Here is a 72,089-nt window from a genome sequence, read left to right as displayed (position 1 = left end):
ATAAACATTTATAATACAAGAAATGAACAGTTAAATTATAGAGCAGTACAAATGGCTCAGTGCGACTCACTCTCGTGAGAGAGTTGTGAGACACTGGCAGTCCTTCAGGTCTTGAGGGCCATCCAGTAGTCCTCTGTAGAGAGAGAGAGCTATATCTCAGCACAGGCAGCAAACAGCAAGACCGGTCACCAACCGTCAGCCAGGTCACCAATTGTCAGTCCCCAGCTCCGGAGATGTAAATTTCATTCGAGTGGAGTGGTCTTAAAGGGACCTCAACTTACAGCGACACAGTTCACAGGCTAGGCGTCCCACAGGTAGGGTGCCCTTTAAATTGAGGAAAAGACCAAGCAAGGCAGCTGCACACTGGTCAGATGATTAAAGAATGAGAGACAAGAAAGGCGAGGCTCATGGAGCCACTTATCTCTCCACCTTTCAATTAATCCCACTTGTGTTTATCTGTCAAGCTGGCACAATAAACTACCTCATATGCTAATTTATGTTAAGGGACCCCTTGACTATGTGCTCCTTGGAGCTGAGCAACCAGACTGGGGTTTGAGTTTTAAACCAATAATATATATTTCACGCTTTTAAAAATTGTGCTTGTGATGTGCTCTGATTTGGGGGCAGTCAGGCTGACCCCCAGAGGTGGAGATCCACCTTATCAGGGTTGTTTTTTTTTTTTTCCTTCTCAGCCAATTGGAATTAATTCACTCCCTGGACTCCCACTGTCTGCCTATTTTCTCCCACACCACCATCTACCTGAGGTAAAAATCTGCTTTTTCTTCTACTCTAAATTATGGTTACCACCACTGCCACGCTCTAGGCTGTGAGCTCAAGGCAGCCAACTGCATGGAGAGCTTTGTTGTAGGGTTCTCTTGGTGTCCAGGATTCTGTCTCCTTTAGGGCGTCCGCCTGGAGAAATCGCTGCTCCTGGCAAGGGTGCAGCTGGTGCCCGCAGGCTTGCCAAAGCTAGAGCGCTTTAAAGTGTCCTTGGTTTGCTTTGTGAGTGGAAATCACTCACAAAAAAGGAGGTTCAAGAGAGATCCTAGTACCCTAGTTCTAGTTTCAGGACTCTACCTCCCCGTTTGCTTCACCTTACCTCCCAATTTTCTGGTCTGGCAGCAGGAGCTCTGGACGGGTGAGTCCTATTGGGTCCCATTTTTCCCCTCCGGAGATCTAACAAGTCCCGCGCTCAGTCTCACCAGCAAGAAGGACGCGCCACAACAGGATTCTTCCACAGGCGTTTAATGCGGGTTCGATTTGCAGATGCGGAAAAAGACCCCGAGGCCCCAAACTACTGCTGCTTATATGCGCTCTATGGGGACGTGCTTGCATTGATTGGTGCGTTCGCCAGAACCCTTATTAGCATACTCCAGGGTGGAGTTATGACTACGTCATCTAAGCAGTGCGCATGCTCTAAGTGGTTGTTTACCACTTAACTGGGCCACCGCCCTGACTGCCCTGCGCCATCTTGTAATGGCGGCGAGAGCTGCGGCTTCCCACACTAACATATTTTAATGACATCCATAATGATATCTGCTATGAGCAGTGAATCAATTGACAGGCCATTTCCTTGAGGGTGTGGCATGCTTCCAATATAAATGGGTACTGTGGGAAAGCTAGAGGGGACCGTCTTAGATGATCTGCATGGTGCCACCATCCACATGGCGGCAGAGCAACAGGTAAGAGAAGAGATTGACACAAGGAGAGTTGCTGGCAAGTAGAATAAAGTCAACATGAAATCCAGAGCATCTGGGCACAAAGAGCATAGAAGCTACATCTTGAAGATGTATCTGTCACTCAAAGAGCAGCGCTAGAATACCTGGCTGCCTTCGTTGTCTAGTGACGCCCAACAGAAGGAACCACAAACAGATGATTTCTTAAAATCTAGAAATGTATTTGCACTTTCAACATTTCAGAAGGTGAGGTCTCCACTCTGGGTATGCCTCTCAGCGTGGGTTCTTCCTGGTCTATGTGAGCATGTGGTAGGTGGCAGCTGCATGTGGAGAGCTCTTCTGCTTGTCGTCTATCCGCCCCCGTTGCCTGCTTTTCTCTTTCCTCTCGGGGTGTGTTTGGGTGTTGTCTATCTATTCCTTTCTTTTAATAGCTCGGAAAATGTAGTATCCGTCCGAGCTAGTCAGTCTAACAGAAGAAAGCCCCTATTCACAGAATCATGTTTTCAGTGATAGGTATACAGATGTGAACGCCTATTTTGAGGGAGACACAGATATGTAATACTGGCCCAGCAGGGTGACTATTGATGAGTCTCTGAGGGAAGTGCTGGCGTGATTTAAGTGCATCATTCACATTGTTTGTGGTGGCTTGCATGTTGCTATGATGTGGAAGGATATGCCACTAGCTGTATCAAATTCCGGTAGGGTTGCCCATAGTAGAAAGGTCTTTGTTTTGAATCATTTTATTGGGGGCTCTTACAGCTCTTATCACATTGCATACATACATACATCGTGTTAAACACATTTGTAATATGTTGCCATCATTTTCAAAGCATTTTCTTTCTACTTGAGCCCTTAGTATCAGCTCCTCATTCACCCCATACCTCGCTCACAAACCCTTGATAATTTATAAATTTATAATCCCCCCATGTCTTACACCAACTGCTGTCTCCTTCATCCACTTTTCTGTTGTCCATCCCCCTAGGAAAGGGTTATATGTAGATCCTTATGATCGATTCCCCTTTTCTCCCCCTCAAATTCCCCCTCCCCATAGGTTTTTTAAGAGCTTCCTGTCCAAGACAAAGAAGGAAGTTCTGGTGATCTACTATGATAAAATTGGTCGGGAACACTCTAGGGAATATTATTCAACACAGTGCTGAAAGATGCGCCTCCTGAATTGGAAGGCACTGTACAATGGCCTCAAGAAAAGGGCTCAGTTATTCAGACATAAGACTGATCAACATGGGTGCCTGTGACGTGTGCCGGGTGCCTGGCTGATCTCTGTAACAAGCAGGGTCAGTTTTCTATCAAAATAAGAACGTATGGAGGAGAAGTCCAATGTCCTAGCCCTGATGGTCATAAGATGGTGACAGACAGTGCAGAACTGAAGATCGGAAAGTCAAAAGAGTGTGACTGCTAGCTGGAGATCCAGAGCAGGCCCGAGACTCAGGAGCAGACGGGTAATCCGGAGCAGAGCTCTTCTCTTCTGACTGTGGATACCGAGCTGAGTCAGCTTCTGAAGACGTCCTCTGATAGCAGCAAGGGGATCACTCTGCCAGCCCTAGAATTCCCTTCCAACCCCAAACCTAACTGCAGCCCTGAGGGTGGGGGAAGAGAAGGGCAATGGGGAGCTGATGCCGTGGGAGACTCTCTAACCCCTCCTAATGGGAGGGGACAACAGAATGGTATGTGAAAGGAGATCGTGGATGGAGTAAGCTATGGCAAAAATAAATGGATAGAGATAGATAGATAGATAGATAGATAGATAGATAGATAGATAGATAGATAGATAAGGGTTCCTGGGGGGGTTGATGGAGGGGATAAAGGGGAACTGATATCACAAAGAAAAGAAAAGAAATAGTTTTGAAACTGACTGTAACGCTATGGTACAATGCTGCTTTTAATGTGCTTGAATTATGAAAAGTTATGACCTCTGTAAGAGCTCCAAATTAAAAAAAAAAAAAAGAGTGATCGCCCTAAGAGTGATTCAGACATAGCATGGCTCAGCATTTCCTTCTGTCGTGCATGGGGTGGCCATGATTAGAAGCCAACTTGAGAACAGCGTTTTGTTTATGTCAAGATGAATTGACATGGTAAGAGGACCAGGCTGGCTCTTCAGCAAAAGGCACATGCTGTTGCCAAGGGAAATGTGGAGAACAAAAGACCAGAAGTGAGACAGGGGTCGGCTGAGCAGCCAGAGAGTCTACAAACAGCACCAGCACTTAAGGCATCATTTCAGGACACCTCTCTCATGATGGCAGTCTGAGCACAGCACTGATGGCTCTGGACCTCATTAGGAATGAAAATAAAGGCATAAAATAACTCAGGAACAAAGAGGATCGGAGGAAAGTCATCAGCGTTAAAAGAGGGGTCATGGTTCCTGGGGGGCTGGGGGAGCTCAGATGTGGCTCTGACCGAGGACATTCTAACACACACGCTACAGAAAGGAGACGACCCGTGCCAACCTATCATGTGGCTCGCAGATATCAGGCAGCAGGGAGTGTGAAAGTGACATGAGGGGACCCAGAACAGGAAAACATTTAGGGAAAAATCTATATGTGAAACCATATGAATATGATACTTTCAATTCTCTGATGCTCAGAATTCTTCTTTCTCAACGTTCCCACCTTTCATACTAAAAGAAACAGTGAAGCCATTCTTTAAGAATCGTCATAATATACCGAATGGCCCGTCTCAGGAGAAGTACGTGAGTAGTGTAGGTCTGATCCTCTGCCAAGAAAGCCCCACGCTGGCAGATGAAGGCGTCAAGGCAAGGCCTGTGCAGTAAGTGGCCCAGAGGGAACCCTGCCCAGTCAAAGAAGGGGGCCCCGGAAAGGAAATCCGCGGAGAGGTGGGACAGTTCCATAGGTGGGGACGGTTCCATATCCCACAACACTGGGATATTACAAACACATGAGAAAACAATGAAGGCACTGATTGTGAGGAGGAAGGAGGTGAAATCATAGAGCTCAGCTGGGTGATCATAGAGCTCCGTAATCTGAACTTTCTATTGCTTTCCAAAGGGTAGAATCAAGATACTGGCAAAGCATAGGAGGCTTAGTTGGGACCATACTACACATTGAAAATGGGCTTACTCCTGACCATTTAAAAGCAAAAATACCAGCGGCGAAAACTGGAAATAGGAAAGAGAAAAATCAGCATTTCTGATACCCTCATCATTCCAAATGAGGGGTCTAGAGAGTCTGTCTATGGTAGAAGGAGACAAAGCGAGATAAATCTACTACTCAGACTGCCTGGCTAAGCAGAAGGGTGGGAAGAGAATGGTGGAAGAGAGGAGAGGTGATTAAGGTACCATCTATCCCAGCAGAATCCAAATTAAAAGATTAAACTATTGTCAGAGGAAACCAGCCTCCAACAACCAGTGGGCCAGGAGGCGCAATTGGATGGCGATAATATATGAAGATTACAGTGAAGCCATCGAGGATGGGAAAGACAGGAGAAGGAAAAACATAGTCATGATAGCATGCTCACCTCAGCCCCTCTTGGTGGACCACGTGGAACTGGGAGAAGAGAGAGCGCCTTTACTATCTTGGGACATTTATAGGTCACCGTAAGACATGTGTATTCAGTACATGCATCACAAGGTGGGTGGTATCTACCGTAAGGTCCCTGAGCTCGCACGTGAGGAAACCGAATGTCTGCACTGGGGGAAGCCTGAGGGGGGCTGGGTGACAAGGTGGCTGGAAGAGGGAAAGAGTTGTCTACTTCTGTACAGTCAACCATGTGCTCACTTTAAGGCAGCACAGCTGTGAAGGGGGGGGGGATCTATGGGAGTATTTAAAGCAGGACCGTGTACTTGAACTTGGCCTAACTGACAAAAGTGGAGGCTTTCCTACTATGCAACACTAGCTTTCCAGATTCCCTCTGTTAGAAGTTAGGGAATGTAGTTCTCGTCATATTTCCCTCAGAGTGAGTTTCCCACAACTGATGAATGAGGAAATAACTTTAGGAACATTTAGAAATATGAATGTAACTACCTTGAAAATACATTTTTTAATAGAAACTAATAAAAAGCTGAGCGTTTTTTCTACACCCATCACCAATTGAGGAAAGAATTGAGGATGAGGATGTGAAGGGATCAGGGCTTCTGCTTTCCCTGATCAACCTTTTAAAGGTTTATTTCTTGCTTTGATCAGAAGCATGGCTTTGGTTTAATAAAGATAAGATTTTATGTAGTCCACATGAAATATTTGGTGGTGAAATAAAGGTGGGGAGAAGCAGAAATGGAGAGAAGGGGGCAGACATGAGAGACACGATGAAGGGAGAGTTGTCTGGACTTGCTAATTAGATAATTAACCTGAATGGCCAATGAAAGGGAAGCCATAAACATATTGTCCAAGTGCTGAGACTGAGGAAGAGTCCTTGCCACGCACAGCCAACGGGGGAGGGCAGGCTTGTCATTTTGGAGAGGAGTGTTGTTTTTGACATTTCTGTATGAGGAGAGGGCAGAAGCAAGGGATTGTGAATTCCGAACGTGTGAAAAAGAGCAACACCCAGCAGGCTAGTTCCTGCTGTATAAGGAGGGCCGTCCCTCTCCAGGCGTATATTTAATAGTTGACAAGCAACAAAAGTGGGGAGAAAATTGCCTCGTCCCTTGGAAATGTCCCAGGATTTTATGAAGGAGGGAGACCTGCGCCGTGATCCAAGGAAGGACCGGAGCTGGAGAGGAGGTGGGACAGAGGCTGGGTATCGCTGGTGACAGGACTGCGGTGCTTGTGGGAGACAAACTGTATGCCTTGAACCCAGGGCCTTAGAGTGGCTCTTAACTACCCAGCGACAAATAACTAACCAAGCAAGGGTCAAACTTTAGATTTACATTTTGTCAGAATGTTGGATGAGGGCGATGTGTGATTAATGGGATTTTTTTTTTTCAGTTTCACATAGAAGGACGTGTAGTTTGAAGGGGATGGAAATAAATTTATATCAACAGCGCCACCAACGGGGCATTAGGTAGACTGCAGCGCACTTGTAAGGCTCGGAAGCTTCTGAGCTCAATGTAGGCAATAGAAAGCTGGGAAGATACCGCCCCTATGGGAACACAGAGAAAATTATAAGCGTACAAAATCACAACTTCTCATGAAACCATCTGTGATAGACAGACTAATGCTCCCCTGCCAAATGCCTGTGCCCTAATGCAGGAACTTGTGAGCATGTTAGCTCACATGGATAAATGGACCTTGAGATGCGATCATGAGGTGGGAGGCTATCCACGTGGACACACAGCACAGTCACCTTGTGCCTACAAGGCAGAGGGAAGCAGGAGAGTCAGGAAGGAGATGTGAGGTCAGGCAGAAGCAAGGTTTGCAAGGTGTCACTGCAGCTTTCAAGTGGGAGGAAGGGGCAAGAGCTAAGGATGATAAGTTGGCTCTGAAATTTGGAAACCGCACACATGTATACACACATGCACATGCACATACACATGTGATTCTCAGAGCCTCCAGAAAAGAACACAGCCTTGTCAATACCTTGAATTTAACCCAGTGAGATTAGTTTTGTACTTCTGATTCTAAAACATTAAGAATAATAATGTGTGTTATCTGAAATTTGTGAGATATATATATGTGTGTGTATATATATCTCATTTGTTGTAGACTATTTGGGGGCACACAACACCCTTCATAGGTCACAACAGAAAGATTTAAATATGAATACTGAAATGTGTGTGTGTGTGTGTATTTCCAGAAAGGTTCTAGACCTGTGGTTCTCAACATGTGGGTTGCAACCCCTTTGGGGGTCGAATGACCCTTTCACAGGGGTCACCTAAGACCATTGGGAAACACATATTTCCTATGATCTTAGGAACTGAGACACAGCTCTTCTATTGGTCTGCAGGCGGGTCCGCCCACATGCAGATACGCCCACATATGAGTGCCCGGAGTGAAGACTGTTACCCATGCTACACCATGCTTCAGACAAAACTTCATTTGTCATTAGAAATCAGTATTTCACAATATAGAATTACATATTTTTGTGATTAATCACTATGCTTTAATTATGTTCAATTTGGAATAATGAAAATACATCCTGCATATCAGATATTTAAATTACAATTCATAACAGTAGCAAAATGACAGTTATGAAGTAGCAATGAAAATAATGTCATGGTTGGGGGTCACCACAACATAAGGGACAGTATGAAAGGGCCGCGGCATTAAGAAGGCTGAGAACCACTGCTCTAGACCCAGATGCCTTTGCTGGGAAACTCTGGCAAACACAAAAGGAAAATATTAATGCCAATTCTAACCAAACTCTTATAGAAAACAGAAAAGACTGAAAGGGGTTGGAGATACTTGAAGAAGACAAGTTTTCCAAACCGATATGCCTTATAAACCTAGCGGTGAAAATTCTCAGGAACACATCAGTGAAATGAATCTGGCAAAACCTGAAAACGAAAATGCAGCGCGACAGGTGTGGCCTCTCACTGGAGAGCCCCCGAGTGAGCATCCACAGGCACACTTTAAACTTGGCTCTAACTATTCCATACGCCCAACTAGTCGCCAAATCACAGATTGGCTTATGAAATAATAATATATCAACAGTGTGCTTCCTTACAGAAACCACCTTTATAAGATCAAACACTTTTACAGTGACTCTCAAGGCACACTGGCAGAGAAGCAATATTACTGGAAACGGGGCCACCAACCCAAACTCCCTGCAATCAGAGTCGAGACCAATTCCTGGCAACCCTACAAGACAGGGTAAAACTGCCGCCTTTGAGTCTCCAAGGCTGCCGTTTATAGCTGTAATGCCTAGTCTTTCTCCCTCGGAGAGGCTGGTGGTTTCAAACTTTGGACTTGAACCACTAAGTCACCAGCGCTCCTTGGAAACGGAACCCCCAGGTGCAAATAATGACAAGTTGACACATTTTGTAAAATGTTACCGTTGTCACTGGCCAAATATGTGTAGAAATTTTTAACTGGGAATCTAATTTGCTGGGTGAACTTTCATCAAAACTCATTAATTTTCCTTTAAGGTACGAAACACAGTCAAGTCTCTCCTAGGAAGGCCAGGTTGTTTAGCATTTTAAAATGATGTGACATAATTCACCATATCAAGAAACGAATGCACACGAACTGTGATCGCAAAACAACGATCTCACCTTATGCCAACAATCATAGCCTGATTTTAAAAGAAAGAAGAAACAGGAAACAAATGCTGGAGAGAGTAGGAGAGATCTGATTCTCATTCATGGCTCGTGGGTCTATAAACATGTAGAACTACTGCGAAAAATAACATGCTGTGACCTGAATTAAGTGGGAATAGAAATCCTATATGATCCAGCCATACCGCGATAACCTATGTACCCTAAAGACGTAGTCAAGATACCAAACAACATGTTGTAATTGTTAAATTAGACAAGAGTTCTTCAAAGTGTTGAAAAGCAAGGATGTTGCTTTGAGGACTAAGGTGCCCCTGCCCCCCAAGCCACGGCGTTGTCAATTATGCCCTATGCACGTGGAAGTTGGACGTGGAATAAAAAGGCAGAAAAAGAATCACTGCATTTGAGTTACCGTGCTGAAGAAGCTTGGTGAAAGTGCCCCGGGCTGCCGAGGGAGCAACAATAACAAATCTGCTGTGCAAGAAGTGCTGTCACAGAGGCAAGGAAGGCAAAGCTCCATCTCTTTTTCTTTAGATGTGTTGTCAGGAGAGACCCATCCCAGGAGAAGGACATCGCGCCCTCCAGGAGATGGACGGACACAGTGGCTGCAGCGATGGGCGCCAGCATGGGAACCATTCATTGGGAGGGGGGTGCAGGGCCCGGCAGTGTTTCCTTTTGTTGTGCACAGGGTCGCTGTGGATGGGAACTGACTCTCTGGTCCCTAACAACACCCAGAGGTCGAAACACCATTCATTTCTCCACTCACGCCAAATGATGTTTTTAGCTGAGACTATGTTCTTGTTCTTTATCTGAACCTATTTCTGGCAATTTTATCCTACGTGATTGATCTGTTCATTAGTGCGCCTAGCTGCTAACTGACAGGTTTACAGATCAAGTCTACCTGGCAAAGTCTCAGAAGAAAATCTTCATGATCTATTTGAGAAAAATCAGCCTCTGAAAAACCTGCCCAGCATGGTTCCACATCGAAACACATGGGGCCGCCAGGTGGAGCCGGAGTCAACTGCAGAGCCACGGCTGGTGGTCATTTTAAAATGTGCTCCTCTAGCTAATAAGTCTCTTACCTTAATGCCTGTTGAAAAAAACATAATTTCCTTGAATATTTGGTTTGGTTGTATCTTTTCTATATGAACGGTCTAAATGTTTCTACGGGCACTTCATTTGGATCTCATTAAATGTGTAGCCGAATTTAGGGCTAACTTTGAGACGTGCTGTGATGCTGAAACATCTTATCCAATAATGTGATGTGACTTGTCATTCTTTTTTCTTTCTTTTTCCCTTTCTTGCGTTGTTTTCAAGCTTTTTCACATAGACCACTGCATGTCTTGTGTGTTTATTTCTGTGTTTAACACGTTATGTAGCCGCTGCTTTTCTGAATAGCCCTTTGTCTCCATTGTTGTGTGCATACAGCATGTTGACTTCTTCATATTATCTTGTGTGTGCCAATCTTACTGATTCTTGTTGTTCTACTTTTTCTTTTTTTTTTTTTTAATTTTAACAATTTATTGGGGCTCATACAATTCTTTTCACAGTTCATATATATACATACATCAATTGTATAAAGCACATCTGTACAGTCTTTGCCCTAATCATTTTTTTCTCTTTTCTTCTTTTACATTTTATTAGGGACTCATACAACTCTTACCACAATCCATACATATACATACATCAATTGTATAAAGCATATCCATACATTCCCTGCCCCAATCATTCTCAAGGCATTTGCTCTCCACTTAAGCCCCTTGCATCAGGTCCTCTTTTTTTTCCCCTCCTCCCTCCCCCTTCCCCCCTCCCTCATATGCCCTTGGTAATTTATACATCGTTGTTTTGTCATATCTTGCCCTATCCGGAGTCTCCCTTCCCCCCTTCTCTGCTGTCCCTCTCCCAGGGAAGAGGTCACATGTGGATCCTTGTAATCAGTTCCCCCTTTCCAACCCACTCACCCTCCACTCTCCCAGCATCGTCCCTCACACCCTTGGTCCTGAAGGTATCATCCACCCTGGATTCCCTGTACCTCCAACCCTCATATGCACCAGTGTACAGCCTCTGTCCTATCCAGCCCTGCAAGGCAGAATTCGGATCATGGTAGTTGGGGGGAGGAAGCATCCAGGATCCGGGGGAAAGCTGTGTTCTTCATCGATACTACCTCACACCCTAATTAACCCATCTCCTCTCCTAAACCCCTCTATGAGGGGATCTCCATTGGTCGACACTTGGGCCTTGGGTCTCCACTCTGCACTTCCCCCTTCATTTAATATGATATATATATATACATATATATACATGCATATATACATATACACATGTATACACATACATACACACACTTATATCTTTTTTTTTGCATGATACCTTATACCTGGTCTCTTGGGCACCTCGTGATCGCACTGGCCGGTGTGCTTCTTCCATGTGGGCTTATTTGCTTCTGAGCTAGATGGCCGCTTGTTCACCTTCAAGCCTTTAAGACCCCAGACACTATCTCTTTTGATAGCCGGGCACCATCAGCTTTCTTCACCACATTTGCTTATGCACCCATTTGTCTTCAGCGATCCTATCATGGAGGTGTGCAGTCAATGATATGATTTTTTGTTCTTTGATGCCTGGTAACTGATCCCTTTGGGACCACTCGCTCACTCAGGCTGGTGTGTTCTTCCATGTGGACTTTGTTGCTTCTGAGCTAGATGGCCGCTTGTTTATCTTCAAGCCTTTAAGACCCCAGTCACTATCTCTTTTGATAGCCGGGCACCATCAGCTTTCTTCACCACATTTACTTGTTCACCCACTTTGGCTCCAGCCGTTGTGTCGGGAGAGTGAGCATCATAGAGTTCCAATTTAATAAAAGAAGGTATTCATGCATTGAGGGAGTGTTTGAGTAGAGGCCCAAGGTCCTTCCGCCACCTTAATACTTGACCTATAAATATAGACACATAGATCTATTTCCCCATCCTCCTATATATATTTGCATGTACATGTCTTTGTCTAGACCTCCATGAATGCCCTTTGACTCCTAGCTCTTTCCTCCATCTCCCTTGACTTTCCTCCTGCCCTACTACCATGCTTCATCGCCACCTGGGCTAGAGTATACCTCTTCTCTAAGCAACCTTACCCTTGATCATTTCCCACCAGGCCTGCCACTCCCACTTCTCTACCATTTGGGGTCCCATGTTTTTCCCTTGTCCCTGGGTTTGTTAACACCACTTCCTTACCCCCCCTACCCCCCACCCCTAGTCCCCCCAAAACTGTCGGTCCCGTTGTTTTTCCTCCAGATAGTTCATCCAGCCTGTCCTATTCAGACAGACCTGTGGAGTCACTAACATGCACGAAAACTAGACAGAGGAAAACAAAGCAACAGTATACAACCAGACAACAAAACAACAAAAACAAACCACTGACAAAGAACAGAATAAAACAGTTCACAAGAGAAAAGCTTGTAGTTAGTTCAGGGATCGTTTGCTGGCCCTTAGGAGCGTTTTCCAGTCCAGTCTGTTGGGGCACCACGCCCTGGCCCCGAAGTCCACTTTCAGCATTCCCTGGGGACCTTGCCACTCCATTCCCTTGCTGTTCCGCTGCACTCCCCCAGTGATTTGCCTCGGTGTGGTGGGATCAGGTCAGGTGCAATTCCCACACTGTGCCAATCTTACTGATTCTTGTTGTTCTACTTTTTCAAGAGCTATCTTCGGTTGTCTAGAAATATAATTATCTAATAATACTTTCTTTCCCAAATTTTAAATACCTAACTTCATTCTTTTTATTTGTTTACACTGCTCAGTACTTCAGGAAAATACTGTTAATAATAGTTTTGTTCCTGATTTTAATAGAAGTGCTTTGTGTTGCATGCTATTTATCTATGAAGTTAAAATAGCATTATTCTAAAAACAAACCTTTTGTTTTTCAAAAAATGTTGCACTTTATCAAGTAAGCTTTTTATAATCAATGGAGACCATTAAGGAGCCCCTGTTGTGCTGCTGGGTCAGCACCGAACTGCTACCTGCTGGGTTCCATGTAGCACTCAGTGCCGTCGGTACCGGCCATCGTGTTGTGCAATGAGCACCACTGTCCATCTCAGCACATGCAACAGAAACGGTGTGCTCCTTGATCACCAGCTTCCCCTGCCCCTCACTCTCCCACTCGAATCCCCAATTGACTCTGCTCTCCATACCCGTGCCTCTTCTGGAGCTTTCACCTTAAGGGGAGCATCGGTTATGGGGTTTTTGCAACTCATTTCATGCACCATAATCTTTTCAAGGTTTATCCGGGTTGGATCAGTTCATTTCTTCTTCTGGATAAATATGACTCCATTGTCAGTGTGCACCCCACTTCACCCCTTCATCTGTTGATAGACATTTTGGTTGTGCCTACCTGTGCGCTATTGGGAAAGCTGCTGCCATAGACATTGGGTGTACACGTGTCTGTTTTCCTGCTGAACTATGCTCTTCTGCAGAGGCAGCTGCCCAGTAACTGAACAAGACAGTGACCCCAGGGATCACTTATTTCCAGCTAGCACTGAACTTTGCATGGGAAGGGCCCCAGAGCAGCATGTTAGCCCAGCAGAGAAGCAATTCAGGCTGCAACACAATCGGAGCACTACCTGGCCTTCCTTGTTCTTTAGTAAGCTACCTGCAGGCCTAACTGCTGCAGTGTATGCTTCCAGAGAACCCAACCAGTTATAAAGCAATCCCCCACGGGCTCTTCCAAAATGGTCATTGTGTTAGTCTAGGTTGACTAGAGAAACAAATCCAGAGACATTCATATATGTGTATGAGAGAGGTTTATATTAAAGGGTAATTATATATTAAGAAAACATCCCAGCCCAGGCCAGATCAAGTCAATAAATTCGATATTAGCCCTTATGTTCGATATTAGCCCATGAATTCCTCTTCGGACTCATGAAGCACATTCAATGATGCCGAATGCAGGAAGATCACAGGCCAGAGGCAGGAAAGTCCTGTGGGTCCAGTGGCAGTGGATGCATCTCCAGGGCTCTGGCTGCCACCAGCGTGGCTCCATGTGGCTTGCCAACAGAAACATGAGGCAGAGAGTGTGTCTTGTCTCCAAGGAGGAAGTGAGGAAGTCCCAGAATCCTCATGGTGGGTGTTACCTTTTGACCTGTTTGACAGGCTAGACTCCACCCCTACATTCAATTTATTACGTTGACATGAAATTATGTAACTGCCACATTCATGGTGTATTTTTAATGTATAGATCTTGGAGTTACTTTGAGATTCTCCTCATGTGAGGTATAAATTAACCTCTTTCTCTAGCCATCTGCTAATTGTTGCACACCACTTACTTAAAAATAATTGTTTTTACACGACATCTCTAATAATGAATTTCCAAATGTATTTGTCATGTCTTGACTTGCTAATTTTGTCCACTTGTGTATCGTTCATACTGTTTTAATTATTGAGGCTTTACTATCTGCTTTGTGGATGGGTCAGGAGGAGTGGAACCTCGTTTATCTTCTTTTAGAGTTTTATGAACTAATCTTTTTGTTACATAGTAGGTATAATCAGTTTGCTTAAAAAAACTTCAAAGGTATCACAATCATTCTGTAACAAGAGTTGAGTGAAGGGTCCCAGCTGACTACATACAGATTAAGGCTCACCAGTTAATTTATTTGGCAGTATGACAAATCATGACTCAGGGCTTGCTTACTGTGCTCTGGAAAAACTCCCGTGTCATCTTTGCACACAATCTGCAAGGCTTCCTGGGTATTCTGATGAGCAGCCAACTTTGTGGAAGAAGTATATTCTCTCTAAACTTAAACGATTTCCATTTACTATTACTTAATAAGTAAACTGTTCTTTCACTTAGTAACTGCTTTACCAGGAGTAAGAACTTTGTCAATCAGTTTTCCTTTTAAAAAACGCCTGCAAGGGTGTACATCTTAAGTGAATTCAAAAGCAGAAAGGACGCTGGAAGGTAAACAGTGGAAGAGAGGAAAGGATTGCTCTTTTCTAAAACACACTGCTGCTTGTTTTCATCGCAAAGGAGGTAGCAGATGGTGAGTGGGAAAAACAAGTTTATAATAAGGAAAGAAGGTAGGGATCAGAATTTTTAGTTACATTTTAAAATGAGCATTTCTATTGAGCAACAAGCCCAAGTAAGCAGACTGCGGATAATCAGAAACCTCTCTTCACCCTCACTCCCCGCTGCGGAGGAGACACATGGCAAGCCAATCATCCAAAGAGGCAACTGTAAATCCAATTCTCGGCTAACGCCATTGTCAATTGATGGGCTTAAAAAAAGGTAATAACACCGTCAATTATATCCTCTGAACACAGACCCACACAAGTCAGGGAAAATGAAATGTTTATTATTTTTCATTAATCTTTTGAATGCACTGTCCATAAGGTCACAGGCTTAATTTAAAAGAAAATGATCAATAACACTCCCAAGATTTCACAATTTCAAGGCTAAGATTCCGGTTAAGGTAACACAGTTAAGTTAATATAAATGAGGTTTTACAAAATGGCTAAAAGCAGCCTGGGCTCCTAAAGTAAAATATAAGTGGCCCGGACTATAGACTTAGTAAAGTTAAGGACACGTTGGTACTATAACCGCCCGAGAGATAGAGGCATCGCTACTGCAGATCAAAATGAAGTACAGATATGTTCTCCTACAACATATAAGTTTTGGTCGTTCGCAGGCTAGCATGAATAAGGCAACATATGTCAAGCACCGGCGCATGGAAGTGCAGCTAGATGTGCTGGCGGACGTGGTGACCATGGTGGCCGGCCTGGAGCAGGGGTCTCCACACATTAGTCGTCTTCTCCTCCACAGAGCATCAGCAGGGCTTTCTTATAGTCCCCAGATGTGTCCCCCTGAAACCCAAGAGAACCCCGTTAATCTCCATGAGTCACATCGATGCCACAGAGAATAATCTCTCCCAAGTGGGTCATCTCCGGGTGTGTCGCTTTCACATCGGGAATTTTAGTCAGGGACGTAGGTTCAGAGAACAGGGAGTGTGACCAGACCTTATTTCTGAACAACAATATTAAACTAAAGCTTTCTAAATAAGCTATCAACGTCTAGTACACGGTACAGCTCTAGCTAAGGAGGACAAATGGAGCCATGACTCTGCGCTCCTCTGAACATCGAAATGGCCATTCTTTGGGAGATGAGCCAGTCAACTTCCATAAAGCTATAAAGCCTCAGAAGTCCTGCGGAGCCGCTCCATTCTGTCCTGGAGGAATCACTAGGAGTTAGAATTGACTTGAAGGCATTGGGAAATTTTTTTTGGTGGGGGAGCATTGGGGCAGAGAGCAAGGGATTAGGGGAGAGTGGACAATGCTGAGGTACCTAACCCTGATGACTTTGCCTCAACGACAGATGTATATGCTAAGTTTATGTTTCCAGCTCTGCACCCGTACGTGAAGTCTTAAGGATGTTTCAGCCCGGCCACACCACCACACATGCAAAGCAAACTTGACCGAGATCCTGGCACATGGGCCACGTGAACCAATCCAAAAAGAAAAACAACAAAACTAAAAGACCTTAAGCCAAATTTAATTATTATAGGCCACAGGGTCCCTTGTTTTCAAAAGGGCAAAAATCATTGCGATAATTGGGCTCTTTGCTTAAACCAGGTATAACCGGCTTGGTTCTCTCCTGATCTCAGAATACACAGCAGAGGCAGGGTGATAACAGATAATTAAAAAAAAACACAAACCCAGAAACTGATATGAAGGACAGGAGGAACCAATAAGACAGCTGGAACTGATAAGGAGGAAGGACGAACACATCCGTATTGTGGGCAAGGGGCACCAATACTCAATGATGCTTTTACGATCATCAAGTGCCTCAGGAAGTGTCCTCGCTTTCACTTGAGCGCCTTCACCATCATCCCTGCTCCAGGAAACATTCTCTCGGCTTTGCTCTCATCCTCTCATCATATCCCTAAATGTGTAAACTTAGCACAACGATTGAGTTCTTCCACCTTTGCCTTGGATTTCTACTTTTTTTTCTTTAAGTTTCCATTCATCATAAGTCCCCTCACTTAGGTTAACTCAGGTTGGTGGCTTGAGTGCCCCCAGAAACACCTGTTTACCAAAAAACAGCCAGGCAATCTCCTGGGAAATAAAATCCCTATAGGGTACAGTTCTACTTTGATAGAAGGGCGTAACTTGAGTCGTAATTAATCAGACTGGGTTTCTTTTTCCTATTACCTTAATCATGGAATAAAGAGAGGTGGCAAAATTCTTCCTAAACTCCATTCTTATGTTAAACAGATCGATCTCACTCCTGGAAACCACAACTCTGATGAGGGTATGGTCATCGGTCCCAGCTCCCTTGGAAAGAGAAAAGAGAAAGCGGCGTTACTTAAAAGCATCCATGAGTACCATCAAACTCGCCTGGGTTGGTATGGCGTATAAAGTACGACAATGTCCTAGACTTGAGCTACATGCTTTAAAAAAAATAATCCGCTATCTAAAACATGAGCAGATAATAACTAGGTCAGAGAAGGACAAGAAAATAACTAGAATTAATTAGAAAATTCAAGCTATCCACTTACCTTCATAGCATGGTAGAGGGTCTCTGCCAGGTAGGCGGGTATGCTTCGAATAGACTTTACTGAGAAAATAAACAACGTAACAGCCAAATGTTATTTTGATATGACAGATTGATAATTAAAAGCGAACATTTTAATTATCTGTGTGGCATGATTATAACCAAGACGGATGTACCGTAAGATTTCTTCCTACGTCTAGGTCATATTGTGAGATGTCAGGCACTAAAACAAACCAACAAAGCCAAGCTCACTGCCATTGCGTCAATGCTGACCCTAGCGGACAGGGTAGCGCTGCCCCCGAGTTTCTGAGACTGCCACTCTGAAGCTGTAACTCCAGAGTGAAGCTCTGAGACGTCACTTCTGAGACTTTACCCGGTTTCCAGACGCTAGTCTTCCTAGTAACATGCTTACTAAATTACAGACACCTGAGACGGTTTCAATCTAACACACTCAAGACTACACCTCCAACTAATCTTATTAAAAATAAGTAAGATTTTATTAGGTCATAGGTGACACTTTACACAGCAAATATTAACAATATTTATGTAAGCTGCTCTGTAGGATTTGTTACATTTTTCACAATGTGCCCGCATTCTCCTTATTTGTTGTGTCCATTCATCTAGCTTCCCTGCCCCTCCTTAGCCTCTCATCTTTACATTCAAATAACTGCTGGCCCTGTGGCTTTCCTAGAGCTGATTCCTTAAGGAAGCCCAGTGCTCCTGGGTGCCGCGGTTTATTTCATGAGGCAATCGAGTATTCACATGAATGTAGTCTTTAAGAGTAGCTTTAGTTCTGGGTTCAAAGGGCATCTTACCAAAATAACTTGAGGGTTCCTCTAGTCTCTGTTCATCTAGTAAGTCTCGCCTTTTCTAAGAGCTTGAGGATCTTTTCCTACATTATCCGTCTGGATCTTCTATTCAATCCCTCCAGAACGGTCCATGGTTGTGGCGGGGCACCAGCTAGTTCTTACAGCCTCAGGCTGGATTAGGATACTCTATTTCATCTTGGGCAGATCTTAGACTGTTGTGGTGGTGGTGGCTGGGTGCCATCAAGCTGGTTCCACTGTATAGCAGCCCCATGCAGAACAGAATGGAAACTGCCCGGTCCCGCATGATCCTCGTAATGGTTGCTGTACTTAAACCCGTCTTTGCAGCCACTGTGTCATCTCAGCAAGGGTGTTCCTCTTTCCCGCCGCCCCTTCACTCCACCACGTGTGATGGGCTTTCCTGGCAACGTGTCCAATGTGCGTGAGACAAAGTCTCCCAGTCCTCACTTCTAAGGAGTATTCTGGCTGTACCTGCTTCAAGACAGATGTGTTCATTCTTGAACTATCTTCCTATAACATATCGGGCTATTTCTCTGTTACTCAATTGCTCATTGTCATCTAGTCTATATTGACTCAGAGCGACACTGCCCCGGGAAGCTTCTGAGACTGTAACGGATAACTCTGTCTTACTCCTGAGGAGCAGCTGGTAGTTTAGAAGTGCTGACCTTGAGGATCCCAACCCAATGAGTCCCCACGACATCACCAGGGCTCCTTATCTTACGTTAGATCATCGTAACTTAGATACTCCTTAATATTCATGATTCATTCAGTACAAGCAGCACTAATCCAGTCTCTACAGGTAAACAACTACGAGCAAAATCTATCTTCTTTGAGTGTGTGCATGTCTGATGTCGGTTGGGCTACTTAAGCCTCAGTTGGCTTAGCTGCAGAACACCTATCCCATCAAAATTCTTTAATATACAGAATGAGCTGTTTGAATTGTGGGAGTTGTTTTCATTTCCTCCTTTCTGGTGTTCACAAAAAAAACAGCCACCGGGAACTAAGAGTGATGTGAATAAGAATGATGAACAGACTCTCTAAAAGTTTTCTAGTAAAATTTCATTAACCATTTAAAGGTTACACAGAATCAAGGTTTTTATAAAGTGTAGACTCGCGCACAACTTTAGCTTTTTCTCCAGAAAACACAAAAATGTTAGCCTGCCAATACTTACAACAAACATTTCCACGTGACAGGGTTTCACTCCAGAGCCATACGAAAACAAGGTCCAGTGGGGACCTAGTTTATAAAATCACCCTGGATTTGGTGATTATATAAAAACTACAATCAGGCACACAATTTTTTTTTTACAGATTGTTCTGAATACTTGGCTAAAATGAAATCCTCAATTATTTAGTATGAAAACAAGTAGAATCGCATATGAGGGGGCTTCAAACAGTTTATGGGAAAAATCCATTATCTCCTTTATTCTATTTTCCCACAAACTTTTTCAAGGTCCCTCCTATTCTGTCACATCAACGATGCTCTTTATCTAAACCAAACACCTATTTCTGAGTCAGCCTCAAGGTCTCGAGGTTTTATTCACAAGAACTCTAAATTCCACGGGGGTCAAAATTAACATCTACAAGCCTCTAAGAGGATACCCTCAACATTCCCAGTTCCTAAACAAACAGTATTGTCTGTACAGCTTCAAAGGAAGGGTGGAGGGGGAGTGCTTACTAGGGAACCCGGGTTGTGTAGTGGTTCTGTGTTGGGCTGCGATCTGCATAGCTGGCTGTTCCCCTAAACAGTTGCAGTCTGGGAAATCCACAAGGCATCGCTAGGAGTCAGCGCTGACTCGATGGCAGCGAGTGTTTCCATAGGATTAAATGAACCAGTCAGATAATCATGAATTTCCAACAACAATGCAACTCTTGAGTTGGAAATATATGAGTTTGCTTCACCTAAATATTCGTATACTCTATTTTCAACTAAGAAATGCACGAACGAAATACTTGAGCTCTTATCACTAAAACACGAGTGAGTTTCAAAAACGTTCACGGAAAAAATGTAATTGAATGAGAAAGGAATTCTTCTACAAAGTTTGTGAAACCTCCTGCTAAACATTGCAAAATCACCTACCAACAGCGAGCAATAGTTGCTCCAGATTGCCAGAAGTCTCCCGGTCAATGGTTTCCTCAATTTGAAATCCAGATATGGTCATGTATTTGTCAAACACTAGGAAAAATAAGGTGATTCACGAATTATGAATTTATGATTTATGAAGTACCTGAAACGGTATTTACTCTAGCCAGATAGCGTCCTACCCAACACACGTGCCTTCCTTCTTCCTCATTAACCAGAACGTTCCCAGAGTTCAGAGCCTCAACCTGCCAAGCCCCAAGCAAGAGGTCAGAAGGAGTCTGCATTCCCTGACTAGTGACAGTCACTGAGACCTAAAGAGAGCTCTTCTAGAAAGAACGCTGAGACTTCTCCTTCTTTCCTGATTGAAATGTGATAGACTGGAGGTTTCCAAATGGATTTGGAATTTTCTCAGTGCCCCACTGGTAGTCAAAGGCTTTTGTGTTAGAGTCGCTAATCCAGGTATAGGTGACTCTACTGCACCCCCACCCCATCGGTCCACAACCCCTAAGGGCAGTATCACCACTTGGGGAGACACCGATCATAACTTTCTTTTCTTCTCGTAACTTTCTTTTCTTCTCGCTACGAAATGCGCTTAAAGCTACAGCGGAAAATCAAAACCCTAAGGGCAGTGGAGAGAACAATAGCAAGAGCCCAGGACCTGGCACACCAGTCATGGAACCCTGTAGGCAGACATAGCGTTCATTCTTTTCAGAGTCACTTTAAGTAGGGTTTTCCCACAGATGTCGTTGCACTCATTCTCAGTAGCACAGGCACTGGGCGAATCCAGAGCTGAGGTCTTAAATAGCACTGTCCAGGGAAAGCACGTGGAGAGAGCGGTCGGACACAGCCCTGGGCGGCCTGTCGACAACAGAGAAACCGTGGAGGTAGACTGAGGACGCTAGCTTTGTAACACCTACAGTACAGCAAAGGGAATAAGGAACTTTCTCAGCGTGGCCAAAGGAACCAGAAAAAAAAAAAACAAACCCTGTTCCTGTACCTGCTAGCAACTGTTTTGCCACTCTGGTTCATACAGTCTCACAAATTCACGAAAACTCCTGGTCTGTGTGCATGTTTTCACTCACCCCTTCTCAAATGAGACACACTTCGAGTTCCGAAGATGGTGATAAACTTTTCTTCATCTGTCCCCCATTTGAGTTCCCCGGCTTGAAACAAAACCTGTGAAAACGTCAACCTTAATTGGTGAGCGGTCTCTCCACATCTCGTTCCTCCCAAGTCCCTAATCACACTTCTGATCCGCTCACTCACTATGAACGCCCTGCTTCTTTCCCCAACACTTGGTCGTGGTGCCAACACGCGATCCTCGAAAACTCTCATAACCGATTGCTTTGGGTCAAAGCAGCAACACAGAGCGACACAGCGAGATTAAAGGCTCCCATAGTAACTAACCTCTGTGACAGTATCATGAGCCAGGGCACAGGAGGGAGGGCCTTCTGCTTGCTCCCCTGTTGTTCCCGAGGGCTCGTGGCACTGCTGGGTGAGCGTTGGTCAGCAGTTCAAACCCACCAGCAGCTCCAAAGGAGAAAAGGTAAAACTATCTGCTTCCATAAGGCTTGACAGCCTCAAATGCCCAGGACAGGGTCACTGCGAGTGTAAGTCAACGAGATGGCCTGGGCATGCTTTCTGTTGCTTTTGTTTCACTGTTGATAACTCCATGTAGAGACCAGAGAAGTAGTCAGCCAGGAGTTGAGTTGTCGATAGTTTCTGTTGGTTGGTACTATGTCAATAGCATGTACAAAGAGCAAACTCTTTTCTTTTTCTCTTACAGCTGAGACTTGATCCAAGCTGGGGGTAAGATGGCTTCACATTTCTAAAGGTCGAGACCACCTGTGAAAAGGTTGAAGGGCAGCCCAGTGCCTGGCACATGGCGCTGCTGAGGGCCGTGGAGTCAGCTCTGACTCAACGTGACCCCGTGCACAATGGAAGGGGACACGGCCTGGGCCTGTGCCATCCTCACAATGGTTCTCAGCTTGAGCCCGCTGCTTAAGTCCAGCCATTCTGTCATTTCATCTTGTCACACATCTTCTTTTTCGCTGTCCCTCTCCTTGACCAAGCACGATGCCCTTTTGCAGGGGCTGCTCCAGGGCACTTAATGCTTGATAAATAGTTGTTGATATGGGAATAAACACCATCCAGTGTTCACATAATTTCCAAAAAATAAAAGTATATACAAACAGTGTCTTCAAGTCTCCAAGTCAATGCACTGAGATGTGAAAGATTTGCCAAGACCCAAAGACTCAATCTTTAAAATGATCAGACTACCTTTTAAATTATGAATTTCAGGAAGGAGATACCGATTAGATCAAGCTGGAAGCAATGTGCTCGTGTCGGTACTTGTTGCTTTTGTTGCTGTCCTTGTGCCCACGGGGAAGGACCGCACTGCACTGTACAGGAGCATGTGTGAGGACTGAGATGTCCCATGGCAGGATGTTTAAGAATGCAGGCTAAAATAGTATGGATGTACTTCTTCTTATATTTCCAGAGGATAAAAAGAAAAGATGGGACTCATTCATCCTTACCCTCAATTTCCAAATTAATGCTAAAATTGAACAATAACAATTCTGGTCATGTAAATAACCCCTTCCAAAATGAAAGATAATATGAAAATCACTCGAGTATTTAAACTTTAAAATTATACTTTTCTCAGAATAACTAATTCAACTGCAAAAAAAATGGGTATGTTTCTTGAGGGTGGTTGTAAAATAGAGAGGGGGCGAAACACAAATAAGAAAATAAAAATTAATACTAATACAAAAATCCTGAAAACATTCATGACTACTTCTAGGATATTTTCTGCATACAGAAAAGACAGAAACATTTAAACAAGGGCGGGAGGGGCGGTTCGTCTCCACAAGGATGCAGATACTACTGAAGCATGTATTCTCATCAACTGTTCCCTGTTCCTAGGGCTTTCTCTAGCAGGTTTAGGTCGCTAACTGGAAGTCACTGGTAGCAGGTCTACCACTTCCTTCCTCTGAGATGGCTGGTTTCTGAAGTGGAGCACCAGGCCACTCTCCCTAGTCTGTCTTAATCTGGAAGCGCCACAGAGACCTGTTCATCATCATAGTACCATGACACAGAGGGGGTGACTTACACGCAGTGCATTGATTGGAACCAAACCTGATGTTCCAAAATGGAAGGTAACAACTCAACCAGGTAGTGGTTATATAATCACCAAACCCAGGGTGATTATATAAACTGGGGGAGTCAGGCAGGGTTGCTGAAAAGTACATACATGAAGGACTGACTGACCTTTGGCAAGAAGTAGATAAAGGAAGGGGGAGGAAGGAGAAAGGGGGAGCATATCAGAGAGAGGCTGGAGGCATAAGTCAATGAGGAGCAGATGATGGCAGGGTTTGGATTATATCCTGAAGATGATGGAAGCAACTGAGAGTTTTAAAGTTGACGACAGGGATGTGAACATAACAGACTTGTGTTTTATGATAGTGTGTAACGTGGCAATGAGGCACAAGGGCCATTGGGGGGGTCAGAGAATTGTCACATTCCCGCCGGCCGCATGTGAAATCCAGGTTTGATGCCCAGCCAATGCCTCTGACACAAGACACTACCCATCTCTCAGAGGGGGCTTGAGTGTTGCTAGGATGTAGAACAGGTTTCAGTGGAGTTTCTCGACTAAGACAGACTAGGAAGGGAGGCCTTGTCGTCTGTTTCTGAGCATCGGCCAAAGCAAACCCCCTTCTGCATGAGGTCACTAAGAGTTGGGGGACTGTGGGCCACAGAGGCAAGAACCAAACCAAATGCACAGACAGCTAGTTCTCAGTAACACCTGATCCCTGACTTTATTGACTTGTTGGTGGGGGGTGATTGGGCCGGGGGGGGGGTGAAGGAGGGAATGCAACAGCATCCTGAAGTCATTACGAAGTCAAGTCGGCCCACCTGAAAGGAAAACCGCGTGCTTCTTCGTCACTTTTAGCACCGTCAGGTCACCCTCGTTAGCTGTCTCACAGAAAAGAGCAGGCTGGAGGTGGACACGCGGCTCTTCAAGGCCCAGTGGGGTAAGAGTAACAGCCTGGAAATCTCTTCTCCTCGAGGAAGCATGTGGCAGGGACAGGCGTGTTTGAGGAATGATTCTAGGAGCCCACGAAACTCCTTTATGCCCAGATTCCAGTTCCCAGACGGCTTCCTGCGTTTCAGATTCCCTAACATTTGCTTGCTGTATTCAATTACTTAAGAAACCATAGTAAGCTCACCTTGGGATTTAAAAGCCACCGAAGTAAAAAATTCCATTTGAGAGTCCCTGGAAAGCGGCTGACAAAAGTGCAAACTGACTTCGAATCCAAAGGAAACAATGAGCACTTTCCTAAGACGAAGATAACTTGTCGTCTACGAAGTGATAAAAGAGCGTTCATGGGTGAGCTCTCGTGTTCTTTCATCTGTAGCCTCCCCTGCATCATTGGCAGGGGGTTCGATTCCTGGTTTTCTGTAACATCTTCTGTTTGTCCGATGTTGTACAATTGCATAAAAATATCACGTTTAGGTAAATTTTGTATTTGTCAGTCATTTTGTTTTATTCCAAATTTGAAAAACAAAACAAAAATCAAACCCACTGCCATTCTAACTCAATTCCAACTCCTTGCAACCATAAGGAGGGTGTTCAAGGCCATCGATCTTCCCAGGAGCAGACAGACTCATCTTTCTCTCAAGGGGCGGCCGTGGAGCTCCGACCACGTACCTTTCCGTTAGCATCCCAGGCCTACACCATAGTGCCATGGGGTCCATTCTACCGGACAGAGACCCTATGGAAGGCTTCCAAGGCTGCAAATCTTTACAGGAGCGGCGAGCCTCGCGTTTCTCCCACGGAACAGCAAGTGGCTTCAAATCGCCAGCTTCTCCGTGAGCAGTTCCATGCTTCACCGCCCAGCAGCACCAGGGCTGCCTCATTGCAGCTCCACTTTGAACGCAGGTGATAGTGTGCCGATCAGATGAAGGTGAGAGAAGTTTACTTCGCTGGGTCTTACAGAATGTAAAGGACCCATAAAGATGACTATTCTTTGAAGTGATTACCATATACATTATAACTTTTTTATTGCTGTTGACTTTTTACATTTATATATCATAAAAAAATGATCGCATGGTAGGCTTCACTCACCTGAGCATCTTGCTCGACTTGGGCTTCATCCAATCCAGTATCAGGGTCTCGATTAGCCTATCAGAGATGAATGTCACAGTATTGTGTTAGCTCATCATTTGCATTCAAAAGGAGGGGGGGGGAATGGCTTCCAGGAAAACCACATAAATGTCTTTCTCTTAAGAAGAACATGCAATAGGGGCTTCCAAAATAGTATCATCAGTATTCCTCATCGCACGCAGACGTTGCACACAGCACTGGCCACAGCCTGTGTGGCCTGCTTAGTTTCAAATTCTGAAGATTTTTTTAAAAAAAGGAATATCATGATCTAAAACCTCTGTGGGTTTTAGAGAGCAAATTCCAAAACACAGACACAAAACTCATTCAAACCGGAAGCATCACTGCTTGCAGTAAGAATTAGCTAACCCCATAAGTTATCAAAAGATTCAGACCAGGCCAGCGACAGATTTTTTTAACCCAGCTATAAAGAGCGCCCAGCGCAGTACCTGGAGGAGAACCACCAACATCCTCTGGTAGTACCCCGACGTGTCCCCCACCACATCGTCTTCCAGGTTGGAGCCGTATTCTGCAACAGAGTAATTTCATACTTATTCACAGCCTCTTTCTGCTACAAAATAATACACACAATCAAATGGAAGAAAAAAATAATCTTTTAGCAATAGAAATCCTCGGTGCTTCATCTCTAATCACTGAAAAATCTAAAAGCAAGTACTTTAAGTGGGCAGCTGGAGAAAAATTAAATTGAAATCCTAAAAGCACTCAATTCAAGTCTAAATCGTGACATGGCCATTTTACTGTGCTCTCAGCCAGTGTAACTATTAATCTGTAGATGCTTGAGGGTACTGGAATGCTTCTTAAATTGCAATCAGTCATAATTCAAAGTCTTATTTTGCTATTCAATATTTTACATGATTAGTGTCCAAACATTTTCCATCCTCTTGTATTCTGGATTTTCTTCCTGTGATCACGGTGATAGTTCATAATATGTCCCCACCCCAGATCTATAAAGTACTACTACCAGTACCAGTTGCCTTCTGTTCAGTTCTGACTCAGGCAACCCCATACATTTCCAAGTAGAATGGCTCCCCTAAGGTTCTCTTGGGGTTTAACCTTTTGGAAGTAGATCACCAGGCCTTCTTCCAAAGCACTTCTGCATGTGTGCAATCTGCCATCTTGTGGTCAGTACGCCAGCACTTAAATTTTTGCATACTCGGGGAGTTTTCTGTTCCACATAGAGACCACGCGTAGGAGAAGCTGGAATCTACCAAAGAAGCTGAGCCCTTTTCCGGAACTCACAGCTGGCATTAGAAGGAAGGAGCTGTTATTCTAACGCATTTAAATATTTAATCGTTCTTTGAAAGCAGGCAGACTTGAAAAGCCTGAAACTTCTATTTGAAAAGTCTCAGAAGAGCTCAAGGTTTATCTCAACCAGTTACTCAAGTAAGTAAAACACTTCGAATGATTCTGGTTCCTTCTTTTGTTCTATCACCTATGAATAGTCATAAATTACTATCTAATTACTTCTCCTCTCATTGGCTTGTCCTCACAGTAATCCCCACCTGACATGGGGCCACAATTGCTAATGCCTAACTTACCTCCCTACACACATAGCTGCCTTCCTAGCCTCTAGACTCAAATCTCCTTTCTTCCTCAGTAGTTCCTTCAAAACTTCACTGTGCATTGTTCGTTTCAATCAAACTTCAAATTCCTAACCCAGTCAGGCACATCCATCTGTAACCTAGCCTAACCTCACTTAATCAACTTCTCTCTCCTACAGTGGATCTGTGTGTGTGTCGGGGTCGGGGGGGAGCGGATCAAAAGTTTGCAGAAATTTTCCACTTTCATGTCATTCCATCTGTCTATAAACTTGTCAAAGTTCCCCTTGTAGACACTTCACAAAACAACCAAGTTGTCACTGTTCCTGGGTGGCAGGAAATAGCAAAACACTAGACTACCGACAAAGGAAGGTTGATGGTTCAAATCAACTCTGAGGCGTTTTGCAAGAAAGGCCTGGTGATCGACGTCTGACAAGTCAGAGGCTTCGAAACTCCGTGGAGCCATTCTATTGTGCATATACGGGGCCGACGTGAGTCGGAGTTGACTCACAGCAACTAACAATAACCTTTCTCTTACGGCGCTCTTCTCAATCCCAACTCCATGCCTTCATAGAGACCCAAGCCCTCCTGCTCTTGAAGCCCCGAATTTAATTTGAATTCTACTATCCTTTAACTCTCATGCCATCGCTCACCAGACGGGAAGCTGGTCGTGGACAGGATCTATGTGAAACACAACTTTGGTGTTTGTCGTGACAGCCAGCACATTGCTAAACAATACATAGCCAGTGAGTGCTTCGGCAACACTGCTGAGGAGGGTCCACCGCCAGAAAGTATGCCCTCCCATCAGTCCACCTGTCATCCAGCAGCACGCAGACTCACTCATCAGTGCCCGCCTATTATATCAAATAAAGCTCAAAAGTGATTGGCTGGAGCAGAGAGCCATGCCGTATAGATCCTGTGTGTGTCTGTTTCCATATGTACTATATGTAAACATATGTACAACTGGTTTTGCTTTTGGGGGGGTTGTTTTTCTAAAGAACTCAGTCTACTATAACTTCTAATTTCATTTTCTTGATTCTATACACTTCATATATTTCAGGCAGAAAGAGTCTGGAGGGGACATTTGTTTTGTTTTATTTTGTTTTATTGTACCCCAAAACCAAGCCATGACAAAAAAAGAAATCAAACTGTAAAGCATTCGATACTATCACCTAAGAGGGTATCCATTTGTATCCACACTGATTTGGAAAAGGGTCTACGTTTCTTTTCCCAGGTTCCAAAAGGACCCACAAAAAAACTAAACTTGTTCAAGGAAGAAAAACCTCTTATACCTAAAAGTTAACACAAAAGGAAATCAATGTGCATGCCCCCACACTCACTGCAAACCCTGGGCAAAATACCATCTTCTTTGGCAGGTTCTGATAAACAACGATAAAAATTCCAGGTTAAAAAAAAGTCTTTCCCTTACTGACAGAGAAAAAAAATGGCTGAGATGATAGTTCGTTCACCCGCTCATTCAACAATCACGTTCTGCATGCCTCCTGTACCATCCTGCAACCCTCTTCGAGAAATGAAAGAAGTGATCATGATAGTGATGGAGAAATGCCCTTTTAAACATTTACCTTCTTCATAAGCTTGTTTTATGGCTCTCAGCTCTGCGGGCGTCCTTGAAGCAATCATTTCTGTCAGTACCTTTTCATCTGTCCCAGCTCCCTATTTGGAGGGTGTGTTTCAATGGAGGAAATAGAGGTCAGCAAGATCAAGAAGAAGCTGACTCTGAAAATCGATATCATTCAAGTTGCAAAACTATATAAAGACGACCCGTCAAAACAGGGGTTTCTTTGTATACATGTTCTAGTTAAACAAGAAATTAAAATTTGATGTTCACTCTAACGACTATTTTTTAATATAAAGCAATGTTTATTGCATGGGTATGTTTATAGGAGATGATATCTTCTATACCTACTCGAATATAAGCCGACCCAAATATCAGCCAAGGCACCTAATCTTACCACAAAAACTGCATTAAAAATTTGCTGGAAAACTCGGCTTATACATGAGTATATACGGTAATGTGACGACTGCTAAGTGTTGTGGAATTGGTTCTGACACGTAGTACCCTCCCTACAACAGAGCAAAGCACTGCTTCGTCCTGAGTCACCCTCACAACCGTTGCTATGTGAGCCCATGGTTGTATCATTCCATCACGGTAATGCTGTCCCTCTTTTCCAATGGCCGTCTACTTTATCAAGCACGACAGCCTTCACCAGGGACCAGTCCCTCCTGGAAATACATGCAAAGTAAGCGAGACCAAGCCTCCTCGTGCTCCCTTTTAAGGAGTATTCAGGCTGCACTTCTTCAAACACAGACAGGTGGATTCTCCTGCCAGGCCATGGTATAGTCAATATTCTTTGCCAACAACACAATTCAAAGACATCAATTCTTCTTCAGCCTCCCTTATTCCTTGTCTAGCATTCATATATACATGAGGATATTGAAGACACCCTAACTTGGGTCAAGCACCCCTTACTCCACAAAGTGGAATCTTTGTTCTTGTTAACACTTTAAATAGATGCTGGGCAGATTTGCCCAATGCCAAACACTGTTTGATTTCTTAACTGCTGCTTCCATGGGTGTTAATAGTGGATCCAAGTAAAATGAAATCCTAAACAACTTTAATCATTTCTCCATTTATCATGATGTTGTCTATTTGTCCAGTTGTGAGGATTTTTGTTTTCTTTATGTTCAGGCATAATTCGTACTGATGGCTGCAGGCTGATCTTTATCGGTAAAGTACTTAGGTCTTCCTTTTTCAGCAAGCAAGGTGTGTCAACAAAATTATTAAGGTTTGTTATTGAGTCTTCCTTCAATGTATTCTGTGTTCTTCTTCCTATAGTCCAGCTTCCTGAAAGATTTGCTCAGCACACAGACTGAATAATTGTGGTGAAAGAATACAGCCTTGACACCCATCCTCTCCTGATTTTAAACTATTCCGTATCCCTTTGTTCTGTTCAAAAAACATAGACCTCTGGGTCTATGTACAGGTACGCAGGAGCACAACTAAGTGCTCTGGAATTCCCATTATTCACTATGTCATCCCTAACCTTTTATAATCCACCCAGTCATAAAACAGTCAACGAATCACAAGCAAACATCTTACTGCTATTCTCTGCTCTCAGTTAAGATCCAGCCATGCTGATATCCTTTGAATGCAGCTTGACTTTCTGCAGCACCCTACTGGTGTACACTTTTTAAATGTCTTCAGCATAAAACTATTCATGTCTGATATTAACGATTGATAATTTCCACATCCAGCTGGGTCACGTTTCTCCGGAATGGGTGCAAATATGGATTTCTTCCAGTTGTCTGTTTTACAAATTTCTGGGTATGGATCAGTGAGCACTTCCAGTGTTACAACTCTCTGTTGAAACCTCTCCACTGGGTTTCTATCATTCTTGAGCCTTATTTCTTGCCAATACCTATGGAGCCCTGGTGACACAGTGGTTACACATCAGGCTGTAATCTGCAAGGTCAGCAGCTCAAAACCACTCCTTGGGAGAAAGATGGGCTTTCTGCTCCAGTTAAGAGTTAGAGGGTTTACAGACCCGCAGGGGCAGTTCAACCCTGTCCTACAGGGTCACTATGACTAGGCATCGACTCAATGGAATTTGAGTTTCAGTGCAGCTTGGACTCTCCTTTCAGTACATCAGTTCAAAATGTCATAGAATAAAACCTCCTGAAATGGTTAAATATTGACCAACTCTTTTTGACACATGATTCAGTGTCCCTTCTACCTTCTTGTCATGCTTCCGGTATTGTCCAATATTTTACCCACAGATCCTTCAATATTGCAATGCAAGGCCTGATTCTTTTAGTTCTTTTGACTTGAAAAAGGAATTTGGCTTTTGGTTCTCTGCTACCAAGTCCCTAAACAATTCAATACTTTACTCTGTCTTCTTGAGCAGACCTCTGAAATGCTCCATTCAGCCCTTTTACCGCATTGTTTCTTTAAGAGCAAGTTTCAGAGTCTTTTCTAACATAATTATGGACTTTTCTTTCTTTCCTGTCTTTTTAATGTCCTTTTGCTATCTCCGTGTCCTTGATGTCACGCTACAACTCATCTGCCCTTATGTTTTCAAGATTGAATAGGTTAAACCTTAAGATCGTCTCTAAATTCAGGTGCGATAGACTCAGGGTTTTACTTTGGTTCTGGAGGACTTGTTTCACAATCGCTGGTCTATTCCCCAGGCAGTTGTTCGCCTTCATCTGAATGATGACTTTGAGTTGGTTTGATTCCTGTGGATTCCTTTGGAAGAAATCCACATGGTACAGTGGCAATTTAAGTTGCTGAAAAAGGAATGCCAATGAATTAGTCACTGATCTTGTAAAATTCTGTTATATGTAAAAATCTGCTATGTGATCGCCAGTTTCGTTTCCATCACCAAGACGATATTATAAATTCATCTTCTTTCTTTCCAGTTTTCACAATTCCAACTAGCAGTGATATCAATGAATTTTGATTGCATGTTTAATCAACTTCAGACTGCAGAATTTAATAAAATTTCAATTTCTTCATCTCTGGCACTAGTGGTTGCTAATTAATTTGAGTACTAGTGTTAATAACTGAACTTCTCTGTATGCATATTGATAAAATATTATCACTGAGAGTTTGTTCTTCCCAAAAGATCTTGAAGTATTCTTTTTAAACGTGAATGTGATGCGATTTCTCTTCAATTTATCAATCCTAGAATTGCATAGCATCTGACTTTCTGATTCAAAATACCAATCTATTTCTGCTCACAAATATGTAGGATGTTGGCCTTTAAGCCTTCTATTTCATTTTTGACAACTTCTAATTTTCCTGGATGTATATTTTGTATGTTCCACGTTTTGATTATTATTGGGTGTTTATAACTTTTTCTTCCCATTTGAAGTCATATCACGTCAGTCAATGAAGTTCTTGAAAGCTTCCTACGCCCACATCATGAAGGCCGACTCTCCTTCGAGAAGGCTGCTCTCTCCCAGTAGTATCTTGAGTGTCTTTCAGCCTAAGGAACTCACCTTTCAGCATGCTTTCAGATGATATTCCGTTCTATTCATAATCTACAAGATTTATTAAGTCCTCCGTTCTAATCTGCTCTTAGTCTAGAACGCCATTGAAACCTGTCCATGGATGACCTGGCTGCTCCTTGAAAAGCTAGGGGCAGAACATCTAGCTGCCTAGCAGCTACTATAGAATGACCATGTCGAATGTTGGCTGACATATAAAGTACATACAGTTGTTATTCAATCAATTTAATTCTAAATAGTGTAAGGGTAAAGCACTTTAATAAAACATAAAATGGGTTATTTTTAAAGAAGGATGAGATGGTGAAAAAGAAAAAGAAAGAAAGCTCTTTAGCATTTACATGGAGGAGTACTGATGTTTAAGCAATCCATAGCTCAGAAAGCAACCGCTCCCCCAAACTAAGTTCTCAGTGAAGCCATCAGGAAATCTAGCACCAAAAATTACATCAAATGTAATGCTGATTTGTTACTATTTCTGGATCAATAAGAAGGAATTAGTGCTCACTTTCTATATTTCTGAAGAATAACTGACATAATTAAAATCTTTTAATTAAACATAAAAATATAACAGGAAGCAATAATGTAATTTAGAGGATGTATTCCTCAGGGCAGAAATCTCCCTTTGAATCACCCTTTTACCTTAAGAGCATGCTTCAGTTCATAGGCATCGTAGAGCTTAGAGGGCTTCATCAGTGCTACAATTAATTTTTCAAATTTTCCAGTCAGTTCTGATTTCAGGTCATCCAAGAGATCCTAGCGCACACAGAATACACGCTTGTGAACCAGGCAGAAAGTGTCAGAGATACTTCCGGCATGTAAATGATAGCCCCCGGCTATTACAATTTCTTCTTTGTCAATGTTTCTCCTTTATATTTTTAAATAAGAATTAGAAAGACATGAAAGACAGTTTCAGAGAATGCCTAACTTGCTCCCATGTAGAACACACTACTGCTGTTCCCAAGGACGCACAGGCAGGCACGGCAGCTGAGCAACAGTGTCACGGGCCTGCGCCTCGCCCTTTTCACACCAGACCTAAAGCAAAAGCAGCAGTATTTATACATCAAGGGATTCATTTTCTAAAAGATATTTTTCTTAACCCTAAGAGTTTAAAACAAAAAAAAATTAGGACCTTAAACATTAGACTGAAAATATTTTTCTTTAAAATTTTTGCTTTAAATAACATACACAGTTAAAATTTTTTCCCTAAAGACATACAAATGTATTCCCACAACTAACATAATCTGGCAAGTCTTCCTAAGTATAACATGACCATTGTCGGTTTCCCTCAATATTAATGTCACTGACGTAGTGGTTATGCGTTGGGCTACTGGCCACACAGTCATCAGTTTGAAACCACCTGATATGCCCCAAGAGAAAGCCATTGCTTTCTACGCCCAGCAGAGTCAATGGATCAGAACCCACTCCGTGGCAGTGAGTCTGCCTTGGCTTTTCTAGACATAACCAATTACGCTCATTACTACGCTCCTGACTATAAGACAGCTGCTACTACCTAGATCAATAGTAAAGAAACCGGTTCCACTCTGTCTGTTGCAACATGTCAGGCAGCCAGGAATGGCGCTCAAGGTGTTTCACTTTTGTTTGTTTCTCAATAGGATGACTAATACAAATTTCAGAATAACGAGTGCACACTTGCGTTGTTCATGTAGCTGCTAATTTATTGAATGAAAATTTGGCCTGAGTCTTTTACCTTTGAGTTATCAATCAACTCAAATAACTCAATAAATGAACAGTTTAGTTGCGTGGCATCAAAGGATAAATTGTAGTCCAAGGTTAAACCTACAGGGCCGGTCATAAATAACCGAGTGGGAGGCACACAAAGAAAGAGGTCTGTTATCACCAAGAAATCTCTCTCACTCTACAGCATCAAGCTAGGACAAACTATGAAGAGGGACAAAGTAGGGTGGGCATTGTAGACGCACATTTAATAATTAAGACAAAACTGGAACATTAAAGCAAAGGCTAGAGAAGTCAGAATCACAAAATAGATGATGATGACCAAGAGTATATATTATTAGACTTCAAATGAGTCTTGAAATGCCTAGCTGCTCTCACATTCAAGCCCGAGATGAAGTGGGGTCTTACCCGGCCAAACTGCGTTTTAAAGGCCTCACAGATAACCTGGCGCTGAGCATTACTGCGGGATGTCAGCAGCTTCAGGATGGTGTCCTCGTTGGTACCTGCAATTTAAGTTTAAGCAGTTACATCCGGTCTCTGACGTGCCCACTCGCCCAGGTACCTCTGCCTGGATCTCCCTGGCTGCTGCATCTCCTCATCTATATGAAAACACAAAATACTCACCAGCACTAGGAGGCTTCCGAAAGTGTGTGGTGAAGGATGAACAACAGAAACGTGGGTAAAAGGAGACAGCGGCCAGTGCATGACATGAAAATGATAATAATATATAATTTATCATGGGTTCGTGAGGAGAGGGGCGGTAGGGCAGAGGAGCTCACATCAAGGGCTCAAGTAGGAAGAAAAAGTTTTGAAAATGATGATGGTAACAAATATCCAAATGTGCTTGACACAATTGATGAAGAGATTATTATAAGAGCTATGAGAGGCCCCCAATAAAGTGATTTATTTATTTTTAAGTGTATGGGAACATGTCATTATCTTTTCGTTCAATTTTCCACAAATATTCTTGAAGCCTTCTTGTACATATATTTGTATAATATATACTTAAAGTTATAATATAGATGTTCTGTCTCCAAAATATACTACTTGGCATATTGTAAAGGAGCTGTTAAAATACTCTCAACTTTTAAAACATTGAGTGCACAGAGGTTTCTATGAGTAACTGCAGTACTATTCTCAAGGGACAGCATGTTGGGTGCTCCAAAGGATCAAGAGAGGAGAGAGACAGAGGCACTGGCTCTAAGCGGCAGACAATGCCACATGAAAAATATAAAACACAGAGTTAGTTGTGGTTCCAGGCAGCATGTGACAAATGTTTCAGGAGAGGCCAATTGTTAAATGGGGTTTAAAAGAAGTTCTTTTCCTTTCTCCCTCTCTCTCTCTCTCTCTTCTCTCTCTCTCTCTCTCTCTCTCTCTCTCTCTCTCTCTCTCTCTCTCTCTCTCTCTCTCACCATAGACGAGGGATGTGGAATAGCCTTGCTAACACGCAGAATACACTGAAAAGTGGATGGTTACAGATGCCATGAGGTTAAAATTTAGCACCATGTCATTTGATCTCCCTTAGGATCCATTTAAATTTCTTCTAGTTTTTAATATTTTCTGCTTTCTTTTCGATTGAGGTATTTAATGTTTGACCTTTAATTCTTATTAGTTAGCTTGTTTGTGTTTTAATGTTTCTCTGTATATGAAATCCAGCCTAGGAAAAACTATGGAGAAAATAACCACTGGATTAACGATTGCTTAGGGGTGTGGCAGGGGAGGCCTGGAGGAAATGGGGCGCTAATAACGGTGAGTACAAGATGAAGGAAATATTCTAAAACTGATGGTGGTGATGACTGTACAGCTCTTCTTCATGACTTTAATAGCGGGTTCTATAAAGAAAGGGGGCAGATGCTTAAGATGAGGGGAAAGTGCAACTCTAGGAAATAAATGCAGGGCTTTCATGAGCAGTAGACAATCCAGAGCGCATGGAGACGAGGTGGGCTGGGACACTGATGAAAGGTCTGGCAAGGGCAGAAAGCCTGCCCAGGATAGAGAATGACAGATCGAAGCAGAGTCACAGGAAAATGGATCCTTGCGCATGGGCACCAATATGGGAGGAAGCTGAGGACAGTGAGACCAATTACATGCGGAACTCCTCTAGATGGAGATGCTGTACATGCCAGAAAGGAGATCATGTTCCTGGATGGAACACACAGGCAAGCACTCTGCTGCTAACGGAAAAGGCAGCTGAGCATCTGAGTGCACCCACAGGAGCACCAGGGGCAGCCCGGAAACCTACTCCCCATAAAAGCTCTTGGATCAGAGTTCTACTCAAACACACAGGTTACACCTGTTGGAACTGACTCGTGGCAGCAGGCTCGAGTTTGGGGGGGGTGGGTTATTTTGTCTGTTGTCCTTTTGTTTGTTTATTTGAGAAAGGAGAACTGGACATCTTATTGGGCATAAGGCACAAGGAGCTGCACACAGCTGATCTCTCTCAGTGAGGTCTGGGTATCTACTCAAGCCACTTCTATACAGGGAGAGTTGAAAGTGTAAGGTGGAAAGAGGCTGACTTTAGCTTCGCATTCATTTTTAAAGACTGAATATTAGAGGTAGTCCATAGTATTCCTTAATTATCTTTTAAAAAGCATTTTATTGGGAGCTCATACAACTCTTATCACAATCCGTACACAATATGACATCCATTGTGTCAAGTACATTTGTACATATGTTGCCATCATCTTTTTCAAAATATCTTCTTTCTACTTGAGCCCTTGGTATCAGCTCCTCTTTTTATTTCCCCTCCCTCCCCGGTGCTCCCTCCCTCATGAACCCTTGACAATTTATTAAAAAAATTGTTCCATGTCTTACACTGACTAATGTCTCCCTTTTCTGCTGTCCATCCCCCTGGGAGGGGGTCATATGCAGATCATTATGATTTGTTCCCCCTTTCTCCCCCCACCTTCCCCTTACCCTCTTGGTATCGCTACTCTCATTATTGGTCCTGAGGGGTTTTTCTGTCCTATATTCCCTGTGTTTCCAGCTCATATCTGTACTAGTGTACATGCTCTGGTCTAGCTGGATTGGTATTCATTATCTTAAAGTACCTTTTCTCTAAGAAATGGCACGTAAAAATATTGTAAAATTATTCATATAAAAATCAAGGACCGTTTGTTTGAAAAACGAAACAAAAACAATGCCCCATTTTCTAAGAATATAAATGTGGCTGGATTTACCCAGGCCTTTCATTGCTTTTCGAAGGGTTTCTGCATCGGCCCGCTCATCAAATTCAGGGAAGGCAGTCACAGTGCCTCTGAGAAGCTACAAAAAAGAAACAATGATGTTATTCATCTCATAGCTAGTTATAACAAAGCAAATCATACAAACACTAAGCCACTCGCTTTATATCACAATCAGTCTTTAAATTTACCATTTGATTTGATCTGTGACTCACTGGAAATTCGACATGGTTCTTCTGTTCATGTGTGATGTGGATTAACACGAACAGCTTTCCGGGCATAGCACATTCCAAAGGCTCCCTTCCCTGCAGGCATGCCCCGGAAATCCAGTCCCACCACTACCTGTGGGCTCCTGGGAGGCTTTCTCCCGGTAAAGTCGCTCCCTACTTTGCTCTGGGAGCATGTTGAGCCTGCAGTAAAATTCGATGCCCCACCCTGAGCACTCAATGCTAAGGAATCCTCTTGACATTTAATCTAAGCCTGTCTCCATATAATTACTCAGGAATTTTAAGAAAGCTCAATAAAGCCTGCAAAGATGCTCGATGATTCAGGTGGCACAAGGGTGCAAGCTTCTGCATTTAAAACGTTATAGAAGTCTATTAGAAGGCATCTGTCCTTGTACGGTTTCCTGTTACAGATCATGCTACTACCTATAACACTTTCCATCATCAAATACTAGCGTGTTTGCATAAAGCTATGAAATTACCATTAGATCTTTAGGGCTAGAATGCCTTCCTACTATTGGACCATAAACTCTGTATCCTTGTGAAAACGCCGCAGCTTATAAATGACACAGGGCACAAAGTGAGGCTCACAGTTGACCTGTACATGAACTAGATCGCTCCAGATGTGCTCTGAAAAACACCCTAATAAGACTTTAGGAGTCTCCCAGCATTTACTTTTATCAGTACATCTTTTTTGTTTTAATCCCGGAAAATTCTTACCAAGGTATCATTTGAGACTGAGAAGCGGACTGCTGGGGTCGTCAGGAGCAGCAGGAGGTAGTGACGATACTGAGCCTGGTTTACAACTGCACGTGTTTCATCACGGATGTAGGCAAGCACAGTCACGCACAGGGGGTGGGGAAGGGGGGATTCTACCTCAGCCTCCAACTACTGCATTTGTCAACATAACATCAACCAGTAGTTTTTCTTTAAAGACACCAGAGGAAAAGGCTACTACAGGGCAAAACCAAGGGGAAATAACCACCCGTGTGATTCCACGTCAGCTCCAAGACCTTCTCGAGTGAATGGTTCTCAATTACCAGGATGCCACCTGGAACAGTGGCATCCAGGGAGCCAGGCGAGGGAATCAGCCGTGGGAGAATGTTCAGGAAAACCCGCAGGCACACGTGCTGAGCACCAAGTGTTGATCATGAGCCGAGAAGGGTGCATTCCGAGAGAAGTGTTTCCAGTTGGATCCCCCGCAGCCCCATAGTAAGTAGCAGTTTTCATGCCCCATGTCTCTAAGCCAGTGGTTCTCCACCTTCCTGATGCCGTGCGACCCTTTAATACAGCTCATCATGTGTGGTGACCCCAAAACCATAAAATTACTTTCCTTGCTACTTCATCACTGTCATTTTGCTACTGTTATGAATCGGGCGACCCCCATGAAAGGGGTCAAGACCCAAAGGTTGAGAACTGCTGCTCTAAGCAAAACAAAGAACTCTAATCAGAAAAGGGAGCGGAGGAATAAGCCTCTCTCCCACTTGTCTTAGGGAGCAGTCATGAAGTTAAGGTACAGCTCTTCATTCTACCAGGTGGAATCCACCCACAGCCAGGCAGTCTCCATTTCAGCCCATTTAGAGAGCACATAGAAGTGTGAAGACCAGTAAATCCTTCCCATTGCTCCTACAGACTGACCCATATGAACTGGTAGATAAAGAAAGACTGAATATTGGCAGTTTCATATATTTTAATATACTTTAAAGTAGCCAATTAAATAAAAGAAGAATATTGAAAGGAAACTGCTAAAATTTGCCTGAGAGGATGCATCCTGAAAATTAGTGTGGGTGAAGATTAAGTTACCGTATATACTCGTGTATAAGCTGAGTTTTTCAGCACAAAAAATGTGCTGAGAAACTGGGGTTCGGCTTCTACATGGGTCAGTAGTATCCATGGATGTCATCTGGTCAAGCCCGACTAACAAAAGGAGGAAATCTCATGAAGCCTAACATAGAGTTAATAGCAACGTGGGTTCGAGATGCAGGGGAAGACATTCCAAAAGACATGGTGTGACGTGCCTTCCAGAAATGCAGTATTAGTAATGCTATGGATGGCAGTGAAGACTGTGTGTGTTTTGTATGAAAATGACAGCAGTGATGGTGATGACGACGATCTCAGTGAGGACAGCGTCTGTGATGACCTCACACCAGCTGAAGCTCTGCATTGGGATACGGATGATGATGAGGAATCCAGTTTTGAAGGATTTTAACTCTTTACATTTTAGCTTGGTTGCTGATTGAGCTCAGGGAATAGTACTCTTAAGGTATCATTCTTGATACCTTATTGTTTTTGTTGAACTATTTTCCACTTACTGTGTTGGTTTACTAATGTTAAATGACTTCTTGTCCTTTTATTTATGTTTTTTATTTAAAAGAAATATCTAAATACATTACCCCACTGATATCTCAATTTTTAGTAATTTTATTTGTATTTGTTTTGATTATTGAAACTCACCAATAACTTCTGCATTTTTCCACCCTAGGCTTATACTCGAGTCAATCAGTTTTTCTGATTTCCCAGGTAATAATTAGGTACCTCGGCTTATACTTGAGTCAGCTTATATTTGAGTATATACAGTAGTTCTTTCAGGGAAAATTGCTAGTTTTTCTCTGTTGGCCCAATACATCATCAATACTGTCTGAAAATGAGTAGCTGTCTTAAGTGAGATTGTAAGACTAACTGTATAATAATACATATGGAAGTTCATATGTCTGTTTATCCATTCACTCAAGAAGACATTTGGAATGTCTTTGTGGGTCAAAGACATGTTCTTTATTATTATATAAAGATGACGGAAAGTAACATTTTTGAGCTATTGAATTAGGGTGAATTCTGGGATGCAAAAGGGTTTTTTCCCCATGTGTCTCCCCCAAATATATGCCAAACCTAAGATTCTGCTTGCTACACATGGTAAATAACTGTACACCTGGAGGTCAATGCAAGCTGCTTAGAGGTTATTCTCCCTGAGGGTTATCAGCCATCTAGAGCAATCAGACTATATAGTCTGTCCCACCTTAAGCAGGGCCCACTCCCTTCTTGTAAGTATAGTGGATTGCTTCCCTGGAGGAGAGCCAAGAGGAAAGGGGGAGCCCACTCAAGGATGACCATCTTGAGTCTAGAGTTCGCTCATTTGTCACGTGTGCCCCTAATCCCTCCCCTTCCTATTGTGTGTACACCCCTAACGCATCCCCTTCCTGTGATGTGTATGCTTATTGTACATCCCCTTGCTGTTACGTATGTGGTTACCTGTAATCAGGGGGGCCTGGACACCCCTAAGCATATATAGGCCTTGATTAGAACTTAGGAGCATATGTTCTCTGCGCCCCTCCTCCTCTGCCTGCTCTCTGCTCGGACCTGGCTGCTGAGATCATGGCCATCCTGGAAGTGAAGATGCTACCATAAAACGTGTCTGACTCTTTATTTTATCTTCTCTCCTATCTCTCCTATCTTCTATGACTTTACTATGATCTTTATATATCATAACCATACAATTGCTCCTACAGACCCCTTGGATGTCAGAGGCTGGTTTACTCTAACAGTGAATGAGGCCAACATTCACTATTGGAAATGCCAAAAGACATGCCCAGTGCGTGCATATCTGTGCTATATCAGAACTTTCTCACCTACTTTTGTCATTTCCACCCATTGTGAGTGTGCACACATTATTAATGCAGGCTTGTTTGGGAAGAATGAAATATCGTGCTCACGAGTGGAGACAGGAAGGTTGCTGTAAACACTGGTGCTGCTCTCGTCAGCTTCCGTCGCCTTCGCCTCTGGACTCATGGTGACCCCAGACACAAAACAGCTAACTGCTGCCTGCTCCTGCACCACCCCCAGAATCAGCTATGAATTACAGTGTGATCCTTAGGGAGTTTACTGGACGATTTTCTGACTTAAATCACCACGCCCTTTCCCTATCACACCTCAGTCTAGGAGCTCCACTGAAACCTATTTAGCATCCTAGCAACATCTACCACCGACCAAGGAGGTGGCCTGGCTAGGATTCAATCTGGTCTCCTACGTAAAAAGTGAGAATTCAACCACTGCCCACTGAAACAAGATGAACTCCGGAGGAAAGTAGAGAGAAGCCTGATCTAAAACAGGAGCAGGAGCAATGGAAAGGAAAAGACAAGAACAGGGCTGAAGGGGAAGAGGACCATCGCCACGATTCCTTTTTAGGTGGTGAGTAGAAAGGTTCCCCACGGTAAAGCAGAAGAATGCAAGCAGAAGAGAAGCAGCAGGCTTGTAGTTGTCAGCATACACCAGTGGAACTAGAGCAGCCTGACGGAAGGCTAGCACACAAGGTACTATGATTGGGCAGCTGGCTCTCAGAAAGAATAGTGCCCGGTGTCTTAAAGACTTGTCTTCAAACAAGCAGCCATCTAAGTGGGGTGTCAACTACGTTCATATGGAAAATGCATACCAGCTTGTGTGATCCAAAAATGACAAATAACAAAATCTGAGTACAACGGAGGGAAAGATATCCGAGCTTAGAGTGTAAACACCCAATTTGCATTTGACGATGGGAAAAGCCAGTGGGAGCCTAAAATCCATCTGCAGGGTACTTACATGGATCTCTGGTAGACCCCCGCTGGCCACAGTAGAGGTACACAAATAACCTTGCTATCAGACGGAGACTGTAAACGTGCAGTGTAATTGTCATTTGATCTCCTTTCCATATATATAGTGTTTTCATTGGGGGGGTATATTTCCCAGTTTATGAAGCACAGAAGTGATGAATGCATAGAGACAATATTGAAGTAATGGCTTATCAGGGAGAGGGGAGGGAGAGATTGAAGGGAATTGGGGAACGAATACTGAATACAGGAAGGGAGATGCAGTGGAGCTAATATTGGCGATGTATGTACAACTCTTTTACAATATGACAGAACTCTTTTTAGGTATGGCATGTGAATGATATCTTAATTAAAAATTCTAAAAAAATGTTTTTTAATGAATAGGCAGAAAGAAGATCCAGAGGAGAACGAGAGAGGCACCTCTCGTCAGAATGGCAGCGGCGAGTTCTACGTGAGGTGGTGAACCAGGTACTGTGCTCAGAACCTCCCAAGGATCGCCTGTGTGAAGCGCCAGTCTACAAATGAAGACACAAACTGGCTTCGAAAGTTTGGCACCTCAACTAAGAACCCAGGTCATGAGATTGACATGCTGAGGCCATACTGCATCCCTTAGTGGCGAGAAGGAAAGCAGACGAGGGTGAGGCCATCCACGTCAAGGGAGAAAAAGGTTCCCAGAGGAAAGGAAGCGGCGGTGTCGGGTACTACAGGGAAGTCAAGTGAGAGGCAAGACGGACAAGGGCCTACTAGATTTGCTAATGAGGAGGCCTTGGGTAATTAGATACTTACTTAGCTAATTAGATAATGAAGCGGTCTTTGTCAAGGACAGAGCAGAAGTAGACTGAAGAGTGAAATTAGAGGTAGATCATCTCAGCAAAAGCCATTTGACAGATGGAAATGAGGTATGAACGGAGAAAAACCATGACGAAAGGGGAAACGTTCTACAGAAGACAGAGTAAAAGAGGCACTCTTGGAGAAGCCTAATAGAGACTACGAGGACGTAACATCTCTAGTAAAAGGGCAGGATGAAAGCAAGGCAGAAAGGAAGTTCTGGAGGAGGTCAGAGATTTGCCTTAATACAGCCAGACAACGAGCCCGAGATGAGAAGAAATAGGATGGAAAGTGATAGAAGTGTTCCCACTCGATAGCTACTAACTCAGAAGATAAAATAGCTGCAGGCCATACTTTAGAGAACTTTCTAGAAATTTGGAAACTCTTCTGCTACATGTCATAAGGACCAGATGTGAGTCACAGACATGAGTCACAAGGGCAGAACCCTTGCTTGGTCATCCGGTCCCAACCCCACTACTGCCCACACAGAAGAGTCTGCCCTACGAATCTGACTCACACAAGAGGCCTTCCCTTGCTTCCTGTCGGGAACTTACCCCACGAGCAGCAAGTTAAACGTGTCTCTTCCGAAGTGTAAGTTAAATGCAAGGTTAATTCCAACTATAACAATGTACCCATATCCGTTCTTCTTATTCCCTTTATCTTTGCCATCAATGCCCTCTCTGCCAAGATAATTATAATTATCTTTTAACTCTCACCTTCAAAAATGTCCATCCCTCCAGCTCTATAATTTTGCTAAAGAGTTTTTTAGCTATTCCCTTTTTTTTTTTTTGGTGGGAGGATGGGAGGGAGTTTCTAAATGAAAAAAAAATCTTCTACCTACAAAGATTAGGTGTGCAAAGATAAAATTAATAGAACTGACCTAAAAACAAGCCAAGGATTGCTTTCTACGCAGAGGATGGGAGGACACAGGAAAACAATATAGAGGTACCAACTTCAAGAATCTACAATTGAAGACATTCACCTTCTGAAACATTTTAAAGGTGCTGTGACTATACAAAAGATCAGACCCTTTTAAAATGTGTCTTCCTGTGCCAGGTCATCAGTAATTCATCAAACAGCCAGTCCACCTTCCACATCCTTCTAATCCAGAATCAGAAGTCACGAGCTGTTCTTGCGCGGTGATGTGTGTGGCCTGAGCGAACTCACGAGGGGAGATCTTCACAGACAGGCTGCAGCAGAAAGCCCTCGGAACACAGCTGGAAAGGCGGGCAGGAGGGGAAGCCAACCGAGCATGATTCTGGCTCACCTCTCCACATAGAGCAGTTCATATTAAAATTGAGTAATAAAAACGTATCCATTCTAATACTGGGCTCCAGAAGGCTTTCAATAGCTGTGGCTTTTCAGAAATAACTTTCAGAAAAAAAGAGCTAGGAGTTCCAAAGAGGGCTGAAGGTTACTAATATAAACACTATGTGTCAGTGACAAAACTCTCCATCCTTAGCCTGGCTCTAGTCCTATCCATGCAAAAAAAGGTGAGCGTTCAGCTCAAAGTCTGAAACTCCATTTGACTTACAACCCACTCTCACAGACCTTCCTTTCTCCTTCATGAGTCTTCCTCGTTTGCTTCCTTACATTCTTCCAACCATTCTACTGTCTTTGACCTTTCTCTTAAAACGAAATGAAGATGGGGGGAAGTATTACCATAAAATATTTCATTTGCACAGTAGACAAGACATTTTGTCCCTTATTAAGATCTTATAAAGATGACTTTAAAACTGTTTGTATGTTTTGTTAGTTAATGCCATGGGTATCTCTGTGTCAGTATAAGAACCTCCTCCCTTGCAATTACCAATACACAAGGTAAAGTTGACTCTTAGAAGTGAACAAATGACCCCTAAGCTCCCAATGCTTAGTTACCTTATTGGGCAAATAGACATTTTATGAATAACAACTGAAGTGCTATACCCCCAACCAATGCCTTTCTGTGAAAGCTTCAAAACACAATTACATTAACTGATTACTCAGAAAGGCACACAGATTCCAACTTTATTTCTCCTGTAGACAAGAGGCAGAAATCTGCTATGGCTGGCCCAAGGCAAAGGTATAAAACATGTTTCAAATCTTTTAGTTGTAGGAAGAGATGAATAATACACACACTCATGGATGATCTATAAAGATAAAAGAGTTAGAGATCAAATATACTTTGCTGTTTACTAGATAGCACTAGCTAAACATTTTATAAGGAACTCAAATTCAGAAAATCTACTGCTAACCAATAGTCTCTTCCTTTCCTCAAAGCAATTCTCAGTGAACTCTCAAAGCTGAATTTCAATGTTTTTCAAGGAAAACCACAATAACTCCCTCATCCAAGACAGTCATCCTGACTCTGACCTCACCGTTTTCCACCAACCACCACCCCAATCATCCACCCAATTTGACCACCCTCTCCCACGGTCCTTCTATCTAAAGTCCTAGCAACTGCCTAGTGTCAGCCACGACCTCACTGGGATGATGGCAACCGACTTCTAAGCAGTCTTCCAATATCAAGAATCCTGTTCCCACACAGGGCGCCATCTCCCCACCAGAGTACAGCTTTATCTGGGCAATACCACTCTACCCACGGTCCCTACTCATGCCAAGCTCATTTGACACTCATGAGTTTGTGCATGTACTCGTGTTGTCTCGCCCTATAATGCTTTAACGTTCCCTCTTGTGTCCCATTCATGCCAACCAAGTAACCTCGATTTCCTCTGCTGTGATGCAAAGATAGTATTATTTATTTTCAGAAACACATTACAAGTATTAAATAATGTATACAGAGGACTTGACACTATTCCTGCTCTATCAATAAATCTTAGTTGCTTTTCCCATTCTGTCTTCTATGTGATAGATTTTGTGTCAACTCAGCTATGCCAGGGCTTTCAGTGGTTTGGCAGTTGATGCCCAGTGAATCCCCTATGTGCCCTAATACAACATAATGGACTCCCTAATGGGATCTGCTGTGAGCAACCAAGCAATTGTAATAAGACTGGGGTTGAGCACATCACTCTTACTCAGATCGAAAGGAAGCTTCTTCAGGGGTGTGGTCTGCATCCTATATGAGAATGCTGGGGAAAGCTTGCTTGCTTTTTTGCTGGCCTGGATCCTGCATCCAGCTCATCAACCTCCATTTCTTTGGATTTGAGTCAATAGCCTGCAACGCTGCCTGCCAATTCCAGGAGCTATCAGAAGCCTGTCATCTGACCTACTGACCTTAAATTCTTTTGCCATTCCAGCCACAAGCTAGACCTGCTGGCCTTGCACCTACCCACTTCTGCAGCTTGTGGTGTCCTGAGGGTCCTGGGTACATCACACACACACACACACACACACACACACGGCGGTTCCAGTCAAGAGAAATCTTCAGCTTCATATCTGACTCACAGACTTGATATTGGACTGAATGTACCAACACCACAACACTGTGAGCTATTTCATAATATAAATTTCTCTTGACATAAATATAAGAACAAATGATTTGAGTTCTCTATTGAGAAACCATCCTAACACAAGTGAAAACTCATACGTTTCAAACATTCAAAATTGCATGCACAAATAGAAAATAACGTAAACAATTAGGAACTGGCATCCGAATAAATAATGCCAATTACAGTATCCATTCCTTCCAATTAATCAGTTGCTTATATGCTTACATATAATGCAAACCACTAGATTGAAAAGGCTAGTCCAAAAATTAGTTAAAGCAAGCATCTTAGGAGTACTAATTTCTTTTTTAAAAATCACTGGTGCAGTTGTGAAATTTGGGAGCGCATACCTAACATATGGATTCACCTTAAGTCAGGCAGACTCGATGGCAATTGGTTTGGGTTTTAGATCTGGGTAAAATGTATTTCAGAGATGAAGCTATATGTAATGTGTTGTTATATCTCCAGCATTTCAAAATTCCAACATAGTATAAGAAATAAGAAGAAGCTACAGACTGCCCACCTCCAAGGAGCGTGAGCACCTGAGTACATCCTCCAGAGTATCCTGGGATTCAGATTTCATGATTGTCCTGGCAAAAGCAGCCAAGCATTTCTCACCTAGTTCTTCACAAGTATCCAAAACGAAGACAAAACTCCAAGGAAACAGGACCTAGAGGGATTACCCAAGCAGCACAGTCCAGGGGTAAACAGGTAGCCTTGTTTTCAGCTCCCAAGAGTGAATCATGTGACACGGAGAGATTTGCCCTTCAAGTGAATGGCATGAAAAGATGCCCTCAATCTCCAGTCAGCGCCTCTGGAAAGAACCTCAGCTCAGATCTACCTGTTTATATTGAACGTCCGTGCTTGGCACAGAGCCTTTGTAAATGAGCAGGGCACAGCAATTCCAAAGCACCAGAATAAGTTTGCATCAAACCTTGCACAGTTTACACATATAACAGTGACATAATTCTGCTGCTCATGAAGTTGCTAGTGCAAATGAAAGTACTATTATTTTATGCAAATAATACATTATAAGAGTTTCTGCAAACCATGCAACCCCCCTCATCTTAGTCTTCTGTAGGCTCTGTGTATGTTATAGGTATATACATGTGATTTATGTGGGCACACTATGTGAAAATGCAGTGGTTTAATTTTACCTTCATGACATTCTTACTGCCCTGAATACATTAACTCTGTTTGTTTGTTTTGGGGTTCCCCTCCACCTTTCATTTATTTATAATCATTTTATTGGGGACTCTTACAGCTCATATAATAATCCATATGTCAATTGTATCAAGTATATTTGTACATATGTTGCCATCATCATTTTCTAAGCATTTACTTTCTATTTGAGCCTTGGTATCAGCTTTTTTTATTTCTTCCCTCCTCCACCTGCTCCCCCTCATGACCCCTTGATAAATTATAAATTATTATTGTTTTCATATCTTACACATACCGCTGACTCCCTTCACCCACGTTTCTGTTGTTCATCCCCCTGGAGGGGGGCGGGGATTATACATCAATCATTGTGATCAGTCCCCCTTCTTCTCATCCTTTCCCCCATCTTCCCCATATTCTCCTGGTATCACTATTCCCATTTCTGTACCTGAAGGGTTTGTCTGACCTGGATCCCATGTGTCTGGAGCTCTAATCTGGGCTAGCCAGAAATGAAAGGCAGGACTGGGGTCATGAGAGTGGGGGTGAAGAAGCCTCAAAGAACCAGAGAAATATTGAGTGTTTCATTGGTGCTATACTGTGTCCTGGTTGACTCATCCCTTCCTTGTGACCCTTCTGTGAGGGGATGTCCTACTGTCTACAGATGGGTTTGGGGTCTCTGCTGTGAGCGCCCCCACCATTCTCAACAATATGATTTTTTGATTTGTTCTGATATGTTAACTTTTTCTAAACATTATAAATTAAATTAAATTCAGCTGCATAATTTTGTACGTTTCATTATCCAAACAAAAATGAAAGATATACAGACCTTAAATGAATTAAAACTCATAAAATGAAATTTTCATCTCTGAAATACAGTCAAACTCAAGGAACACAGGCCCATTTAATTTGAAGTACTTAACTACAATAATTTACTGGATCAAAAACAAATTGGCTCCAGCTAAACAGTGGGGTGGAAAATCAACCTGATCAAGTTAAGCAGTAAGAGAAAAATATCTCGGAACCTAATTTTAAAAACCCAGCACAAAAGATATGGTCAAGTTCAGGAAATGACCCTTCAACTTATGAAACATCTGATTTATATAATTGCATGTTAACTATAGAAGCAAGTGGACAAGAATCAAAGCAATTGTTCACAGCTCTTTAGACATTCTTTAAAAAATAACTTGAACCCGGTTGAACTAGTTTCCAACAATAGCAAAAGTACAATTACTTTAGCGAGGCATTTCACTTACATCAACAAATGTTTAGTAAAACTCCGCCTTAGAATGAAATATTTTAACAAAATGTTGTTTTTCCAAGGTTTCCATGGAAAACTAGCTACAAAGCTAAAACAAAATTCCACATTGTATCTTTGCTCACATTACTCGGAATGTTTTACTAAAAACTGTGCTTTGGCCAGAAAACAGTCCTAGTGCTGTGTTGTGATAGAGATCAGGTACACAGCTTTAAATCCGGCATATTTAAGGGTCGAGGTAACTTGCTTTTTTAATTATTAAAATTAAAGTCCACAGTTAGAAAACATATTCTTTTAAAATATAAGTATCTTCTCAAATGTTAGATTTGGTAAATAGCCCACATAATTAAGAGGGATTGAGTGAAAAACCTCCAACCTCACAGAGTTAATTCACAAAAAGAGACTGGAGAAACAGACAAGTTGGGGCTGGGGGTTTGGAATCATTTAATGTTTGCTAGCTCATCACCACACCAGGATATCAGGGCGGAAAAGATATTTCACTGGAAAGGAAAGTTCGTTCCACATAAAAGTATCCTTTAAATATGGGTGGGGTGTGGGGGCCTAAATTAAAGTTCCCATTTGAAGTAATACAAGAATTGCTATATTGCTAATATTTCATAAGTGTGGGTGAGGAGGTAAGAATGGACATACTGTATAAATTTAATAAAGTTCCCAACTCAACTTAATCCTTCCACTCTCTCTTGGAAATGACTAGGAAAGTTTATTCAGATTCAATTAAGCAATCTGATAAATAAGGGAATCACAAATGTCTCATTTGTTTGAGGGCATTGTTTGAGCAGTCAAAACCCTTGTTTTGTTTTTTTTTGTTTTGTTTTGTTTTGTTAATTATCTGGACTCTAACAAGCCAGGGAGACTGACAAGATCAGTCAAATTAGTTTGGGGTGGAGTTTTGGGGGTTTTGGTTTTTCTTTAAAAAAAACAAAAACACTGGGTTCCACGGATGACACAAACAGTAATAATGTGCTGGAATACTACATGCCAAACTACTAACCGAAATTTGGCGACTCGAACTCACCCAAAAATGCCTCCGAAGGCAGGCAACATCCAGAAGCTCACAGCAAACTATGGAGCTGCTTGTTCTACTCTCTCCTGCAAGGACTTTGTGATTTGGAATCAACTTTACAGCACAGGGCTTGGTTAGTTTGGGGTTTGTTCACCTTCACATACATTAAAGAGGTTTGGGGTGGTCAACAGTTCCCTCCCCAGCAGCTACCCAACAGTCCACCCAGAGTAGCCTCAGAAGAAATTCCCAGTGTTCCCTTGGTAGGAACTCCCCATAAGAAAATTCTATCGAGTTAGAAGTCACCATGATTGAAGTGGCAGTGTCGTTTATATATTATATAGATATAGATAGTTAACTATGTAACAAAGCGAGGATAGCCATCGTACACTTCATAATAAATAAGAAAAAGAGCAGAGAACCAATCTCAGGCAATCAACTTCTGAAATCGTCCCAAAACGAATTCAGAACTCGTTCCACTAGTTCATGACAAGAAAGGCAGCTCTTCTTTTTAATCAACTGCGTGAAAGAAAAAGAAGGAAAGAGAAAAACAGTGCATCATCAGGAACTGTCCCTTTTAGTAAAATCAGGCCGAGCGACTGGAAAAAGCCAATGTCCATCCCCAGTATTAAAATACAGGAAACTTGGCTGAAAAATAAAAGGAAGTTGACTAGAAAATATGCCTTCGCCTCACAGAACCACAATGAGCTGTTCCTGCTCTGGTTCTAATTTTAGAGGCTCTTTGGATTTGGGGGAGGGCCCGCTTGTACGCATTCACTCAAGAAAAGGGAGTGCACAAAACTGGCCACGTCACCAGCTGCAGCGCAGGATCCGAGCTTCCCAGAGCGAGGCCAGCCCCAGGGACGCGGCGCAGGGGCTCAAGGGCTCAGGGTGGGGCGCAAGGGTCCCGCGGGCACGAAAGGGGAGGCAAACATAGGAGAAATTAGAAATGTACACAAGGCTTTCCGATGGTGGATTCCTCCACTCCTAAACTTTTCTTTGTTAAACAAATTCTTGCGCTGGTTTGTTACCAGTCTTTAAATTCGAGCGCTGCGCAGGCCGCGGGCCTTACCTGTGCCATGGCGACTGCTCCGGTCCGAAGGTGATGGAAATCTGCAAGAGAGGGACGGACACAGCGCTGGATCAGCAAGCCCTCCCCACGACCCTGCCCCTCCCAGAGAACAGGTCTGCGGAGCAGCGCCCCAAACTCCGCTCCGAGCTCCGAGCGCACAGGGCGGGGTCGCCCTCTCCGTGAGTAGGGGCGCACTTGACCGCTCGCCGGTGCTAGACCAGCGCCCAGCGACCTTGAGCCCCACTCTCGAGAAAGCTTTCTCCCGAGCTCGTCAGTACTCACCTAGTCAGAGGGACCCAGATGCTGAGAACCAGGTGTTCGCAGAGAATCCCGCTGGGAGACTGTGTCACTCCGGACTAGGCTGAGATGTGGGCAGACAGGACACAGAACAACCGCTCTTAAGCTGCTCGGAGCAACGGAAACCCCACCTGCCCCGCCCCGCCCCGCCCCGCCCCGCCAGGGCCCTGCCCTACTGGGCGCTGGCCCAGCCAGCGCGGTCCGCCACGCCCACAGCCCTGGTAGGCCACGCCCCACCACTCCCCCCACCACGCCCCGCCACTCAGGCCCACCTCCCCTTTCCGCCACTCCAGTGCGCCTGCATGGAGGGAGCTCTCTCTCTCTCCCTCTCCCTCTCCCTCTCCCTCTCCCTCTCCCTCTCCCTCTCCCTCTCCCTCTCCCTCTCCCTCTCCCTCTCCCTCTCCCTCTCCCTCTCCCTCTCCCTCTCCCTCTCCCTCTCCCTCTCCCTCTCCCTCTCCCTCTCCCTCTCCCTCTCCCTCTCCCTCTCCCTCTCCCTCTCCCTCTCCCTCTCCCTCTCCCTCTCCCTCTCCCTCTCCCTCTCCCTCTCCCTCTCCCTCTCCCTCTCCCTCTCCCTCTCCCTCTCCCTCTCCCTCTCCCTCTCCCTCTCCCTCTCCCTCTCCCTCTCCCTCTCCCTCTCCCTCTCCCTCTCCCTCTCCCTCTCCCTCTCCCTCTCCCTCTCCCTCTCCCTCTCCCTCTCCCTCTCCCTCTCCCTCTCTCTCTCCCTCCCCCTCTCTCTCTCTCTCTCTCTCTCTCTCTCCCTCTCTCTCCCTCCCTCCCTCCCTCCCTCTCTCTCTCACCTTTTTGGAAGGCAAGACAAAGTCATTGTTGCCCGTGCATTAGAAACACATGAAGTTTTGGAGCTCATTTCCAAGGTGTTTGCTTTCAGTACTGGACGGTTTGGGGTTTTGTTAGTTTATTTTTGTAAATTCTAGTGACTGCCAGAATCTAGATGATCCTCTCTTAATTTCTCTGGTTGTAAATGTGGGATGTGTTAATGCTTCCGCCAGGGATCATTTTCTCATTTCAAAACTAGCCTTGAGCTTTAATATAAATTTAAAACTGGGGCATGCCCTATATGGGTATAACATCTGAGTACAGTCTATAATCATGAGATATGCTCATGCATGTGTAAGTGCATGCGTAGCAGGGTAGTGAACTGAGCCGATGCAGGAAAAGCAAAGATGGACAGTGGCTGGACTGAAGCTTGCAATGTAAGACCAAGAGATAGTCTTCAAAGAAATGTGTGGAGTCCTATGGGATTCCAAATAGAAGAGATAGGGATGGCGGGGGGCAGACAGGAAGAGCTTTTGCCATATATTATATATGAGCTAATGTAGTTCTTTGTATAAAACCTCACCCATGTGGCTGGTACATTTAATCAGATGCTGACCATCTCACAACTGTGTTCCCCCACCCTTACCCCCAAGGGAAGCAAAAATACAAAATTATGGAGATAACCACCTTTCCACCTCCTTTCGGTTTCCCTTTCCTCTTCCTGGGAGTCCATCTTTCCCTTTCAGCATCTCTCCTGGGGCATTCTTAACAAGCTACGCTTCCCTTCCCTTGGCATCCTTCCTACCTCTCTGGGCTGGCGTGCTGTTGGCACAACCCACTTTAATCTGGCCCCAAACCTTCTCTCCCCTTTCTTCATACACCTTTTTACTCCAAGAGGAATGACATTTGAAAGGACATCAGAGACCCCGTAGCCATGTTGATTTTATAGGAAACTAGGGCCTCCTGTGGTTTAATGACTTGCTCTATGCCCCAAAACTAAATAGCAAAAACTCAAATTGTTGTCCTCAGTATCTTTCTATATGCAAGTTGGTGTTTCTGTCCCTTTTGTTACATCAATTTATTCAACTACTGCTCTCAACTAGGCACAGCTCTGGGTACTGGGATAACCAGTAAATGGACAATGTCCCTGTCTTCGTGGTCATAAATTGTGGTGGAGGAGACAGGCAATGAACCAATACCTAATATGTCCAGGATGATGCGTGCTGTGAATAAAAATGAAACTAAGCTAAAGAATGACAGTGGGGAAATGCTGTTTTGCCAACGTGTTGGTGGTGGTGGTTAGGTGCCCTTAGTCTGTTTTGACTCATAGCAACCCTGTGGACAACAGACTGAAATGCCGCACAGCCCTGCGCCGTCCTCACGATGGCTCCTGTGCTTGAGCCCACTTAGCAGCCATTCCGTCAATCCATCCTCTTGAGGGTCTCCCACTTTTGTTTGCTGCCCCTCTACTTTACCAAGCATGATGTCCTTCTCAGGGACTGGGTTCTCCCGAGAACGTGTCCAAAACACATGAGAACAGTCTTGTGATCTTTCCCTTTACGGAGCATGCTATCTGGACTTCTTCCGAGACAAATGTGTGTGTTCCTGGATAGTTGATGAAATGCGTAATGTCCTTTACCAGCATCATACTTCAATGTATCAATTCTTCTTCTTTCCTCCTTATTGAGTGGCCAGCTTTCACACGCATAGGAGGCAACAGAAAACACCATGGCTTGGATCAGGTGGACCTTAGTCCTTAAAGTAACCCACCTGCTTTTCAACACTGTAAAGAGATCTCGTTAAACAGATTTGCCCAATGCAATGTCTTGTTTGATCTCTTGACTGCTGCTTCCATGAGCATTGATTATGAATCCATGCAAAATGAAATCTTTGACAACTTTTATCTTTTCTCGGTTTATCATGATGCAGGTTTCACTGTAGAATGTAGGAAGACCGAAATCCTCACCACTGAAGTAACAGACAATCTCTCTCTGTCTCTGCTTCTAAACACAACACACACATGCACACACACTCACACTTCTCTCTTGGTCGTGTTATTTACTTAACCAGGTCACTCTTTATTCCTTTCTTTGCTTGATAAAAAAGAAGTCTCCTTTACTATCCTGATTCAAATGCCACTTCAGTGTATATCCCTTGGTTGAAATATTAGTGACCTTCCTCTAAATCAATTGCATTTTGATTGTATTTTAAATATTATTTTCATCATTTGCAATCTATCTCTTATTTTAGTCTTAGTATATATCTTTACCTATATCATTAATATACAAAATCTTATGTATGTATTTTCCAAAGATATTCAATAAATCATTGTAAAATACAATGAAATATTATTACTCATTAAAGTCTCTGCTCATCACCTTGTACCCTAAGAGAATTATTTGACAATTTTTTAATATTTCTTTTGTTTTTGGAAGGTAATGTTTGTTTGTTTTTGTTTCTTGTTGTTATTGATCTTGGTCTGGTTTGGTGGTTTTTTTTGTCATAATATGACAGCCAAATAAACCAGTCATTCATAACCTAGGGAAAAGCAGATGGATTCTGGCCTCCCCCATAATTCTAGCCTTAATCCAAGAACAGTTAGTTCTTATAACATGGGCCTGCTTGATACTTGCCTTCACAAAGAGATCACTGAAGAGACGAGTGTTACAGCAAGTGTTGTGAAGAAAGCAGATTGTGCCTGGATGCCAATTGGAATAATGTCTGGGCTATTAAAGGCTTGTATTCAAACAAGCCGCCATCTAAGTGAGGCATCAAATAAGTCCACATCAAGAAGCACAATAGCCTGTGTGATCCAAGGATCATAATTTTAAAAAAATCCAAATTAATGAAGGGAAAAGTATCGGAGATTAAATTATGAACACCTAATTTGGAAAAGGCTATGGAGGATAGTAGAAACCCAAAATATATCTGCAGAGTGTCTGCTCAGATTGGGCGTCTGGCAGATCTCCTCTAGTCACAGGTGAGGGACTCAAACAGCTTTTCAGACAGAGATGATTGAAACTTGGTCATGGTGGAGCCTGGCTGTAATAGGATACTTGGTCAGTTGACCTCCTTCTTGACCCAACCTGAATGTGCTCCATGCTCAAAAATTTCTCCATTGTTCCCAGAAAGAAATTTCATCTCTGACTTTTTAAGTATTGGTGGTGGTTTTTTCTTACTCTTTATTTCTATCTTTACATTATTGTTGTTGTTTTCTTTTTTCTGTTTCATCTTATTATTGTTTCTGTTAGGTCTCCCAGTTTAGGAAGCACAGAAGAGGTGAATGCATAGAGACAATAACTGATATGGGGAAGGGCAGGGGGATGAGGAGGGGAGGGCAATTGGGAAACAATCAATGGAGGTGACACGAGGGAGCGGGCACTAGAGCTGAAGCAGTTTAACTAGGGAAGTTCATGATATGTGACTATTATATCAAGAAAACTACTTTAAAAACCCAAAAAAAAAAGAAAACTATGGTTACCCATGTATGAAGAAGGAAGAGCTTTTGCTTAGGGGGCATTGAGTTAATTTTAATGGTGGTGGAACGATTTGGAGAGAGGTAACAATAATGTTTGTACAACATGAATAATATAACCAATGACATGGAATTATACATGTAGAAGTTGTTGAATTGGTGACTATTTTGTTGTGTTTTGATCAAAATTGAAAAAATACACGAATAACAATGAGTACAGGGGAAAAGAAAATGTTCTAAATTAATTTTGGTAAAGATTGTACAACTTTTTTTGATATGGTTGAATTATCAAGTTGTACGATATATGAAGTGCCAATAAAACTGCTTTTAAGAAAAAATAAAGTCTCTGCTCAAATCTCAGAAAGGGCTTCCCTAATATACAACTCAAAAGAAAACCATAATCTACATAACTGTACCAATAGGTAACATCATGTTGTCGTTGTTGTTGTTAGGTGCCATCGAGTCAAACCAACTCAGAGAGAGAGAGAGAGAGAGAGGTGCATTTTCTATCATGGCTGGATGGAAAATTTAAAAAGAAATGGCCACATAAAGGTCCTACTTTGAATGGTTCATTTAATTTATATATTTTGAGGGACTTATTTTTTTAATTTTTCAAAATTTCTGAATGATATAAATAATTGGCAGTTGGGAAATCTCGGCCACTTCCTAAAAATAAATATCTGTCACCCAGCCCCTGAAGGATGGCAGAGCCCTTGATGAATGTCCAAAGGTCATATTTAGAATGTCTATTCTCCCAAGGTAACTTTCTCTTCCTATGTCTTAGAGTTAAAGTCCTTCTTCAGTGTTATTGTCTCTGCGCTCTGCTTATTAGGTATTGCATAATGATTTGGGATTGTTTTCATTACTATTCATGAGTACAAATAATAGATTTCAGCTATTTTCTGATGAAATAATCAGTTGTCATCCCCATCTAAATTTTTGTTAATTTGTAAATATGCCAAATGTCATATAATTGATTTATAGGTACTCTTCTGACACTCAAATTACTTGTAAACACTGATTTTCCTCACATCACTCTTTCTTTCAACTATCTGGATCTTTCTAGACCTATCCAACATACTCTAAGCAAGTCACTGAGCTTCTTTGCTTTGTAGTTTCTACATCTCTCAACACTAATATTCTGATCACATGGTGTGTATTACATATTGACCTGCTAACTGCCAGGTCAATAGTTCAAAGGCAGAGGGAGGAACATGAGGCTTTCGGCTCCTGTGAGGACTTTCTGCCTCAAAATACCAAGGGAGCACACAGTTCTGCTCTGCCATTTAAGGCTTCTGAAGTGAGAATCAGGGGCCCCGATGGCGGGCTGGAGTAATTGTTGGACTGCTAGCCACAAAGTCAGCAATTTCAAGCCATTACCCATTCTGAGGGAAGAGGAAACTTTCTTCTCCCAAGAAGATTCACAGCCTCAGAAGCCCACCAGGGCAGCTCTGCTCTATCCTGTAGGGTCGCTAAGACTCAGAATTGACTTGACAGCCATGAGATTACTGAGTCAGAATCGACTAGATAGCAGTGGGTTTGGCCTTGGTTTGATGCAAGAAAAAAGCTGTTTCCCTTGACTATAGTTATCATAAAGAGGAAAAATTAGTAAACGTTTCAGTATAAATGGCAGGGTCAGTTAGACGTCTGCTGATCGATCCCAATCTGCCTCACAGAATCCATTGCACTAGAGGTTCAGCATGATAATGAGGTGCACAAGCCATAGATTATGTGGCCAATCCTTGAGCTGGAATAAAGACCAATCAGGCTCCAAGAATAAGGACCAATGGGAAAGCAGGATAGGAACCGAGGCATCACCACCCGACTTCTATAAAATCCAATGACATACTCCTAGATGGGGGTCTTCCTCAAATCATGAGGGGAGATGCTTCGTGATTGAAGGGTACTATAATTATTCATCTTTTCTCTGCTTACTGTCTTGTCATATTCTCTTGCCTTGGTGTCTTTCATATGTGACTCCCTATATCGAGGTAGCAAATCACTTGTGAGAAACTTGCTAGCTTTGCTCTGAGGAGGAAACGCCCCGTGGCATCAGCTTTTGGCACCTAACATTAACGAAACACAAAACGTTTGCTCCGTCTGTTTTATAGAGGAATGTGACCTTTTCAACTCATCTACTTCCTACATCGAATCTATTTAACAAATCATTGTAAATTGCAGCTAGTGGAAGAAAGAAAAACAGCCAAACAAGCAAAAATGAACCTCCTGTCATCAAGTTCATGTTAATTCATGACGACTCCTTAGGACAGGGTAGAGCTGTCCCTGTGAGTTTCCAAGACTGTATCTATGGGAGTAGAGAGCTCTCTTTTTCCCCCCAAAGAAAGAAAGAAGATAGGAAAATGAATTTCAAAAGGAAGCTAGAGAGAAGACCTGCAGAGCAGGGAGGGGGACAGATACAAAGCAAAAGAAGGAATGTGCTGCCTCCCAGGACCTTGGGAACAAGAAAGAACAAACCTTCTAAAGTCACAGGTGGGTAGTTGAAATCCCCACTCTGCCTGCTTACCAGGTATGTGACTTGGGTAAATTATTTTTATTTCTTTGATCCTCAATTTCCTTACCTGGAGGTGTAGTTAGGATTTAATGAGCTAATTTGTGTAAATATCTACTATGACCTAGTAAATTGTGCAACATTGGTTCCATTACCCCACAATTTGTCTTCCTTTCAAAACTCTCACTACCAACCCAGAACTTCATTTCTCATTCTGATGACTCAGCCCCACTCTCACATCAAAAAAGAAGAAGAAGAAATTAAACTCCTCTGCATGTACTCTGTCACTAGCAGGTCCTGTCCTGTCACTGGCCGTTCTCTCTTGCCTGGCCAGCCTAGTGTTTCCTACTGACAGCCCCTTCTATCAAATTCTTCCTTAACCAGAGTCTCCCACCCATGGTCCTGTCAATAAATAGCCCCTCTAGACCCCTATCCTACTCCTTCTCATATGTATGCTCCAAAGATCCCCACCTTCCAGTGCAAGAACCCTGGACGCACCACTGGGAATTTAATTCAAGCAGTTCACCCAGCCTTACCTAGTCAACCCTTAAAGTCCAGGGATGCTCCACAGAGATGAGGCTTCATTCCCCACTGGGATTGTTTCTATCATCACCTCTGCATCACATGGGAGATGCCTAGAATGGAGTCCACAATCTAGTGGCTCCTTGCCCTTGCCCTTTAGATTCAAAGTGGCTGTAAAATCCTTGAAGAAAACGCGTCCAGATTTACCTTCAGAACTCCATCATGAGCCAGCAGGGCTAAAAGTCTCTTTATTGAACCAACATGTGCAAATCTAACTCATCTTCTTTCCTCCCAGATGAGCTTTTGCTTCACATTCCCTGGCGCCCCGATTCTAAAGAGTTCACTGGTGATCAGTTACTCGTTACAGAAACTTGGCAGTAATTCTGAAGTCCTCCCTTTTTTTCACCAGCCCTGCTCCCACCACCATATCTAGGGAAGCAGATTTTAATAACTCCTTTGTTCATCTTGCATTGTTTCCCTCTTTCCCACTTGCTGGCATCGAACTTTTATTACCTACTGGAATCAGCTTCTACCGCTCCTCCTGATTGCTTTAGGCTTACTTCTTTTTCTGAATGCATGTCTCATGATGTTGTTTCATTGCTTACAACTCTATAGTATTTAGCAGATCCAACTGATTAACAAAAACAGATTATTCAACCAGGTGTACCACAGCCATCGCAAATTTTCCCACATACATCTCTTCAACCTTACTCCCATCTTCTGCTTTCTTGACAACAAACTGTTGTGATATGCTTTGCTCAGAATTAGCACTCTATCTTGCCTTCCCTAAATAACTTCCACTAACAGCAACCTCACCCCCACCCCACAGTTCACTCTATGAACTCAAACTTCTCCTTGAAGACTCATTATACACATCGTTTTTGCCAGTGTCTCCTGATGTGATTCTTAGTCATTCATTCATTTATTCTATTTTATTTTAAAGGGAACATTCATTAAGTCTTAAGGAAGACAAAGACAAAAGATACATCGTCCGGACGAGGGAGAGCATTAGCACAAGGTCAAAATGGCATCCAAGGGTTTCCTGAGATTCACAGACTTAAATGAGACATGAAGACAAAGGAAACTGTCACAAAAGGATGATTAGTGACAGATCAGTACATCGCAGTTGTGGGTGCGCCTAGAGAAACAAGAGAGGATATAATGGAACACATACACTATGTCAGAAGTGCTTACAAGATTGTCCCAGGGCCCATGACCCTGCAGCGGGGCCATGACTACAGACTGGGTGACCCCAATACACTGATAGTCATCAAGGGCACATGGACACAACCTGTAAGGAAGAATGACCCTCCTGTGAATGGATTAAAGTGCAGTTAAGCCGCTTTCCAATGAACTCTGCCTGAGGGTGAAAACCAGGCGCTTCAAACCCAAGGCTCTGAATTTAAACTCCAGTACAATTCTCTGATCATAGGTTTTATTATTAGTAATCCTTTGATAACAAAGGCTGGTGTGCTTCTTTCTCAGAGTTAGCTAACACCCCACTGAGATGACTACTTGTTTTAAGACAGACCTTCAGTACCTCAGATGCTATCCTTCTGGTAGTGAGCCGCCATGTGATTTCTTGACCACACTTTGCTATAGTACCCACATCTTCAACAATCTCTTTATAAGTCCCAAGCAGCACCACATCATAAGAAATAAGTATTCTTAGATTGGGGCTTTCGATTAAGTGTGAAATCCATTCTCATATCTATGGTTTATTAGCTATCATCCATTTCAGAAAGTACAGCAGCTCCTTGTAAAATAATAAAAGTAAACTGTATGTAACATTTGATAATTCTAATAATAATGTATATATATACATACACACGCGCGCATATGTTCACATCAAGTGCCATAGCAACGTCATACACAACAGAATGAAACGCTACATGGTCCTGTGCCATCCTCACAATTGTCCCCATGCTCAAACCCATGTTTGCTAGCAGGATGTCAAGCCATCTCACTGAGGGCCTTCCTCCCCTTCATTGCCCCTCTACTTGACCATGCATGATGTCAGTCCAGGGCCTGACTGCTCCTGACAACATGCCCAAAGTATGTAAGAGGAGGTTGTGCCATCCTTGCCTCCAAGGAACATCTTAGCTAGACTTCTTCTCAGACAGATCGATCTTTCCTTTCAACAATCCATGGAACTTTCACTGTTCTTCTCCAGCCCCACCATTCAAATACATCGATTCTTCTTCACTCTTCTTTATTCAACTGTCCAGCTTGACATGCATATGAGGCAATTAAAAAGGCCATGGCTTGGGTCAGGTGCCCCTTACTCCTCAAAGTAGCATTCTTAATATTCGATACTCTAAAAGGGTCTTTAAATTTACCCAGTGCAATGCATCTTGTGATCGTTTTGACTACTGCTTCATAAGCATTATTTATGGATGCCAGCCAGACAAAAACCTTGACAATTTCAACCTTTTCTCCATTTAGCATGATGTCCCCTATTGGTCAAGGTCTATGTTGGTCTTCTTCACGTGCAGTCCTAATCCACATGGAAGGCTGCAATCCTTGATCTTCATCAGCATGGCCTCAGGTCTTCTCTTTCAGCAAGCAAGGTCGTAGCGTCTACATATTGCAGGTTGTTAATAAGTCTTCCTCCAACACTGATGCTACATTCTTCTTAATATAATTTTACTTCTCTGACTGTTTACTGAGCATACAGATTGAACAAGTATGGCAAGAGGACATGTACCTTTCCTGATTTTAAACCAGGGATCCTCAAACTATGGCCCCCGGACCACATGCGGCCCACCGAGGACATTTATCCCGCCCACTGGGTGTTTTTGCCCTGTTTTGTTTTTTACTTCAAAATAAGATATGTGCAGTGTGCATAGGAATTTGTTAATAGGTTTTTTTTAAACTATAATCCAGTCCTCCAACAGGTCTGAGTGACAGTGTACTGGCCCCCTGTTTAAGAAATTTGAGGACCCTTGTTTTAAACCATAGGGTATTCCCTTGTTCTGTTTGCACAATTGTCTCTTGATCCATGTACATATTCCACATAAGCACAAGGAAGAGTTCTGGAATTCCCAATCTTCTAAAGGTATCCATAGCTTGTATGGTCCACACAGCTGAATACTTTGGCATAGTCAATAAAACCCAAAACATCTTTCTGTAGTCTCTGCTTTCAGCCAAGATCCACCTAGAGAGAGGCAAGACTGAGAAGAAATGCTGTAGACAAAAGGACTTACCTTTAACCTTTGTAATCTGTTAGCTTCCCCTAAGAGACCCCATAATCGTGAGTGTTGTTTGAGTTATATGTGGTCATTGCAAGAAATTATCAAATGCAGCAGAGCAGTAGAGTGTAAAAAATTATCAAGCCCAGCAAAGAAGTTAAGTGCCCTGGGAAGACGAATGGTCTCAGTATAAAGCCAAACTCACTACCCTCCAATCAATTCTGACTCATGGTAACCCTAGAGCTGTGGTTCTCAACCTCCTAATGCTATGACTCTTTCATGCAGTTCCTCATGTTCTGGTGACCCCCAACCATAACATTATTTTTGTTGCTACTTCATAACTATAATTACTACTGTTATGAATCATCATGTAAATATCTGATATGCAGGATGTATTTTCATTGTTACAAATTGAACATAATGAAAGCATAGTGATTAATCACAAAATCAATATGTAGCTATATATTATGAAGTGTTTATTTCTAATTACAAATAAATTAAATTTTATCTTGAAGCGTGGTGTGCCATGGGTAACAGTCTTCACGCAGAGTACTCATATATGGGCGTATCTGCATGTGGGTGGACCCGCCTGGAGACGGATAGAGGAGCGGTGTCTCGGTCCCTAAGACCATCAGAAATATGTTTTCAGGTGGTCTTAAGCGACCCCTGTGAAAGAGTTGAGAACGGCTGCCCTGTAGCAAACCAAACTCACTGCCATCGAATCAGTGCTGACCCACAGTAAGCCCCTGTGGGTTTCTGAGACTAACTATTTAAGGGAGTAGGAAGCCCAGTCGTTCTTCCGAGAAGATGCTGGTGGTTTGGAACTGCTGACCTTGTGGATAGCAGATTAAGAGCAAGGAAGCCCGTCCAGCCTCTGCGGCGTCATATTAATCGTCCTTGGGCAGATGTGCAATTAGACTCCTTTGTGAAGCCAAGGGAGGAGAGTCCCACGAGGTTGCCTGTGTTCAGCGCAGCTTACACGCGGTTTGGTACACTTCCCCAAAATAGCCTGGACTCTTTTGAGACTATAAAATCTGAAACTTCTTCCATGCTTTATAAAAAACAAAAAAATGCCCATTTGGATCACAAAACAGGCTTCGGGGTGAATTCTTTCTCGTGTGAAGCCAAGGACCGAGTCATTACCCACCTGAGAAACTAACAGTGTGACCCCACATATGATCCTCTAGAAGGATGGCTTGGGGACGCTTTACCACAGTGGGCACCACGCATCCATCGTCCGTCATCCTGACAGGCTGCTGTGCTGCGTCCACACAACACCAGGACTGAGGCAAAGAGAACTGACGTCATCTTGAGCTCTTCATTTACTTTGGCCCTTGATTTATTTGGTGCAGTTTGGTTTGTATGTTTTACGGGGGGAAAGCCATGTTCTGAAAGTTATCTATAAATAAAATGCATGTAAACTCAGTTGCTACTGCAGTAAACTAAACCCACCCCGTAGCGCTCCCGGAGGAGTTAGAGCCATGTGTTACCGCGTGAGGCTGTCCCCGAGCCTGCTGCAGCCGAACTCCAGCCATCCCAATACAGACAAGAATCCAACGGCTTAATTTTGACTTTAAAGAAATGGAGCGGCCATTTTCTTATCAGGCACCAGCATTTGAAGTGGATCCTTAAGCATTTCATTACCTACAAATGGAAGAGATTATCAAGAGTAGATTAATTGGGGAGGGGAAAAGGAGCTAATATCAAGGGCTCAATAGAAAGTGTCTAGAAAATAATGATGGCAACATATGTACAAATATGCTTGATAAAATTGATGCATGGATTGTTATAAGAGCTGTAAGAGCCCCCAATAAGATGATCTTTTAATTTTCAAAAATGGACTAATTAGGGGGTGGGCTGGGGTGGAGGGAGTGTAGGGTGGGAATCGTGTTTCCTTTTGGGGAGAATAACGATTTCTTTCTGGAGGCATAAGCAGGGTATTCAGACCCCAAATAGAAAGCGCTTTCACATCACTTTCACAAGTGAAGCAAAGTAAATATTTCCAAATATGTTCCCAAACCTACCTCTTTTAGTAAAGTAAACCTCAGCTGACAAAGTTAGGATAAATACCCATTGATTATCTCACCTCTGCACAAGTTCTAACCTCTCTCAGCTTCACGCTGGTGGGAAAAATAAACATTCAACTCTCAGTGCTGGGCTGTTCTGCTCAGCAATCTCAGGCCCTGGCCAGAAGGACGGTAGGGGCAGAACTTGAGTAGAGGATTGTGGGCGGGAGCCAGAGGGCTTTCTGTGTGAGTCAGAGTCCAGGAATCCCATGAGGCCGGAGGAGGAGGGTTTTTGGCACAGAAAGGAGACAAGAGGGGGAAAACATACTGAAAAGGCCTTCGTACTTGTGACCCAGCATTGCTCCAGAGATAAGTGCTGCTGGCACAGAGAGGTAGCACCTGACACACTTGGGCAAGTTGGCAGAAGGCCCCGACCTCCATCAGACCACCGAGAAAAGCGATTCAAAATGAATGAGTGCCACTCCCATCTGTCCTGGAAAAGGCAGTAAAATAAAAAAAAAATTTTTTTAAACCAAGTTCCGTGAGACAGAAAGGCATGGTGCATGTGAGCAAGGGAAATCCTTTCATAAATAATCTGAGATTCTTTTATAACGAAATGCAAGCACCAGATGCCTCATCTGGTCCCCCAGGACCACTCTTGCCCCTCCCTGCCTTTTGGAAACACCCTTTTCCTTGGGCCGAAATCTAGAATCACAGAGTCTGTTTGGAAGCCTTTTATTATTTTACCCTACTTTATATCAACATTGCCTGGTACAAAACACAACCCGTTTGTGATGGAGCCAATTCTAACTTATAGGGATGCTGGAAGCCAGAGTAGATACAGTACTGCTGCTGCCCAGGGCTGCCAAGGCTGTAAATCTTTCCGAATAGACAGCCGCATCATTAACCACTGCATGGGCACGCCCAGTGCTTAACCACTGCAGAATCAGGACTCTGAAGTGGCTGCTCTCTCCTTACAGTCCCATCGTCATTGGAAACACCCCAGATTCTCATCTTCTTGCTAAAGGTAATCTATTCCCATTGCTGTTGCTGTGAAGCAATGTCGGGTCCACTCTGACTCATAGCAACCCAATGTGCCACAGAAGGAAACACTCCCCTGTCTGACGCCATCCTCACCGTTGGTGCTAGTTTGAGGTCATTGTTGCAGCCACTACGTCAGCGTATCTCACTGACCCTCCACTACATCAAGCAAGAGCAAGATGAGGCTTTCTATTCTGAAAGCGATTGACCATCTCTGAACCAGCAAGAGCAGTCAGAATTGACACGATGACAGAGAAATCGGTTTGGATTTTGGAATAAATGTCCAAAGGGCACGCTACTCTGATGGAAACCTCAACCCAAAGGCACCTGGGTCCAGCTCTATGGGTCAGCCAACCCACCTCCCTAAACGAAATACACTCCACCCTAATCTGCCCCCTGCCCCAAGCACTCAACTGCACGCACTCCGTGGTCTGTCTCCTTGTTGCGCTGCTGCCACTCCCCTGTCCCTCCTCTTGCCTCCAAGCTGTTTCCTGGATCAGGGAACTTCACTGGGCAGGGATCTGATGGTTCAGAGGATGCTCTTGCTAGTAGTGAAATCCCCCACTCCGCCTTCTGAGGTGGCTCACTTTCTACCAGCAGGATGGCAATCACTCACAGCTGAACCACATAATGCAATCCGCCCCTTCCCACCCCTTCCCACCCACACTCATCAGGGAAAGTTCACTTAGTGGGAGTTACTGAGACAATGGCTAGAAGAGCCACACTAGACAACGCACTGTCCTGCAGCTGTTTGGTTTCTGTTTATGAAGCAGACAAAAGCTTACAGAGATCATCAATTTCACATGCAACAGTTCAGACTCATTTTGTTTCGTATTATTATTCATTGCAACCGTCCCTTACATCCCACTTCCTCCTCGTGTTCCCTGTTTCCCTTCCACCTTTCCTAACCCTTCTGAACTTTGTCCCTAGGCAAATGCTGCCCTTTTGATCTTCAGTGGTTGGTTATGCTCAGGGGTGTGTGCCTCCGTAGTGTTGTTGTTACCCTACAGACCTGTCTATTGTCTGACTGAAGTTTGAGTTATGGGGTGAGTTTCATTCCAGGGATGAAGACTGACTAAGGGTCATCGTCTTGGAGATCCTACGATTCTCTCTCCACATTGTTAGCCAGGTGTCTTTTAGGATTTTGAGGTTTGTTCTACATTTTTCTCCCATTACATCCTGTATGTTCTAATATCCTGTCAGCTGTTAGCAGTGGTAATGGGGCACCATCTAGTTCTTCTGATATCAGTGAAAAGTAGTGTTTGACTGGTCCATTAGTCCTTTAAATTAATGTTTCCATCTATCTATGGTTTTCATCATTCTTTTTTCCTCCAGAAATCTGTAATGTCTTAGTTAGTGTTCTCGTTTACTGCTCTGGGTTTTAATATATATTGGAATGGCTGAACAGAACTCAGAGACAACCAAGTTGTAATGCTGGTTGTCAGGACATGATAACAGTTCTGTCAAGTCTGCTAACAAATGCCCAGAGGACAGACCACTCTGCTATAAGCCTCAACCCGAAGGCATTGCGCTTCAGCTCCAGGGGTCAGTTCCATGCTCTGCCTCCTGGTGCTGCTGCAGCTGCCTCCCTCGTACCTTAGCTGTCCTCTGGATCCAGGAGGCTCACTGCACAGTGATCTCGGGTCCAGAGGACACACTGAACCCCTAACTCTCACTGGTAATGAGATCCTTCCGATTGCTCCTCAGAAGGATCGTATGCACAGCAAGATGACACTCCAGGGTATCCTGTTCGCAGTCGCTCCCACCCATGCAGGGAAAGGGTTAGGGAGTTGGGGTTGGGCTCAACGAGCCATATTAAATAACCCACTGCCCCTGCAGCAGCATGGAGAGATCAGGAGTTCCACCTTGGATTTGTGGGCTCTCATGAATCTTTAAGGTCACAGTCACTCCTCACCAAAGAGAAGGCAGAGCATTGTCTCTGTGAACTATGGGATTGGCTCGGTAGCTTTTGTTAATTTTAGCAGAATAAAGAAGAAGCTACTGAAACATCCGTCAAGAATGTATGCCACGTGGCACAACCAGAACCAAGTCTTGAGACTGGTCATGCATTGTGAAGAATGCAGCGAACATCATTGAACAACGACGAAAACAATGTATGTCAGCACCTCTGTGTCCAGTGTAGGTCAATGCTCTCACTGAAAATGACTCAAAAAGGCAGGATGCCAAACAAACCCATTGCCATCCAGCAAGTTCAACTCAGAGCGATCCTGCGGGACAGCGCAGAACTGCCTCCAGGTTTCTAAGGCCATATTCTTCATGGACGCTGATTACTTCCTCTTTCTCCCACAGAGCAGCCGCTAGATAGGGACAACCAGCCTTACAGTGAGCAGCTAATCTTTTTTATTATTATAAGTCATTTTATTAGGGGGCTCTTACAAATCTTACAGCAACCCATCATTCAATTGTATTAAGCACACGTGTACATACACTGTCATCGATAGTCCCAACCACTCTCTTTCTACTTGAGCCCTTGCTATCGGCTCCTCTTTTTCCCCCTCCCTTCAGGGGAAATACTTGATCAACTATATATTATTGTTTTTTGTTCTTTCATATCTTACACTGTGTTGTCTCCCTTTACCCACATTTCTGTTATTCATTCCCTGGAGGGTAGGGGTGTGTGTGTGAATGGCTTAACACTTCTGAAAGGCAGGATAAAATACATAACATTGTATCTTTTCTTAAAATGGAGCATTGTTGAAGAAACTGGAACCAGTGGGACTGGATTGTAGAGACTTAAACTGACATTTTGCAGCTAATTTGTCCCTTGGGATTATTTGAACATTTTAGATGCTGGACCAAAGTCTGTGAATCTCAGCAATAAATGTAGTAGAAGACCACCAAGCAAGCACCAGAGAGAGTTACAGGGTGTTTGGCAATTTGGGGATTGGAAGGGGAGAAATGGAATCTGTCAGATTAGAAACCCAGTGAGAAGGATGGGGTGGATAACCGAGTCTGACACTCGACCTGCTTTTCCCTCAAACTATTTGCCAAATTCTAAGGTTGTATGAGAAAGAATATTAAGAAACCAAGCAGAAATTCTCTGAAAAACAGAGTAATTGACTCTGGGGGGCGGTGGGGGGGGGAGAACAGTTTTGCAGTCTCAAAAGACACCAAGACAAAGAATCACAAGGAGGACGCAGGTCCTTGGGTGGAATCCTAGGAGGACTACTCTCCAGGAATAGGATGGAGCAGAGATGGAAAGAGCCTTACAAATCTGCTACAGAGCCTGGATTGGTTCTGTCTTTGAATCAAAATGGTGTACACACACACACACACACACACACACACTTTTAGCACAGGGAGGGGCAAAGCCTCTCTAAAGAACTGTAATTTTCCAAATTCCCAGGCATCTCAGGATGTTGCCCACTGTGGCCTTGTCAGCCCTGTCTCATACAGATCCTGTGGGCAAACACTGCCCGGTCTTGGACCAGCCTCACAGTTGTGTTTTAGCCGCTCATTATTGTTAGTTTGTCTTGTCATGGACCGTCCTCTTTTTTCACTGCCTCTCTACTTGGCCAAGCATGATGTTCTTCTCCAGGGTCTAATCTCTTCTGAAAATAAGTCCAAAGTCCATGAGATGGAGTCTTTCCCTCCTTGCTTCTCAGGAGCAATCTAGCCATGCTTCTTCCAAGACAGAATTGGTTGCTCCCCTGATAGCCCACAATATTTTCGATATTCCTTGGCAACACCATAATTCAAATGGGTCAATTCTTCTGTGGTATTCTTTATTAATTTTCTACACTTGATCTTAGCCAAAAGGCCGAGAAGTGATGCCTTATTAATTTTCTAACTTTCACAAGCATATGTACATCTCAGCAGACATAATTAATTATGAAAAAGATACACAAAGAAGAAAGACTAGAAATCCAGATATTTTAGTTGTCAAAAAAAGACATTGAAAATGATGATGAGTGTGTTCAGCAAACATAGAGGGAAAGAACATTAATTAAAGTGAAACCACATGATCTGTGGAGAGCAGCATATATTAAAATTCTTACAATAATAGAATTTCACATTTATTTTGTGCCCGGCATTGTCTTAAATGGATATTTGACTTCTCATAAGTACAAATTATTTCCCAATTTTACAAATGAGAAACAGTAGTAAATATTTAAAGTCAAATAATTAGAGTCAGAATTAGAATTCAGGCAATTTGTTGCCCCCTAAAAATCAAAGCCATTACTTTCTAATCAATTTTAACTCGTGTCCCGCTTACAGACCTGCCCTCGAGGGTTTTCAAGGTTGTGACTTTCAAAAGCAGAAGACCAGCCCTTTCTTGCACCCTTTTGGGTGGGTTTTGAATAACCAACTTTTGGAAAGTAGTCAAGTGTTTAGCTAATTGAGCCACTCAGTGACTCCTAGTTTATCTACAGAGCCTTCGATTTTAATCACAATGCTATGCAGAGTGTGCATTCTGTACAAACTACAGGAGCCATATAGAGAGAGTAGTTTGAGTAAAGAAGTGAAAATCAGATTATTTAGCTCACCAAAGGGTTTCTTGGTTTACTCTTGGTCCTGAACCTTGAGCGTGTGAGAGTCCCCCTGTAGGCTAATTACATAGACATAGAAGGGCCCTGGTGTAGTAGTGGTTCAAGACCACCAGCTGATCCAAGGGAGGAAGATGCAGCTTTCTACTTCTGTTAAGAGTTACAGCCCCGGAAACTCAAAAAAAGAGCAGTTCCTCCCTCTCCTATAGGGTCACTACAAGTCAGCATAGACTTGATGACAATGTGTTACATAGATTTTTTTTTAATTGAGGCTACTCATAAATGTGTGTCTGAAAATAATTTTAAATAAACTAAAAATGACAAATAAAGACAAGCATATAACCAAAATTTATGCTCCATTTAAATATCCCCCTTAGTTATCTTTGTAAGCATTTGCCTGCAGACACTTAATTACTATAATTTCAACCTTTGGATCTTCAGTTAACAGCACTACACAGTTAACTTATTTATCCCACCTGTGAGTACATAAATTTGGTCCTAACCCCCCAAACTCTACCATACTTTGACCAAATATTCCATTACTCTGCTTTCTAGCTGTATTCCCTGACTAAACAAGAGACTCCATTCTCTCATACACACACCTCTTGTTGACAGAAACACATCTGGTTGGCCATCTGACCAGGTAAACATTTAAGAAATGTGTTTGAAAGCACATCGACTCAGAGGCAGGAAATTCCTCCTTGTTCTCCTCCACCTCCTCCCCCAACAAAGACTCTTCCCTGCCAGAACATCTCCTAATAGATGGGATTTTCCCAGGTGTCTTCTATACAGATAGCACAAACTTCCACTATCACTTTTACTCAGGATGGAGCCACAGTTTAATCTCCTGTGAGCTAGCAGAGATCTGGTAGCTCAGTACAATGGAGTTTTGACTGTTGTTTTTGTTAGGTGCTATGCTGCCGGGGAGATTAGGGTATGGGAGCTCTGTTATTACAAGGTGCTGGCCAGTCTGCTTGAACTCAAAGCAAGCCACCTATAACAGAATGAAAATGCTCCTCCGTGACCCTCACAATTGTCACAACTGAGCCCATTGTTGAAGTCACTGTGTGAATAGCCCCGTCAAGGGTTACTCTTTTTCATTTACCTTCTACTTTACTGGGCATTTTCCAACAGACTGATCTCTGCTAATCACAAGTTCAAAGTACATGAGACCGAGTCTCACCATCCTCACTTCTAAGGACCATTCTTCTTCCATGATAGATGGGTTTGTTCTTGTGGTCGTTCATGGTACTTTCAGTAATGATCGCCGTACCATAATTCAAATAAATCAGTTTTATTCTCTAGTTTTCCTTATTAATTGTCCAGCTTTCATATGCATTTGTAACCAGTGAAAATGCCATGGCTTGTGCCAGGCACACCTTCATCCTCAAAATGACATCTTTGCTTTAAAGAGATCTTTTGCAGCAGACTTGCACAATGCAATATGCCGTCTGATGTCTTGATTGCTGCTTTCGTGAGCATTGAGTGTGAATCTAAATGCAATTAAATTCTTGACACATTCATCTTTTCTCCCTTTATTGTGATGTTGTCTATTAGCCCAGTTGTGAGGATTTTTGTTTCAGTGGGTTACATATGGACCTTCTAACCAAAAGGTCAGTAGTTTAGCCCCCCCTGCCCCCACAGTCATTCTGCAGGAGAAAGATGGAGGCTTTCAGCTCCTGTAGAGATGTAAAGTCTCAGAAAACTGAAGGAACAGTTATCTTCTGTCTTGTAGGGTCATGATGAGTCAGAATGGACTTGTTGGCAGTGGGTTACATTGACTGGTAGCCCAGGCTGAATACAAGAGACTTTCACCAAGTGAGTTTTGACTCCCAAAGAACCAGACTCGCTGCCACCCAATCAGTGCCACCTCATAGTGGCCTTCCAGGACAGGGTAGAACTGCCCTTGTGAGTTTCCAAGACTGTAAATGTTTACAGAACAAGATAGCCCTGTTTTGACTAGGATACAGTAAATAAATGGCACTGTTTGAACATAAGCTACAATCATTTATCACCAAAAAATGAACATAATAATATAACCTCCCTCATAAGATTGTTGAGGATTGAATTAGAATTAGAAGCACAAAAAATTCTTACCATGGCAGCACTTGACACATAATAGGCAATCAATAACCAGTTACTATAGAAGCAACTCCTACTTATGTAAATTCTGATAAAGGAGTTAAAAGTTAGCCTATTATTAGTCAAATACTATAAATGTAGCATGATTGAGATCTGGATTGTTAAAAACCAAAAAACGTAACAGCCCACCCATCCACCCTTGCAGTAAAATTCCTTTTAACGTCATCAGCAAGTTTGGACAAACAAAACCGTCTGAGCATGCGAGGCCATTTCGATAAGCAATGAACCCTGAGGCCTTCAGGGGTGAAAGGCCCAAGGCTGCTTCCCATTCCCCTTGAGCCATGCCTCCTTTGTCCCATGACTTGAAGACTTTGAATCATTTTAACCAACTCCTTGAACATTCCCTGGAGCAGGCTCCATTGCTCAAAGTTTATAACTTGCTTGCTTTTCACTAAACCTTTGAAGCCATTTTTGAAGTAGCAAACCCCACTCTTACCCCAGTCAAGTGCTTGCAGGAAATAAACTTAGACTTCCTCAAATCAGCCTGGTCTGTCTTTGCCTAAGACACTGACAGGCATCCAGGACTTTACTGCCAGTAACAATTCCATGAGGTCAGATGCTAACTGTGCTCCATGGGAATCACAGGTGAGACGTTGAGGTCCACACAGATGCAACTCGGGAAAGAAGAGGATTCATGATATATCTCCAAGAAATCAGTATTGAAAATTCCGTGGAGTAGTGTTTCACAAAGACATCTAGGGGGTTCTGTGAGATACATCGGCTCCTTGGAAACTGGACTTTTGTTTGTTTGTTAGATTAGTTGGTTGGTCTTTATTTTATAGATGGTGTTGTTATTGTTAGGGGTGATCAACTCAGTTCTGACCCAGAGCGGCTTTATGCTGGGTTCTGCACTATCCTCACGACTGTCTCTGTATTTGATCCCATTCTTGCAGCCACGGGGTCGACCCTTTGTATCGAGGGCCTCCTCTTTATTGCTGCTTGCTCTACTTTACCAAGCACGTCCTTCTCTAGGGACTGGTCTCTCCTGACAACATGTCCAAAGTATGTAAAATGAAGTCTGTCCTTCCTTGCCTCCAGGACACACTTGTTTGTCACTAGCAATTCATGGCCCTTTAAATATTGTTCTCTTCACCCCAATGCAGAGGCATCAATTCTTCTTCAGTCTTCCTTCTTTAGTCAATATCCAACTTTCACATGCCTATGAAGCAACTGAAAATACCATGACCTGGGTCAAGTGCACCCA

The 72,089-nt window shown here is 43.2% G+C and overlaps 1 protein-coding gene across 1 annotated transcript; it reads right to left on the bottom strand.

Moving 5' to 3' along the window:
- Positions 1-15,106: 15,106 nt before the first annotated feature.
- On the bottom strand, positions 15,107-50,857 carry ANXA5 (annexin A5). The gene is made up of 13 exons (XM_075543861.1): positions 50,703-50,857; positions 50,421-50,461; positions 36,858-36,942; positions 34,087-34,181; positions 32,623-32,736; positions 28,539-28,629; positions 25,846-25,925; positions 25,361-25,417; positions 21,315-21,408; positions 20,230-20,325; positions 17,327-17,385; positions 16,980-17,102; positions 15,107-15,635 (listed from the first exon to the last, which is right to left on the bottom strand). The coding sequence occupies exons 2-13, from the start codon at positions 50,427-50,429 to the stop codon at positions 15,573-15,575; spliced, it is 966 nt and encodes a 321-aa protein (XP_075399976.1). The 5' UTR covers positions 50,430-50,461; positions 50,703-50,857; the 3' UTR covers positions 15,107-15,572.
- Positions 50,858-72,089: the final 21,232 nt, after the last annotated feature.

This window comes from Tenrec ecaudatus, chromosome 3 (assembly GCF_050624435.1).
Source record: "Tenrec ecaudatus isolate mTenEca1 chromosome 3, mTenEca1.hap1, whole genome shotgun sequence".
Taxonomy (NCBI): domain Eukaryota; kingdom Metazoa; phylum Chordata; class Mammalia; order Afrosoricida; family Tenrecidae; genus Tenrec; species Tenrec ecaudatus.
This window is presented reverse-complemented; position numbering and strand designations above follow the sequence as displayed.

What these genes read in the sequence shown, in the direction of transcription:
- ANXA5 (XM_075543861.1), bottom strand. An exon ending in AAGTCGAGCAAGATGCTCAG is followed by an intron (nt 21,409 to 25,360) that starts GTGAGTGAAGCC and finishes ACGTTTTCACAG; the next exon opens with GTTTTGTTTCAAGCCGGGGA. An exon ending in CCCTCTACCATGCTATGAAG is followed by an intron (nt 17,103 to 17,326) that starts GTAAGTGGATAG and finishes TCTCTTTCCAAG; the next exon opens with GGAGCTGGGACCGATGACCA.